Here is a 72,089-nt window from a genome sequence, read left to right on the forward strand (position 1 = left end):
TTGAAGTTCCTGCAGTTTTCACTGTCAAACCGAGTTGGAGCTAGTACCTCCCCATATATATGTATGGAATGGAGTTTGCAACTGAAAAGAATCTTTGTGTTCCCAACAAGCTAGTTGAAGGACGGCTTTCACACACATTTATCTCTCAGAACTGAGCAAGTGGAGAGACGTTCGTTCATCTAGCACCAAGGGAACGGGTTGCAGGTGACACTATTTCTCTGCTTCCTCAGTCTGTTTCCTAGTGCCGGTTTGAAGTTCCTGCAGTTTTCACAGTAAAACCGAGTTGGAGCTAGTACCTCCCCATATATATGTATGGAATGGAGTTTGTAACTGAAAAGAAACTTTGTGTTCCCAACAAGCTAGGTGAAGGACGGCTTTCACACACACTTATCTCTCAGAACTGAGCAAGTGGAGAGACTTTCATTCATCTAGCACCAAGGGAACGGGTTGCAGGGGACACTTTTTCTCTGCTTTCTCAGTCTTTTTCCTAGTGCCGGTTTGAAGTTCCTGCAGTTTTCACTGTCAAACCGAGTTTGAGCTAGTACCTCCCCATATATATGTATGGAATGGAGTTTGCAACTGAAAAGAATCTTTGTGTTCCCAACAAGCTAGGTGAAGGACGGCTTTCACACACACTTATCTCTCAGAACTGAGCAAGTGGAGAGACGTTCGTTCATCTAGCACCAAGGGAACGGGTTGCAGGAGACACATTTTCTCTCCTTTCTCAGTCTGTTTCCTAGTGCCGGTTTGAAGTTCCTGCAGTTTTCACTGTCAAACCGAGTTGGAGCTTGTACCTCCCCATATATATGTATGGAATGGAGTTTGCAACTGAAAAGAATCTTTGTGTTCCCAACAAGCTAGGTGAAGGACGGCTTTCACACACACTTATCTCTCAGAACTGAGCAAGTGGAGAGACGTTCGTTCATCTAGCACCAAGGGAACGGGTTGCAGGAGACACATTTTCTCTCCTTTCTCAGTCTGTTTCCTAGTGCCGGTTTGAAGTTCCTGCAGTTTTCACTGTCAAACCGAGTTGGAGCTTGTACCTCCCCATATATATGTATGGAATGGAGTTTGCAACTGAAAAGAAACTTTGTGTTCCCAACAAGCTAGGTGAAGGTCGTCTTTCACACACACTTATCTCTCAGAACTGAGCAAGTGGAGAGACGTTCGTTCATCTAGCACCAAGGGAACGGGTTGCAGGAGACACATTTTCTCTGCTTTCTCAGTCTGTTTCCTAGTGCCGGTTTGAAGTTCCTGCAGTTTTCACTGTCAAACCGAGTTGGAGCTTGTACCTCCCCATATATATGTATGGAATGGAGTTTGCAACTGAAAAGAAACTTTGTGTTCCCAACAAGCTAGGTGAAGGTCGTCTTTCACACACACTTATCTCTCAGAACTGAGCAAGTGGAGAGACGTTCGTTCATCTAGCACCAAGGGAACGGGATGCAGGAGACACTTTTTCTCTGCTTTCTCAGTCTGTTTCCTAGTGCCGGTTTGAAGTTCCTGCAGTTTTCACTGTCAAACAGAGTTGGAGCTAGTACCTCCCCATATATATGTATGGAATGGAGTTTGCAACTGTAAAGAAACTTTGTGTTCCCAACAAGCTAGGTGAAGGACGGCTTTCACACACACTTATCTCTCAGAACTGAGCAAGTGGAGAGACGTTCGTTCATCTAGAACCAAGGGAACGGGTTGCAGGAGACACTTTTTCTCTGATTTCTCAGTCTGTTTCCTAGTGCCGGTTTGACGTTCCTGCAGTTTTCACTGTCAAACCGATTTGGAGCTAGTACCTCCCCATATATATGTATGGAATGGAGTTTGCAACTGAAAAGAAACTTTGTGTTCCCAACAAGCTAGGTGAAGGACGGCTTTCACACACACTTATCTCTCAGAACTGAGCAATTGGAGAGACGTTCGTTCATCTAGCACCAAGGGAACGGGTTGCAGGAGACACCTTTTCTCTGCTTTCTCAGTCTGTATCCTAGTTTCGGTTTGAAGTTCCTGCAGTTTTCACTGTAAAACCAAGTTGGAGCTTGTACCTCCCCATATATATGTATGGAATGGAGTTTGCAACTGAAAAGAAACTTTGTGTTCCCAACAAGCTAAGTGAAGGACGGCTTTCACACACACTTATCTCTCAGAACTGAGCAAGTGGAGAGACTTTCGTTCATCTAGCACCAAGGGAACGGGTTGCAGGAGACACTTTTTCTCTGCTTTCTCAGTCTGTTTCCTAGTGCCGGTTTGAAGTTCCTGCAGTTTTCACAGTAAAACCCAGTTGGAGCTAGTACCTCCCCATATATATGTATGGAATGGAGTTTGCAACTGAAAAGAAACTTTGTGTTCCCAAAAAGCTAGGTAAAGGACGGCTTTCACACGCACTTTTCTCTCAGAACTGAGCAAGTGGAGAGACTTTCGTTCATCTAGCACCAAGGGAACGGGTTGCAGGAGACACTTTTTCTCTGCTTTCTCAGTCTGTTTCCTAGTGCCAGTTTGAAGTTCCAGCAGTTTTCACTGTCAAACCGATTTGGAGCTTGTACCTCCCCATATATATGTATGGAATGGAGTTTGCAACTGAAAAGAAACTTTGTGTTCCCAACAAGTTAGTTGAAGGACGGCTTTCACACATACTTATCTCTCAGAACTGAGCAAGAGGAGAGACGTTCGTTCATCTAGCACCAAGGGAACGGGTTGCAGGACACACTTTTTCTCTGTTCCTCAGTCTGTTTCCTAGTGCCGGTTTGAAGTTCCTGCAGTTTTCACTGTAAAACCGAGTTGGAGCTTGTACCTCCCCATATATATGTATGGAATGGGGTTTGCAACTGAAAAGAAACTTTGTGTTCCCAACAAGCTAGGTGAAGGACGGCTTTCACACACACTTATCTCTCAGAACTGAGCAAGTGGAGAGACGTTCGTTCATCTAGCACCAAGGGAACGGGTTGCAGGAGACACTTTTTCTCTGCTTTCTCAGTCTGTTTCCTAGTGCCGGTTTGAAGTTCCTGCAGTTTTCACTGTCAAACCGAGTTTGAGCTAGTACCTCCCCATATATATGTATGGAATGGAGTTTGCAACTGAAAAGAATCTTTGTGTTCCCAACAAGCTAGGTGAAGGACGGCTTTCACACACACTTATCTCTCAGAACTGAGCAAGTGGAGAGACGTTCGTTCATCTAGCACCAAGGGAACGGGTTGCAGGAGACACTTTTTCTCTGCTTTCTCAGTCTGTTTCCTAGTGCCGGTTTGAAGTTCCTGCAGTTTTCACTGTCAAACCGAGTTGGAGCTAGTACCTCCCCATATATATGTATGGAATGGAGTTTGCAACTGAAAAGAAACTTTGTGTTCCCAACAAGCTAGGTGAAGGACGTCTTTCACACACACTTATCTCTCAGAACTGAGCAAGTGGAGAGACGTTCGTTCATCTAGCACCAAGGAAACGGGTTGGAGGAGACACATTTTCTCTGCTTTCTCAGTCTGTTTCCTAGTGCCGGTTTGAAGTTCCTGCAGTTTTCACTGTCAAACAGAGTTGGAGCTAGTACCTCCCCATATATATGTATGGAATGGAGTTTGCAACTGTAAAGAAACTTTGTGTTCCCAACAAGCTAGGTGAAGGACGGCTTTCACACACACTTATCTCTCAGAACTGAGCAAGTGGAGAGACGTTCGTTCATCTAGAACCAAGGGAACGGGTTGCAGGAGACACTTTTTCTCTGCTTTCTCAGTCTGTTTCCTAGTGCCGGTTTGACGTTCCTGCAGTTTTCACTGTCAAACCGATTTGGAGCTAGTACCTCCCCATATATATGTATGGAATGGAGTTTGCAACTGAAAAGAAACTTTGTGTTCCCAACAAGCTAGGTGAAGGACGGCTTTCACACACACTTATCTCTCAGAACTGAGCAAGTGGAGAAACGTTCGTTCATCTAGCACCAAGGGAACGGGTTGCAGGAGACACCTTTTCTCTGCTTTCTCAGTCTGTATCCTAGTTTCGGTTTGAAGTTCCTGCAGTTTTCACTGTAAAACCAAGTTGGAGCTTGTACCTCCCCATATATATGTATGGAATGGAGTTTGCAACTGAAAAGAAACTTTGTGTTCCCAACAAGCTAGGTGAAGGACGGCTTTCACACACACTTATCTCTCAGAACTGAGCAAGTGGAGAGACTTTCGTTCATCTAGCACCAAGGGAACGGGTTGCAGGAGACACTTTTTCTCTGCTTTCTCAGTCTGTTTCCTAGTGCCGGTTTGAAGTTCCTGCAGTTTTCACAGTAAAACCCAGTTGGAGCTAGTACCTCCCCATATATATGTATGGAATGGAGTTTGCTACTGAAAAGAAACTTTGTGTTCCCAAAAAGCTAGGTAAAGAACGGCTTTCACACGCACTTTTCTCTCAGAACTGAGCAAGTGGAGAGACTTTCGTTCATCTAGCACCAAGGGAACGGGTTGCAGGAGACACTTTTTCTCTGCTTTCTCAGTCTGTTTCCTAGTGCCAGTTTGAAGTTCCAGCAGTTTTCACTGTCAAACCGATTTGGAGCTTGTACCTCCCCATATATATGTATGGAATGGAGTTTGCAACTGAAAAGAAACTTTGTGTTCCCAACAAGCTAGTTGAAGGACGGCTTTCACACATACTTATCTCTCAGAACTGAGCAAGTGGAGAGACGTTCGTTCATCTAGCACCAGGGGAACGGGTTGCAGGACACACTTTTTCTCTGTTCCTCAGTCTGTTTCCTAGTGCCGGTTTGAAGTTCCTGCAGTTTTCACTGTAAAAAAGTGTTGGAGCTTGTACCTCCCCATATATATGTATGGAATGGGGTTTGCAACTGAAAAGAAACTTTGTGTTCCCAACAACTAGGTGAAGGACGGCTTTCACACACACTTATCTCTCAGAACTGAGCAAGTGGAGAGACGTTCGTTCATCTAGCACCAAGGGAACGGGTTGCAGGAGACACTTTTTCTCTGCTTTCTCAGTCTGTTTCCTAGTGCCGGTTTGAAGTTCCTGCAGTTTTCACTGTCAAACCGAGTTGGAGCTTTTACCTCCCCATATGTATGTATGGAATGGAGTTAGCAACTGAAAAGAAACTTTGTGTTCCCAACAAGCTAGGTGAAGGACGGCTTTCACACACACTTATCTCACAGAACTGAGCAAGTGGAGAGACGTTCGTTCATCTAGCACCAAGGGAACGGGTTGCAGGAGACACTTTTTCTCTGCTTTCTCAGTCTGTTTCCTAGTGCCGGTTTGAAGTTCCTGCAGTTTTCACTGTCAAACCGAGTTGGAGCTTGTACCTCCCCATATATATGTATGGTATGGAGTTTGCAACTGAAAAGAAACTTTCTGTTCCCAACAAGCTAGGTGAAGGACGTCTTTCACACACACTTATCTCTCAGAACTGAGCAAGTGGAGAGACGTTCGTTCATCTAGCACCAAGGAAACGGTTTGGAGGAGACACATTTTCTCTGCTTTCTCAGTCTGTTTCCTAGTGCCAGTTTGAAGTTCCTGCAGTTTTCACTGTCAAACAGAGTTGGAGCTAGTACCTCCCCATATATATGTATGGAATGGGGTTTGCAACTATAAGAAACTTTGTGTTCCCAACAAGCTAGGTGAAGGTCGGCTTTCACACACACTTATCTCTCAGAACTGAGCAAGTGGAGAGACGTTCGTTCATCTAGCACCAAGGGAACGGGTTGCAGGGGACACTTTTACTCTGCTTCCTCAGTCTGTTTCCTAGTGCCGGTTTGAAGTTCCTACAGATTACAATGTAAAACCGAGTTGGAGCTTGTACCTCCTCATATATATGTATGGAATGGAGTTTGCAACTGAAAATAAACTTTGTGTTCCCAACAAGTTAAGTGAAGGACGGCTTTCACTCACACTTATCTCTCAGAACTGAGCAAGTGGAGAGACGTTCGTTCATCTAGAACCAAGGGAACGGGTTGCAGGAGACACTTTTTCTCTGCTTTCTCAGTCTGTTTCCTAGTGCCGGTTTGACGTTCCTGCAGTTTTCACTGTCAAACCGATTTGGAGCTAGTACCTCCCCATATATATGTATGGAATGGAGTTTGCAACTGAAAAGATACTTTGTGTTCCCAACAAGCTAGGTGAAGGACGGCTTTCACACACACTTATCTCTCAGAACTGAGCAAGTGGAGAAACGTTCGTTCATCTAGCACCAAGGGAACGGGTTGCAGGAGACACCTTTTCTCTGCTTTCTCAGTCTGTATCCTAGTTTCGGTTTGAAGTTCCTGCAGTTTTCACTGTAAAACCAAGTTGGAGCTTGTACCTCCCCATATATATGTATGGAATGGAGTTTGCAACTGAAAAGAAACTTTGTGTTCCCAACAAGCTAGTTGAAGGACGGCTTTCACACACACTTATCTCTCAGAACTGAGCAAGTGGAGAGACTTTCGTTCATCTAGCACCAAGGGAACGGGTTGCAGGAGACACTTTTTCTCTGCTTTCTCAGTCTGTTTCCTAGTGCCGGTTTGAAGTTCCTGCAGTTTTCACAGTAAAACCCAGTTGGAGCTAGTACCTCCCCATATATATGTATGGAATGGAGTTTGCAACTGAAAAGAAACTTTGTGTTCCCAAAAAGCTAGGTAAAGGACGGCTTTCACACGCACTTTTCTCGCAGAACTGAGCAAGTGGAGAGACTTTCGTTCATCTAGCACCAAGGGAACGGGTTGCAGGAGACACTTTTTCTCTGCTTTCTCAGTCTGTTTCCTAGTGCCAGTTTGAAGTTCCAGCAGTTTTCACTGTCAAACCGATTTGGAGCTTGTACCTCCCCATATATATGTATGGAATGGAGTTTGCAACTGAAAAGAAACTTTGTGTTCCCAACAAGCTAGTTGAAGGACGGCTTTCACACATACTTATCTCTCAGAACTGAGCAAGTGGAGAGACGTTCGTTCATCTAGCACCAGGGGAACGGGTTGCAGGACACACTTTTTCTCTGTTCCTCAGTCTGTTTCCTAGTGCCGGTTTGAAGTTCCTGCAGTTTTCACTGTAAAAAAGTGTTGGAGCTTGTACCTCCCCATATATATGTATGGAATGGGGTTTGCAACTGAAAAGAAACATTGTGTTCCCAACAACTAGGTGAAGGACGGCTTTCACACACACTTATCTCTCAGAACTGAGCAAGTGGAGAGACGTTCGTTCATCTAGCACCAAGGGAACGGGTTGCAGGAGACACTTTTTCTCTGCTTTCTCAGTCTGTTTCCTAGTGCCGGTTTGAAGTTCCTGCAGTTTTCACTGTCAAACCGAGTTGGAGCTTTTACCTCCCCATATGTATGTATGGAATGGAGTTAGCAACTGAAAAGAAACTTTGTGTTCCCAACAAGCTAGGTGAAGGACGGCTTTCACACACACTTATCTCACAGAACTGAGCAAGTGGAGAGACGTTCGTTCATCTAGCACCAAGGGAACGGGTTGCAGGAGACACTTTTTCTCTGCTTTCTCAGTCTGTTTCCTAGTGCCGTTTTGAAGTTCCTGCAGTTTTCACTGTCAAACCGAGTTGGAGCTTGTACCTCCCCATATATATGTATGGTATGGAGTTTGCAACTGAAAAGAAACTTTCTGTTCCCAACAAGCTAGGTGAAGGACGTCTTTCACACACACTTATCTCTCAGAACTGAGCAAGTGGAGAGACGTTCGTTCATCTAGCACCAAGGAAACGGTTTGGAGGGACACATTTTCTCTGCTTTCTCAGTCTGTTTCCTAGTGCCAGTTTGAAGTTCCTGCAGTTTTCACTGTCAAACAGAGTTGGAGCTAGTACCTCCCCATATATATGTATGGAATGGGGTTTGCAACTATAAGAAACTTTGTGTTCCCAACAAGCTAGGTGAAGGTCGGCTTTCACACACACTTATCTCTCAGAACTGAGCAAGTGGAGAGACGTTCGTTCATCTAGCACCAAGGGAACGGGTTGCAGGGGACACTTTTACTCTGCTTCCTCAGTCTGTTTCCTAGTGCCGGTTTGAAGTTCCTACAGATTACAATGTAAAACCGAGTTGGAGCTTGTACCTCCTCATATATATGTATGGAATGGAGTTTGCAACTGAAAATAAACTTTGTGTTCCCAACAAGTTAAGTGAAGGACGGCTTTCACTCACAATTATCTCTCAGAACTGAGCAAGTGGAGAGACGTTCGTTCATCTAGCACCAAGGGAACGGGTTGCAGGAGACACTTTTTCTCTGCTTTCTCAGTCTGTTTCCTAGTGCGGGTTTGAAGTTCCTGCAGTTTTCACTGTCAAACCGAGTTGGAGCTTGTACCTCCCCATATATATGTATGGAATGGAGTTTGCAACTGAAAAGAAACTTTGTGTTCCCAACAAGCTAGGCGAAGGACGGCTTTCACACACACTTATCTCTCAGAACTGAGCAAGTGGAGAAACTTTCGTTCATCTAGCACCAAGGGAACGGGTTGCAGGAGACACCTTTTCTCTGCTTTCTCAGTCTGTATCCTAGTTTCGGTTTGAAGTTCCTGCAGTTTTCACTGTAAAACCAAGTTGGAGCTTGTACCTCCCCATATATATGTATGGAATGGAGTTTGCAACTGAAAAGAAACTTTGTGTTCCCAACAAGCTAGGTGAAGGACGGCTTTCACACACACTTATCTCTCAGAACTGAGCAAGTGGAGAGACTTTCGTTCATCTAGCACCAAGGGAACGGGTTGCAGGAGACACTTTTTCTCTGCTTTCTCAGTCTGTTTCCTAGTGCCGGTTTGAAGTTCCTGCAGTTTTCACAGTAAAACCCAGTTGGAGCTAGTACCTCCCCATATATATGTATGGAGTGGAGTTTGCAACTGAAAAGAAACTTTGTGTTCCCAAAAAGCTAGGTAAAGGACGGCTTTCACACGCACTTTTCTCTCAGAACTGAGCAAGTGGAGAGACTTTCGTTCATCTAGCACCAAGGGAACGGGTTGCAGGAGACACTTTTTCTCTGCTTTCTCAGTCTGTTTCCTAGTGCCAGTTTGAAGTTCCAGCAGTTTTCACTGTCAAACCGATTTGGAGCTTGTACCTCCCCATATATATGTATGGAATGGAGTTTGCAACTGAAAAGAAACTTTGTGTTCCCAACAAGCTAGTTGAAGGACGGCTTTCACACATACTTATCTCTCAGAACTGAGCAAGTGGAGAGACGTTCGTTCATCTAGCACCAAGGGAACGGGTTGCAGGACACACTTTTTCTCTGTTCCTCAGTCTGTTTCCTAGTGCCGGTTTGAAGTTCCTGCAGTTTTCACTGTAAAAAAGTGTTGGAGCTTGTACCTCCCCATATATATGTATGGAATGGGGTTTGCAACTGAAAAGAAACTTTGTGTTCCCAACAACTAGGTGAAGGACGGCTTTCACACACACTTATCTCTCAGAACTGAGCAAGTGGAGAGACGTTCGTTCATCTAGCACCAAGGGAACGGGTTGCAGGAGACACTTTTTCTCTGCTTTCTCAGTCTGTTTCCTAGTGCCGGTTTGAAGTTCCTGCAGTTTTCACTGTCAAACCGAGTTGGAGCTTTTACCTCCCCATATGTATGTATGGAATGGAGTTAGCAACTGAAAAGAAACTTTGTGTTCCCAACAAGCTAGGTGAAGGACGGCTTTCACACACACTTATCTCACAGAACTGAGCAAGTGGAGAGACGTTCGTTCATCTAGCACCAAGGGAACGGGTTGCAGGAGACACTTTTTCTCTGCTTTCTCAGTCTGTTTCCTAGTGCCGGTTTGAAGTTCCTGCAGTTTTCACTGTCAAACCGAGTTGGAGCTTGTACCTCCCCATATATATGTATGGTATGGAGTTTGCAACTGAAAAGAAACTTTCTGTTCCCAACAAGCTAGGTGAAGGACGTCTTTCACACACACTTATCTCTCAGAACTGAGCAAGTGGAGAGACGTTCGTTCATCTAGCACCAAGGAAACGGTTTGGAGGAGACACATTTTCTCTGCTTTCTCAGTCTGTTTCCTAGTGCCAGTTTGAAGTTCCTGCAGTTTTCACTGTCAAACAGAGTTGGAGCTAGTACCTCCCCATATATATGTATGGAATGGGGTTTGCAACTATAAGAAACTTTGTGTTCCCAACAAGCTAGGTGAAGGTCGGCTTTCACACACACTTATCTCTCAGAACTGAGCAAGTGGAGAGACGTTCGTTCATCTAGCACCAAGGGAACGGGTTGCAGGGGACACTTTTACTCTGCTTCCTCAGTCTGTTTCCTAGTGCCGGTTTGATGTTCCTACAGATTACAATGTAAAACCGAGTTGGAGCTTGTACCTCCTCATATATATGTATGGAATGGAGTTTGCAACTGAAAATAAACTTTGTGTTCCCAACAAGTTAAGTGAAGGACGGCTTTCTCTCACACTTATCTCTCAGAACTGAGCAAGTGGAGAGACGTTCGTTCATCTAGCACCAAGGGAACGGGTTGCAGGAGACACTTTTTCTCTGCTTTCTCAGTCTGTTTCCTAGTGCGGGTTTGAAGTTCCTGCAGTTTTCACAGTAAAACCGAGTTGGAGCTTGTACCTCCCCATATATATGTATGGAATGGAGTTTGCAACTGAAAAGAAACTTTGTGTTCCCAACAAGCTAGGCGAAGGACGGCTTACACACACACTTATCTCTCAGAAATGAGCAAGTGGAGAGACGTTCGTTCATCTAGCACCAAGGGAACGGGTTGCAGGAGACACTTTTTCTCTGCCTTCTCAGTCTGTTTCCTAGTGCCAGTTTGAAGTTCCTGCAGTTTTCACTGTCAAACCGAGTTGGAGCTAGTACCTCCCCATATATATGTATGGAATGGAGTTTGCAACTGAAAAGAAACTTTGTGTTCCCAACAAGTTAGGTGAAGGACGTCTTTCACACACACTTATCTCTCAGAACTGAGCAAGTGGAGAGACGTTCGTTCATCTAGCACCAAGGGAACGGGTTGCAGAAGACACTTTTTCTCTGCTTTCTCAGTCTGTTTCCTAGTGACGGTTTGAAGTTCCTGCAGTTTTCACTGTCAAACCGAGTTGGAGCTTGTACCTCCCCATATATATGTATGGAATGGAGTTTGCAACTGAAAAGAAACTTTGTGTTCCCAACAAGCTAGGTGAAGGACGGCTTTCACACACACTAATCTCTCAGAACTGAGCAAGTGGAGAGACGTTCGTTCATCTAGCACCAAGGGAACGGGTTGCAGGAGACACCTTTTCTCTGCTTTCTCAGTCTGTTTCCTAGTTTCGGTTTGAAGTTCCTGCAGTTTTCACTGTAAAACCAAGTTGGAGCTTGTACCTCCCCATATATATGTATGGAATGGAGTTTGCAACTGAAAAGAAACTTTGTCTTCCCAACAAGCTATGTGAAGGACGGCTTTCACACACACTTATCTCTCAGAACTGAGCAAGTGGAGAGACTTTCGTTCATCTAGCACCAAGGGAACGGGTTGCAGGAGACACTTTTTCTCTGCTTTCTCAGTCTGTTTCCTAGTGCCGGTTTGAAGTTCTTGCAGTTTTCACTGTCAAACCGAGTTGGAGCTAGTACCTCCCCATATATATGTATGGAATGGAGTTTGCAACTGAAAAGAAACTTTGTGTTCCCAAAAAGCTAGGTAAAGGACGGCTTTCACACGCACTTTTCTCTCAGAACTGAGCAAGTGGAGAGACGTTCGTTCATCTAGCACCAAGGGAACGGGTTGCAGGAGACACTTTTTCTCTGCTTTCTCAGTCTGTTTCCTAGTGCCGGTTTGAAGTTCCTGCAGTTTTCACTGTCAAACCGAGTTGGAGCTTTTACCTCCCCATATGTATGTATGGAATGGAGTTTGCAACTGAAAAGAAACTTTGTGTTCCCAACAAGCTAGGTGAAGGACGGCTTTCACACACACTTATCTCACAGAACTGAGCAAGAGGAGAGACGTTCGTTCATCTAGCACCAAGGGAACGGGTTGCAGGAGACACTTTTTCTCTGCTTTCTCAGTCTGTTTCCTAGTGCCGTTTTGAAGTTCCTGCAGTTTTCACTGTCAAACCGAGTTGGAGCTAGTACCTCAGCATATATATGTATGGAATGGAGTTTGCAACTAAAAAGAATCTTTGTGTTCCCAACAAGCTAGGTGAAGGACGGCTTTCACACACACTTATCTCTCAGAACTGAACAAGTGGAGAGACGTTCGTTCATCTAGCACCAAGGGAACGGGTTGCAGGAGACACTTTTTCTCTGCTTTCTCAGTCTGTTTCCTAGTGCCGGTTTGAAGTTCCTGCAGTTTTCACTGTCAAACCGAGTTGGAGCTAGTACCTCCCCATATATATGTATGGTATGGAGTTTGCAACTGAAAAGAAACTTTCTGTTCCCAACAAGCTAGGTGAAGGACGTCTTTCACACACACTTATCTCTCAGAACTGAGCAAGTGGAGAGACGTTCGTTCATCTAGCACCAAGGAAACGGTTTGGAGGAGACACTTTTTCTCTGCTTTCTCAGTCTGTTTCCTAGTGCCGGTTTGAAGTTCCTACAGATTACAATGTAAAACCGAGTTGGAGCTTGTACCTCCTCATATATATGTATGGAATGGAGTTTGCAACTGAAAATAAACTTTGTGTTCCCAACAAGTTAAGTGAAGGACGGCTTTCACTCACACTTATCTCTCAGAACTGAGCAAGTGGAGAGACGTTCGTTCATCTAGCACCAAGGGAACGGGTTGCAGGAGACACTTTTTCTCTGCTTTCTCAGTCTGTTTCCTAGTGCGGGTTTGAAGTTCCTGCAGTTTTCACTGTCAAACCGAGTTGGAGCTTGTACCTCCCCTTATATATGTATGGAATGGAGTTTGAAACTGAAAAGAAACTTTGTGTTCCCAACAAGCTAGGCGAAGGACGGCTTTCACACACACTTATCTCTCAGAAATGAGCAAGTGTCGAGACGTTCGTTCATCTAGCACCAAGGGAACGGGTTGCAGGAGACACTTTTTCTCTGCTTTCTCAGTCTGTTTCCTAGTGCCAGTTTGAAGTTCCAGCAGTTTTCACTGCCAAACCGAGTTGGAGCTAGTACCTCCCCATATATATGTATGGAATGGAGTTTGCAACTGAAAAGAAACTTTGTGTTCCCAACAAGCGAGTTGAAGGACGGCTTTCACACATACTTATCTCTCAGAACTGAGCAAGTGGAGAGACGTTCGTTCATCTAGCACCAAGGGAACGGGTTGCAGGACACACTTTTCCTCTGCTTCCTCAGTCTGTTTCCTAGTGCCGGTTTGAAGTTCCTGCAGTTTTCACTGTAAAACCGAGTTGGAGCTTGTACTTCCCCATATATATGTATGGAATGGGGTTTGCAACTGAAAAGAAACTTTGTGTTCCCAACAAGCTAGGTGAAGGACGGCTTTCACACACACTTATCTCTCAGAACTGAGCAAGTGGAGAGACGTTCGTTCATCTAGCACCAAGGGAACGGGTTGCATTAGACACTTTTTCTCTGCTTTCTCAGTCTGTTTCCTAGTGCCGGTTTGAAGTTCCTGCAGTTTTCACTGTCAAACCGAGTTGGAGCTTTTACCTCCCCATATGTATGTATGGAATGGAGTTTGCAACTGAAAAGAAACTTTGTGTTCCCAACAAGCTAGGTGAAGGACGGCTTTCACACCCACTTATCTCTCAGAACTGAGCAAGTGGAGAGACGTTCGTTCATCTAGCACCAAGGGAACGGGTTGCAGGAGACACAATTTCTCTGCTTTCTCAGTCTGTTTCCTAGTGCCGGCTTGAAGTTCCTGCAGTTTTCACTGTAAAACCGAGTTGGAGCTAGTACCTCCCCATATATATGTATGGAATGGAGTTTGCAACTGAAAAGAAACTTTGTGTTCCCAACAAGCTAGTTGAAGTACGGCTTTCACACACACTTATCTCTAAGAACTGAGCAAGTGGAGAGACGTTCGTTCATCTAGCACCAAGGGAACGGGTTGCAGGAGACACTTTTTCTCTGCTTTCTCAGTCTGTTTCCTAGTGCCGGCTTGAAGTTCCTGCAGTTTTCACTGTAAAACCGAGTTGGAGCTAGTACCTCCCCATATATATGTATGGAATGGAGTTGGCAACTGAAAAGAAACTTTGTGTTCCCAACAAGCTAGGTGAAGGACGGCTTTCACACAAACTTATCTCTCAGAACTGAGCAAGTGGAGAGACGTTCATTCATCTAGCACCAAGGGAACGGGTTGCAAGAGACACTTTTTCTCTGCTTTCTCAGTCTGTTTCCTAGTGCCGGTTTGAAGTTCCTGCAGTTTTCACTGTAAAACCGAGTTGGAGCTAGTACCTCCCCATATATATGTATGGAATGGAGTTTGCAACTGAAAAGAAGCTTTGTGTTCCCAACAAGCTAGGTGAAGGACGGCTTTCACACACACTTATCTCTCAGAACTGAGCAAGTAGAGAGACGTTCGTTCATCTAGCACCAAGAAATCGGGTTGCAGGAGACACTTTTTCTCTGCTTTCTCAGTCTGTTTCCTAGTGCCGGTTTGAAGTTCCTGCATTTTCCACTGTCAAACCGAGTTGGAGCTTGTACCTCCCCATATATATGTATGGAATGGAGTTTGCAACTGAAAAGAAACTTTGTGTTCCCAACAAGCTAGGTGAAGGACGGCTTTCACACGCACTTATCTCTCAGAACTGAGCAAGTGGAGAGACGTTCGTTCATCTATCACCAAGGGAACGGGTTGCAGGAGACACTTTTTCTCTGCTTTCTCAGTCTGTTTCCTAGTGCCGGTTTGAAGTTCCTGCAGTTTTCACTGTCAAACCGAGTTGGAGCTTGTACCTCCCCATATATATGTATGGAATGGAGTTTGCAACTGAAAAGAAACTTTGTGTTCCCAACAAGCTAGGTGAAGGACGGCTTTCACACACACATATCTCTCAGAACAGAGCAAGTGGAGAGACGTTCGTTCATCTAGCACCAAGGGAACGGGTTGCATGTGATACATTTTCTCTGCTTTCTCAGTCTGTTTCCTACTGCCGGTTTGAAGTTCCTGCAGTTTTCACTGTAAAACCGAGTTGGAGCTAGTACCACCCCATATATATGTATGGAATGGAGTTGGCAACTGAAAAGAAACTTTGTGTTCCCAACAAGCGAGGTGAAGGACGGCTTTCACACAAACTATTCTCTCAGAACTGAGCAAGTGGAGAGACGTTCATTCATCTAGCACCAAGGGAACGGGTTGCAAGAGACACTTTTTCTCTGCTTTCTCAGTCTGTTTCCTAGTGCCGGTTTGAACTTCCTGCAGTTTTCACTGTAAAACCGAGTTGGAGCTAGTACCTCCCCATATATATGTATGGAATGCAGTTTGCAACTGAAAAGAAACTTTGTGTTCCCAACAAGCTAGGTGAAGGACGGCTTTCACACACACTTATCTCTCAGAACTGAGCAAGTGGAGAGACGTTCGTTCATCTAGCACCAAGAAATCGGGTTGCAGGAGACACATTTTCTCTGCTTTCTCAGTCTGTTTCCTAGTGCCGGTTTGAAGTTCCTGCAGTTTTCACTGTAAAACCGAGTTGGAGCTAGTACCTCCCCATATATATGTATGGAATGGAGTTTGCAACTGAAAAGAAACTTTGTGTTCCCAACAAGCTAGGTGAAGGACGGCTTTCACACACACTTACCACTCAGAACTGAGCAACTGGAGAGACGTTCGTTCATCTAGCACCAAGGGAACGGGTTGCAGGAGACACTTTTTCTCTGTTCCTCAGTCTGTTTCCTAGTGCCGGTTTGAAGTTCCTGCAGTTTTCACTGTCAAAGCGAGTTGGAGAATGTACCTCCCCATATATATGTATGGAATGGAGTTTGCAACTGAAAAGAAACTTTGTGTTCCCAACAAGCTAGGTGAAGGACGGCTTTCACACACACTTATCTCTCAGAACTGAGCAAGTGGAGAGACGTTCGTTCATCTAGCACCAAGGGAACGGGTTGCAGGAGACACTTTTTCTCTGCTTTCTCAGTCTGTTTCCTAGTGCCGGTTTGAAGTTCCTGCAGTTTTCACTGTCAAACCGAGTTGGAGCTTGTACCTCCCCATATATATGTATGGAATGGAGTTTGCAACTGAAAAGAAACTTTGTGTTCCCAACAAGCTAGGTGAAGGACGGCTTTCACACACACTTATCTCTCAGAACTGAGCAAGTGGAGAGACGTTCGTTCATCTAGCACCAAGAAATCGGGTTGCAGGAGACACATTTTCTCTGCTTTCTCAGTCTGTTTCCTAGTGCCGGTTTGAAGTTCCTGCAGTTTTCACTGTAAAACCGAGTTGGAGCTAGTACCTCCCCATATATATGTATGGAATGGAGTTTGCAACTGAAAAGAAACTTTGTGTTCCCAACAAGCTAGGTGAAGGACGGCTTTCACACACACTTACCACTCAGAACTGAGCAACTGGAGAGACGTTCGTTCATCTAGCACCAAGGGAACGGGTTGCAGGAGACACTTTTTCTCTGTTCCTCAGTCTGTTTCCTAGTGCCGGTTTGAAGTTCCTGCAGTTTTCACTGTCAAAGCGAGTTGGAGAATGTACCTCCCCATATATATGTATGGAATGGAGTTTGCAACTGAAAAGAAACTTTGTGTTCCCAACAAGCTAGGTGAAGGACGGCTTTCACACACACTTATCTCTCAGAACTGAGCAAGTGGAGAGACGTTCGTTCATCTAGCACCAAGGGAACGGGTTGCAGGAGACACTTTTTCTCTGCTTTCTCAGTCTGTTTCCTAGTGCCGGTTTGAAGTTCCTGCAGTTTTCACTGTCAAACCGAGTTGGAGCTTGTACCTCCCCATATATATGTATGGAATGGAGTTTGCAACTGAAAAGAAACTTTGTGTTCCCAACAAGCTAGGTGAAGGACGGCTTTCACACACACTTATCTCTCAGAACTGAGCAAGTGGAGAGACGTTCGTTCATCTAGCACCAAGGGAACGGGTTGCAGGAGACACTTTTTCTCTGCTTTCTCAGTCTGTTTCCTAGTGCCGGTTTGAAGTTCCTGAAGTTTTCACTGTAAAACCGAGTTGGAGCTTCTACCTCCCCATATATATGTATGGAATGGAGTTTGCAACTGAAAAGAAACTTTGTGTTCCCAACAAGCTATGTGAAGGACGGCTTTCACACACACTTATCTCTCAGAACTGAGCAAGTGGAGAGACGTTCGTTCATCTAGCACCAAGGGAACGGGTTGCAGGAGACACTTTTTCTCTGCTTTCTCAGTCTGTTTCATAGTGCCGGTTTGAAGTTCCTGCAGTTTTCACTGTCAAAACGAGTTGGAGCTAGTACCTCCCCATATATATGTATGGAATGGAGTTTGCAACTGAAAAGAAACTTTGTGTTCCCAACAAGCTAGGTGAAGGACGGCTTTCACACACACTTATCTCTCAGAACTGAGCAAGTGGAGAGATGTTCGTTCATCTAGCACCAAGGGAACGGGTTGCAGGAGACACTATTTCTCTGCTTTCTCAGTCTGTTTCCTAGTGTCGGTTTGAAGTTCCTGCAGTTTTCACTGTCAAACCGAGTTGGAGTTTCTACCTCCCCATATATATGTATGGAATGGAGTTTGCAACTGAAAAGAAACTTTGTGTTCCCAACAACCTATGTGAATGACGGCTTTCACACACACTTATCTCTCAGAACTGAGCAAGTGGAGAGACATTCGTTCATCTAGCACCAAGGGAACGGGTTGCAGGAGACACTTTTTCTCTGCTTTCCCACTCTTTTTCCTTGTGCCGGTTTGAAGTTCCTGCAGTTTTCACTGTCAAACCGTGTTGGAGATAGTACCTCCCCATATATATGTATGGAATGGAGTTTGCAACTGAAAAGAAACTTTGTGTTCCCAACAAGCTAGGTGAAGGACGGCTTTCACACACACCTATCTCTCAGAACTTAGCAAGTGGAGAGACGTTCGTTCATATAGCACCAAGGGAACGGGTGGCAAGAGACACTTTTTCTCTGCTTTCTCAGTCTGTTTCCTAGTGCCGGTTTGAAGTTCCTGCAGTTATCACTGTCAAATCGTGTTGGAGCTTCTACCTCCCCATATATATGTATGGAATGGAGTTTGCAACTGAAAAGAAACTTTGTGTTCCCAACAAGCTAGGTGAAGGAAGGCTTTCACACACACTTATCTCTCAGAACTGAGCAAGTGGAGAGACGTTCGTTCATCTAGCACCAAGGGAACGGGTTGCAGGAGACACTTTTTCTCTGCTTTCTCAGTCTGTTTCCTAGTGCCGGTTTGAAGTTCCTGCAGTTTTCACTGTAAAACCGAGTTGGAGCTAGTACCTCCCCATATATATGTATGGAATGGAGTTTGCAACTGAAAAGAAACTTTGTGTTCCCAACAAGCTAGGTGAAGGACGGCTTTCACACACACTTACCACTCATAACTGAGCAACTGGAGAGACGTTCGTTCATCTAGCACCAAGGGAACGGGTTGCAGGAGACACTTTTTCTCTGTTCCTCAGTCTGTTTCCTAGTGCCGGTTTGAAGTTCCTGCAGTTTTCACTGTCAAAGCGAGTTGGAGAATGTACCTCCCCATTTATATGTATGGAATGGAGTTTGCAACTGAAAAGAAACTTTGTGTTCCCAACAAGCTAGGTGAAGGACGGCTTTCACACACACTTATCTCTCAGAACTGAGCAAGTGGAGAGACGTTCGTTCATCTAGCACCAAGGGAACGGGTTGCAGGAGACACTTTTTCTCTGCTTTCTCAGTCTGTTTCCTAGTGCCGGTTTGAAGTTCCTGCAGTTTTCACTGTCAAACCGAGTTGGAGCTTGTACCTCCCCATATATATGTATGGAATGGAGTTTGCAACTGAAAAGAAACTTTGTGTTCCCAACAAGCTAGGTGAAGGACGGCTTTCACACACACTTATCTCTCAGAACTGAGCAAGTGGAGAGACGTTCGTTCATCTAGCACCAAGGGAACGGGTTGCAGGAGACACTTTTTCTCTGCTTTCTCAGTCTGTTTCCTAGTGCCGGTTTGAAGTTCCTGCAGTTTTCACTGTAAAACCGAGTTGGAGCTTCTACCTCCCCATATATATGTATGGAATGGAGTTTGCAACTGAAAAGAAACTTTGTGTTCCCAATAAGCTATGTGAAGGACGGCTTTCACACACACTTATCTCTCAGAACTGAGCAAGTGGAGAGACGTTCGTTCATCTAGCACCAAGGGAACGGGTTGCAGGAGACACTTTTTCTCTGCTATCTCAGTCTGTTTCATAGTGCCGGTTTGAAGTTCCTGCAGTTTTCACTGTCAAAACGAGTTGGAGCTAGTACCTCCCCATATATATGTATGGAATGGAGTTTGCAACTGAAAAGAAACTTTGTGTTCCCAACAAGCTAGGTGAAGGACGGCTTTCACACACACTTATCTCTCAGAACTGAGCAAGTGGAGAGACGTTCGTTCATCTAGCACCAAGGGAACGGGTTGCAGGAGACACTATTTTTCTGCTTTCTCAGTCTGTTTCCTAGTGCCGGTTTGAAGTTCCTGCAGTTTTCACTGTCAAACCGAGTTGGAGTTTCTACCTCCCCATATATATGTATGGAATGGAGTTTGCAACTGAAAAGAAACTTTGTGTTCCCAACAACCTATGTGAATGACGGCTTTCACACACACTTATCTCTCAGAACTGAGCAAGTGGAGAGACATTCGTTCATCTAGCACCAAGGGAACGGGTTGCAGGAGACACTTTTTCTCTGCTTTCCCAGTCTTTTTCCTTGTGCCGGTTTGAAGTTCCTGCAGTTTTCACTGTCAAACCGTGTTGGAGCTAGTACCTCCCCATATATATGTATGGAATGGAGTTTGCAACTGAAAAGAAACTTTGTGTTCCCAACAAGCTAGGTGAAGGACGGCTTTCACACACACTTATCCCTCAGAACTGAGCAAGTGGAGAGACGTTCGTTCATCTAGCACCAAGGGAACGGTTTGCAGGAGACACTTTTTCTCTGCTTCCTCAGTCTGTTTCCTAGTGCCAGTTTGAAGTTCCTACAGATTACAATGTAAAACCGAGTTGGAGCTTGTACCTCCTCATATATATGTATGGAATGGAGTTTGCAACTGAAAATAAACTTTGTGTTCCCAACAAGTTAAGTGAAGGACGGCTTTCACTCACACTTATCTCTCAGAACTGAGCAAGTGGAGAGACGTTCGTTCATCTAGCACCAAGGGAACGGGTTGCAGGAGACACTTTTTCTCTGCTTTCTCAGTCTGTTTCCTAGTGCGGGTTTGAAGTTCCTGCAGTTTTCACTGTCAAACCGAGTTGGAGCTTGTACCTCCCCATATATATGTATGGAATGGAGTTTGCAACTGAAAAGAAACTTTGTGTTCCCAACAAGCTAGGCGAAGGACGGCTTTCACACACACTTATCTCTCAGAAATGAGCAAGTGGAGAGACGTTCGTTCATCTAGCACCAAGGGAACGGGTTGCAGGAGACACTTTTTCTCTGCTTTCTCATTCTTTTTCCTAGTGCCGGTTTGAAGTTCCTGCAGTTTTCACTGTCAAACCGAGTTGGAGCTAGTACCTCCCCATATATATGTATGGAATGGAGTTTGCAACTGAAAAGAAACTTTGTGTTCCCAACAAGTTAGGTGAAGGACGTCTTTCACACACACTTATCACTCAGAACTGAGCAAGTGGAGAGACGTTCGTTCATCTAGCACCAAGGGAACGGGTTGCAGAAGACACTTTTTCTCTGCTTTCTCAGTCTGTTTCCTAGTGCCGGTTTGAAGTTCCTGCAGTTTTCACTGTCAAACCGAGTTGGAGCTTGTACCTCCCCATATATATGTATGGAATGGAGTTTGCAACTGAAAAGAAACTTTGTGTTCCCAACAAGCTAGGTGAAGGACGGCTTTCACACACACTAATCTCTCAGAACTGAGCAAGTGGAGAGACGTTCGTTCATCTAGCACCAAGGGAACGGGTTGCAGGAGACACCTTTTCTCTGCTTTCTCAGTCTGTTTCCTAGTTTCGGTTTGAAGTTCCTGCAGTTTTCACTGTAAAACCAAGTTGGAGCTTGTACCTCCCCATATATATGTATGGAATGGAGTTTGCAACTGAAAAGAAACTTTGTCTTCCCAACAAGCTAGGTGAAGGACGGCTTTCACACACACTTATCTCTCAGAACTGAGCAAGTGGAGAGACTTTCGTTCATCTAGCACCAAGGGAACGGGTTGCAGGAGACACTTTTTCTCTGCTTTCTCAGTCTGTTTCCTAGTGCCGGTTTGAAGTTCTTGCAGTTTTCACTGTAAAACCCAGTTGGACCTAGTACCTCCCCATATATATGTATGGAATGGAGTTTGCAACTGAAAAGAAACTTTGTGTTCCCAAAAAGCTAGGTAAAGGATGGCTTTCACACGCACTTTTCTCTCAGAACTGAGCAAGTGGAGAGACGTTCCTTCATCTAGCACCAAGGGAACGGGTTGCAGGAAACACTTTTTCTCTGCTTTCTCAGTCTGTTTCCTAGTGCCAGTTTGAAGTTCCAGCAGTTTTCACTGTCAAACCGAGTTGGAGCTAGTAACTCCCCATATATATGTATGGAATGGAGTTTGCAACTGAAAAGAAACTTTGTGTTCCCAACAAGCTAGTTGAAGGACGGCTTTCACACATACTTATCTCTCAGAACTGAGCAAGTGGAGAGACGTTCGTTCATCTAGCACCAAGGGAACGGGTTGCAGGACACACTTTTTCTCTGCTTCCTCAGTCTGTTTCCTAGTGCCGGTTTGAAGTTCCTGCAGTTTTCACTGTAAAACCGAGTTGGAGCTTGTACCTCCCCATATATATGTATGGAATGGGGTTTGCAACTGAAAAGAAACTTTGTGTTCCCAACAAGCTAGGTGAAGGACGGCTTTCACACACACTTATCTCTCAGAACTGAGCAAGTGGAGAGACGTTCGTTCATCTAGCACCAAGGGAACGGGTTGCAGGAGACACTTTTTCTCTGCTTTCTCAGTCTGTTTCCTAGTGCCGGTTTGAAGTTCCTGCAGTTTTCACTGTCAAACAGTGTTGGAGCTTTTACCTCCCCATATGTATGTATGGAATGGAGTTTGCAACTGAAAAGAAACTTTGTGTTCCCAACAAGCTAGGTGAAGGACGGCTTTCACACACACTTATCTCACAGAACTGAGCAAGTGGAGAGACGTTCGTTCATCTAGCACCAAGGGAACGGGTTGCAGGAGACACTTTTTCTCTGCTTTCTCAGTCTGTTTCCTAGTGCCGTTTTGAAGTTCCTGCAGTTTTCACTGTCAAACCGAGTTGGAGCTAGTACCTCAGCATATATATGTATGGAATGGAGTTTGCAACTGAAAAGAATCTTTGTGTTCCCAACAAGCTAGGTGAAGGACGGCTTTCACACACACTTATCTCTCAGAACTGAACAAGTGGAGAGACGTTCGTTCATCTAGCACCAAGGGAACGGGTTGCAGGAGACACTTTTTCTCTGCTTTCTCAGTCTGTTTCCTAGTGCCGGTTTGAAGTTCCTGCAGTTTTCACTGTCAAACCGAGTTGGAGCTAGTACCTCCCCATATGTATGTATGGTATGGAGTTTGCAACTGAAAAGAAACTTTCTGTTCCCAACAAGCTAGGTGAAGGACGTCTTTCACACACACTTATCTCTCAGAACTGAGCAAGTGGAGAGACGTTCGTTCATCTAGCACCAAGGAAACGGTTTGGAGGAGACACTTTTTCTCTGCTTCCTCAGTCTGTTTCCTAGTGCCGGTTTGAAGTTCCTGCAGTTTTCACTGTAAAACCGAGTTGGAGCTTGTACTTCCCCATATATATGTATGGAATGGGGTTTGCAACTGAAAAGAAACTTTGTGCTCCCAACAAGCTAGGTGAAGGACGGCTTTCACACACACTTATCTCTCAGAACTGAGCAAGTGGAGAGACGTTCGTTCATCTAGCACCAAGGGAACGGGTTGCATTAGACACTTTTTCTCTGCTTTCTCAGTCTGTTTCCTAGTGCCGGTTTGAAGTTCCTGCAGTTTTCACTGTCAAACCGAGTTGGAGCTTTTACCTCCCCATATGTATGTATGGAATGGAGTTTGCAACTGAAAAGAAACTTTGTGTTCCCAACAAGCTAGGTGAAGGACGGCTTTCACACCCACTTATCTCTCAGAACTGAGCAAGTGGAGAGACGTTCGTTCATCTAGCACCAAGGGAACGGGTTGCAGGAGACACAATTTCTCTGCTTTCTCAGTCTGTTTCCTACTGCCGTTTTGATGTTCCTGCAGTTTACACTGTAAAACCGAGTTGGAGCTAGTTCCTCCCCATATATATGTATGGATTGGAGTTTGCAACTGAAAAGAAACTTTGTGTTCCCAACAAGCTAGTTGAAGTACGGCTTTCACACACACTTATCTCTAAGAACTGAGCAAGTGGAGAGACGTTCGTTCATCTAGCACCAAGGGAACGGGTTGCAGGAGACACTTTTTCTCTGCTTTCTCAGTCTGTTTCCTAGTGCCGTCTTGAAGTTCCTGCAGTTTTCACTGTAAAACCGAGTTGGAGCTAGTACCTCCCCATATATATGTATGGAATGGAGTTGGCAACTGAAAAGAAACTTTGTGTTCCCAACAAGCTAGGTGAAGGACGGCTTTCACACAAACTTATCTCTCAGAACTGAGCAAGTGGAGAGACGTTCATTCATCTAGCACCAAGGGAACGGGTTGCAAGAGACACTTTTTCTCTGCTTTCTCAGTCTGTTTCCTAGTGCCGGTTTGAAGTTCCTGCAGTTTTCACTGTAAAACCGAGTTGGAGCTAGTACCTCCCCATATATATGTATGGAATGGAGTTTGCAACTGAAAAGAAGCTTTGTGTTCCCAACAAGCTAGGTGAAGGACGGCTTTCACACACACTTATCTCTCAGAACTGAGCAAGTAGAGAGACGTTCGTTCATCTAGCACCAAGAAATCGGGTTGCAGGAGACACTTTTTCTCTGCTTTCTCAGTCTGTTTCCTAGTGCCGGTTTGAAGTTCCTGCATTTTCCACTGTCAAACCGAGTTGGAGCTTGTACCTCCCCATATATATGTATGGAATGGAGTTTGCAACTGAAAAGAAACTTTGTGTTCCCAACAAGCTAGGTGAAGGACGGCTTTCACACACACTTATCTCTCAGAACTGAGCAAGTGGAGAGACGTTCGTTCATCTATCACCAAGGGAACGGGTTGCAGGAGACACTTTTTCTCTGCTTTCTCAGTCTGTTTCCTAGTGCCGGTTTGAAGTTCCTGCAGTTTTCACTGTCAAACCGAGTTGGAGCTTGTACCTCCCCATATATATGTATGGAATGGAGTTTGCAACTGAAAAGAAACTTTGTGTTCCTAACAAGCTAGGTGAAGGAAGGCTTTCACACACACATATCTCTCAGAACAGAGCAAGTGGAGAGACGTTCTTTCATCTAGCACCAAGGGAACGGGTTGCATGTGATACATTTTCTCTGCTTTCTCAGTCTGTTTCCTAGTGCCGGTTTGAAGTTCCTGCAGTTTTCACTGTAAAACCGAGTTGGAGCTTCAACCTCCCCATATATATGTAAGGAATGGAGTTTGCAACTGAAAAGAAACTTTGTGTTCCCAACTAGCTAGGTGAAGGACGGCTTTCACACCCACTTATCTCTCAGAACTGAGCAAGTGGAGAGACGTTCGTTCATCTAGCACCAAGGGAACGGGTTGCAGGAGACACTTTTTCTCTGCTTTCTCAGTCTGTTTCCTAGTGCCGTTTTGAAGTTCCTGCAGTTTTCACTGTAAAACCGAGTTGGAGCTAGTTCCTCCCCATATATATGTATGGAATGGAGTTTGCCAGTGAAAAGAAACTTTGTGTTCCCAACAAGCTAGTTGAAGGACGGCTTTCACACACACTTATCTCTCAGAACTGAGCAAGTGGAGAGACGTTCGTTCATCTAGCACCAAGGGAACGGGTTGCAGGAGACACTTTTTCTCTGCTTTCTCAGTCTGTTTCCTAGTGCCGGCTTGAAGTTCCTGCAGTTTTCACTGTAAAACCGAGTTGGAGCTAGTACCACCCCATATATATGTATGGAATGGAGTTGGCAACTGAAAAGAAACTTTGTGTTCCCAACAAGCTAGGTGAAGGACGGCTTTCACACAAACTATTCTCTCAGAACTGAGCAAGTGGAGAGACGTTCATTCATCTAGCACCAAGGGAACGGGTTGCAAGAGACACTTTTTCTCTGGTTTCTCAGTCTGTTTCCTAGTGCCGGTTTGAACTTCCTGCAGTTTTCACTGTAAAACCGAGTTGGAGCTAGTACCTCCCCATATATATGTATGGAATGGAGTTTGCAACTGAAAAGAAACTTTGTGTTCCCAACAAGCTAGGTGAAGGACGGCTTTCACACACACTTATCTCTCAGAAATGAGCAAGTGGAGAGACGTTCGTTCATCTAGCACCAAGAAATCGGGTTGCAGGAGACACATTTTCTCTGCTTTCTCAGTCTGTTTCCTAGTGCCGGTTTGAAGTTCCTGCAGTTTTCACTGTAAAACCGAGTTGGAGATAGTACCTCCCCATATATATGTATGGAATGGAGTTTGCAACTGAAAAGAAACTTTGTGTTCCCAACAAGCTAGGTGAAGGACGGCTTTCACACACACTTACCACTCAGAACTGAGCAACTGGAGAGACGTTCGTTCATCTAGCACCAAGGGAACGGGTTGCAGGAGACACTTTTTCTCTGTTCCTCATCTGTTTCCTAGTGCCGGTTTGAAGTTCCTGCAGTTTTCACTGTCAAAGCGAGTTAGAGAATGTACCTCCCCATATATATGTATGGAATGGAGTTTGCAACTGAAAAGAAACTTTGTGTTCCCAACAAGCTAGGTGAAGGACGGCTTTCACACACACTTATCTCTCAGAACTGAGCAAGTGGAGAGACGTTCGCTCATCTAGCACCAAGGGAACGGGTTGCAGGAGACACTTTTCCTCTGCTTTCTCAGTCTGTTTCCTAGTGCCGGTTTGAAGTTCCTGCAGTTTTCACTGTCAAACCGAGTTGGAGCTTGTACCTCCCCATATATATGTATGGAATGGAGTTTGCAACTGAAAAGAAACTTTGTGTTCCCAACAAGCTAGGTGAAGGACGGCTTTCACACACACTTATCTCTCAGAACTGAGCAAGTGGAGAGACGTTCGTTCATCTAGCACCAAGGGAACGGGTTGCAGGAGACACTTTTTCTCTGCTTTCTCAGTCTGTTTCCTAGTGCCGGTTTGAAGTTCCTGAAGTTTTCACTGTAAAACCGAGTTGGAGCTTCTACCTCCCCATATATATGTAAGGAATGGAGTTTGCAACTGAAAAGAAACTTTGTGTTCCCAACAAGCTATGTGAAGGACGGCTTTCACACACACTTATCTCTCAGAACTGAGCAAGTGGAGAGACGTTCGTTCATCTAGCACCAAGGGAACGGGTTGCAGGAGACACTTTTTCTCTGCTTTCTCAGTCTGTTTCCTAGTGCCGGTTTGAAGTTCCTGCAGTTTTCACTGTCAAAACGAGTTGGAGCTAGTACCTCCCCATATATATGTATGGAATGGAGTTTGCAACTGAAAAGAAACTTTGTGTTCCCAACAAGCTAGGTGAAGGACGGCTTTCACACACACTTATCTCTCAGAACTGAGCAAGTGGAGAGACGTTCGTTCATCTAGCACCAAGGGAACGGGTTGCAGGAGACACTATTTCTCTGCTTTCTCAGTCTGTTTCCTAGTGCCGGTTTGAAGTTCCTGCAGTTTTCACTGTCAAACCGAGTTGGAGTTTCTACCTCCCCATATATATGTATGGAATGGAGTTTGCAACTGAAAAGAAACTTTGTGTTCCCAACAACCTATGTGAATGACGGCTTTCACACACACTTATCTCTCAGAACTGAGCAAGTGGAGAGACATTCGTTCATCTAGCACCAAGGGAACGGGTTGCAGGAGACACTTTTTCTCTGCTTTCCCAGTCTTTTTCCTTGTGCCGGTTTGAAGTTCCTGCAGTTTTCACTGTCAAACCGTGTTGGAGCTAGTACCTCCCCATATATATGTATGGAATGGAGTTTGCAACTGAAAAGAAACTTTGTGTTCCCAACAAGCTAGGTGAAGGACGGCTTTCACACACACCTATCTCTCAGAACTTAGCAAGTGGAGAGACGTTCGTTCATATAGCACCAAGGGAACTGGTGGCAAGAGACACTTTTTCTCTGCTTTCTCAGTCTGTTTCCTAGTGCCGGTTTGAAGTTCCTGCAGTTTTCACTGTCAAATCGTGTTGGAGCTTCTACCTCCCCATATATATGTATGGAATGGAGTTTGCAACTGAAAAGAAACTTTGTGTTCCCAACAAGCTAGGTGAAGGAAGGCTTTCACACACACTTATCTCTCAGAACTGAGCAAGTGGAGAGACGTTCGTTCATCTAGCACCAAGGGAACGGTTTGCAGGAGACACTTTTTCTCTGCTTTCTCAGTCTGTTTCCTAGTGCCGGTTTGAAGTTCCTGCAGTTTTCACTGTAAAACCGAGTTGGAGCTAGTAGTTCCCCATATATATGTATGGAATGGAGTTTGCAACTGAAAAGAAACTTTGTGTTCCCAACAAGCTAGGAGAAGGACGGCTTTCACACACACATATCTCTCAGAACAGAGCAAGTGGAGAGACGATCGTTCTTCTAGCACCATGGGAACGGGTTGCAGGAGACACTTTTTCTCTGCTTCCTCAGTTGTTTCCTAGTGCCGGTTTGAAGTTCCTGCAGTTTTCACTGTCAAACCGAGTTGGAGCTAGTACCTCCCCATATATATGTATGGAATGGAGTTTGCAACTGAAAAGAAACTTTGTGTTCCCAACAAGCTAGGTGAAGGACGGCTTTCACACACACTTATCTCTCAGAACTGAGCAAGTGGAGAGACGTTCGTTCATATAGCACCAAGGGAACGGGTGGCAAGAGACACTTTTTCTCTGCTTTCTCAGTCTGTTTCCTAGTGCCGGTTTGAAGTTCCTGCAGTTTTCACTGTAAAACCGAGTTGGAGCTAGTACTTCCCCATATATATGTATGGAATGGAGTTTGCAACTGAAAAGAAACTTTGTGTTCCCAACAAGCTAGGTGAAGGACGGCTTTCACACACACATATCTCTCAGAACAGAGCAAGTGGAGAGACGATCGTTCTTCTAGCACCATGGGAACGGGTTGCAGGAGACACTTTTTCTCTGCTTCCTCAGTTGTTTCCTAGTGCCGGTTTGAAGTTCCTGCAGTTTTCACTGTCAAACCGAGTTGGAGCTAGTACCTCCCCATATATATGTATGGAATGGAGTTTGCAACTGAAAAGAAACTTTGTGTTCCCAACAAGCTAGGTGAAGGACGGCTTTCACACACACATATCCCTCAGAACTGAGCAAGTGGAGAGACGTTCGTTCATCTAGCACCAAGGGAACGGTTTGCAGGAGACACTTTTTCTCTGCTTCCTCAGTCTGTTTCCTAGTGCCGGTTTGAAGTTCCTGCAGTTTTCACTGTAAAACCGAATTGGAGCTTGTACCTCCCCATATATATTTATGGAATGGAGTTTGCAACTGAAAAGAAACTTTGTGTTCCCAACAAGCTATGTGAAGGACGGCTTTCACACGCACTTATCTCTCAGAACTGAGCAAGTGGAGAGACGTTCGTTCATCTAGCACCAAGGGAACGGGTTGCAGGAGACACTTTTTCTCTGCTTTCTCATTCTGTTTCCTAGTGCCGGTTTGAAGTTCCTGCAGTTTTCACTGTCAAACCGAGTTGGAGCTAGTACCTCCCCATATATATGTATGGAATGGAGTTTGCAACTGAAAAGAAACTTTGTGTTCCCAACAAGCTAGGTGAAGGACGGCTTTCACACACACTTATCTCTCAGAACTGAGCAAGTGGAGAGACGTTCGTTCATCTAGCACCAAGGGAACGGGTTGCAGGAGACACTATTTCTCTGCTTTCTCAGTCTGTTTCCTAGTGCCGGTTTGAAGTTCCTGCAGTTTTCACTGTAAAATCGTGTTGGAGCTAGTACCTCCCCATATATATGTATGGAATGGAGTTTGCAACAGAAAAGAAACTTTGTGTTCCCAACAAGCTAGGTGAAGGAAGGCTTTCACACACACTTATCTCTCAGAACTGAGCAAGTGGAGAGACGTTCGTTCATCTAGCACCAAGGGAACGGGTTGCAGGAGACACTTTTTCTCTGCTTTCTCAGTCTGTTTCCTAGTGCCGGTTTGAAGTTCCTGCAGTTTTCACTGTAAAACCGTGTTGGAGCTAGTACTTCCCCATATATATGTATGGAATGGAGTTTGCAACTGAAAAGAAACTTTGTGTTCCCAACAAGCTAGGTGAAGGCGGCTTTCACACACACTTATCTCTCAGAACTGAGCAAGTGGAGAGACGTTCGTTCATCTAGCACCAAGGGAACGGGTTGCAGGAGGCACTTTTTCTCTGCTTTCTCAGTCTGTTTCCTAGTGCCGGTTTGAAGTTCCTGCAGTTTTCACTGTCAAACCGAGTTGGAGCTAGGACCTCCCCATATATATGTATGGAATGGAGTTTGCAACTGAAAAGAAACTTTGTGTTCCCAACAAGCTAGGTGAAGGACGGCTTTCACACACACATATCTCTCAGAACAGAGCAAGTGGAGAGACGATCGTTCTTCTAGCACCATGGGAACGGGTTGCAGGAGACACTTTTTCTCTGCTTCCTCAGTTGTTTCCTAGTGCCGGTTTGAAGTTCCTGCAGTTTTCACTGTCAAACCGAGTTGGAGCTAGTACCTCCCCATATATATGTATGGAATGGAGTTTGCAACTGAAAAGAAACTTTGTGTTCCCAACAAGCTAGGTGAAGGACGGCTTTCACACACACTTATCCCTCAGAACTGAGCAAGTGGAGAGACGTTCGTTCATCTAGCACCAAGGGAACGGTTTGCAGGAGACACTTTTTCTCTGCTTCCTCAGTCTGTTTCCTAGTGCCGGTTTGAAGTTCCTGCAGTTTTCACTGTAAAACCGAGTTGGAGCTTGTACCTCCCCATATATATTTATGGAATGGAGTTTGCAACTGAAAAGAAACTTTGTGTTCCCAACAAGCTATGTGAAGGACGGCTTTCACACGCACTTATCTCTCAGAACTGAGCAAGTGGAGAGACGTTCGTTCATCTAGCACCAAGGGAACGGGTTGCAGGAGACACTTTTTCTCTGCTTTCTCATTCTGTTTCCTAGTGCCGGTTTGAAGTTCCTGCAGTTTTCACTGTCAAACCGAGTTGGAGCTAGTACCTCCCCATATATATGTATGGAATGGAGTTTGCAACTGAAAAGAAACTTTGTGTTCCCAACAAGCTAGGTGAAGGACGGCTTTCACACACACTTATCTCTCAGAACTGAGCAAGTGGAGAGACGTTCGTTCATCTAGCACCAAGGGAACGGGTTGCAGGAGACACTATTTCTCTGCTTTCTCAGTCTGTTTCCTAGTGCCGGTTTGAAGTTCCTGCAGTTTTCACTGTCAAACCGAGTTGGAGCTTCTACCTCCCCATATATATGTATGGAATGGAGTTTGCAACTGAAAAGAAACTTTGTGTTCCCAACAAGCTAGGTGAAAGACGGCTTTCACACACACTTATCTCTCAGAACTGAGCAAGTGGAGAGACGTTCGTTCATCTAGCACCAAGGGAACGGGTTGCAGGAGACACATTTTCTCTGCTTTCTCAGTCTGTTTCCTTGTGCCTGTTTGAAGTTCCTGCAGTTTTCACTGTCAAACCGTGTTGGAGCTAGTACCTCCCCATATATATGTATGGAATGGAGTTTGCAACTGAAAAGAAACTTTGTGTTCCCAACAAGCTAGGTGAAGGACGGCTTTCACACACACCTATCTCTCAGAACTTAGCAAGTGGAGAGACGTTCGTTCATATAGCACCAAGGGAACGGGTGGCAAGAGACACTTTTTCTCTGCTTTCTCAGTCTGTTTCCTAGTGCCGGTTTGAAGTTCCTGCAGTTTTCACTGTAAAATCGTGTTGGAGCTAGTACCTCCCCATATATATGTATGGAATGGAGTTTGCAACAGAAAAGAAACTTTGTGTTCCCAACAAGCTAGGTGAAGGGCGGCTTTCACACACACTTATCTCTCAGAACTGAGCAAGTGGAGAGACGTTCGTTCATCTAGCACCAAGGGAACGGGTTGCAGGAGACACTTTTTCTCTGCTTTCTCAGTCTGTTTCCTAGTGCCGGTTTGAAGTTCCTGCAGTTTTCACTGTAAAACCGTGTTGGAGCTAGTACTTCCCCATATATATGTATGGAATGGAGTTTGCAACTGAAAAGAAACTTTGTGTTCCCAACAAGCTAGGTGAAGGCGGCTTTCACACACACTTATCTCTCAGAACTGAGCAAGTGGAGAGACGTTCGTTCATCTAGCACCAAGGGAACGGGTTGCAGGAGGCACTTTTTCTCTGCTTTCTCAGTCTGTTTCCTAGTGCCGGTTTGAAGTTCCTGCAGTTTTCACTGTCAAACCGAGTTGGAGCTAGGACCTCCCCATATATATGTATGGAATGGAGTTTGCAACTGAAAAGAAACTTTGTGTTCCCAACAAGCTAGGTGAAGGACGGCTTTCACACACACATATCTCTCAGAACAGAGCAAGTGGAGAGACGATCGTTCTTCTAGCACCATGGGAACGGGTTGCAGGAGACACTTTTTCTCTGCTTCCTCAGTTGTTTCCTAGTGCCGGTTTGAATTTCCTGCAGTTTTCACTGTCAAACCGAGTTGGAGCTAGTACCTCCCCATATATATGTATGGAATGGAGTTTGCAACTGAAAAGAAACTTTGTGTTCCCAACAAGCTAGGTGAAGGACGGCTTTCACACACACTTATCCCTCAGAACTGAGCAAGTGGAGAGACGTTCGTTCATCTAGCACCAAGGGAACGGTTTGCAGGAGACACTTTTTCTCTGCTTCCTCAGTCTGTTTCCTAGTGCCGGTTTGAAGTTCCTGCAGTTTTCACTGTAAAACCGAGTTGGAGCTTGTACCTCCCCATATATATTTATGGAATGGAGTTTGCAACTGAAAAGAAACTTTGTGTTCCCAACAAGCTATGTGAAGGACGGCTTTCACACGCACTTATCTCTCAGAACTGAGCAAGTGGAGAGACGTTCGTTCATCTAGCACCAAGGGAACGGGTTGCAGGAGACACTTTTTCTCTGCTTTCTCATTCTGTTTCCTAGTGCCGGTTTGAAGTTCCTGCAGTTTTCACTGTCAAACCGAGTTGGAGCTAGTACCTCCCCATATATATGTATGGAATGGAGTTTGCAACTGAAAAGAAACTTTGTGTTCCCAACAAGCTAGGTGAAGGACGGCTTTCACACACACTTATCTCTCAGAACTGAGCAAGTGGAGAGACGTTCGTTCATCTAGCACCAAGGGAACGGGTTGCAGGAGACACTATTTCTCTGCTTTCTCAGTCTGTTTCCTAGTGCCGGTTTGAAGTTCCTGCAGTTTTCACTGTCAAACCGAGTTGGAGCTTCTACCTCCCCATATATATGTATGGAATGGAGTTTGCAACTGAAAAGAAACTTTGTGTTCCCAACAAGCTAGGTGAAAGACGGCTTTTACACACACTTATCTCTCAGAACTGAGCAAGTGGAGAGACGTTCGTTCATCTAGCACCAAGGGAACGGGTTGCAGGAGACACATTTTCTCTGCTTTCCCAGTCTGTTTCCTTGTGCCTGTTTGAAGTTCCTGCAGTTTTCACTGTCAAACAGTGTTGGAGCTAGTACCTCCCCATATATATGTATGGAATGGAGTTTGCAACTGAAAAGAAACTTTGTGTTCCCAACAAGCTAGGTGAAGGACGGCTTTCACACACACCTATCTCTCAGAACTTAGCAAGTGGAGAGACGTTCGTTCATATAGCACCAAGGGAACGGGTGGCAAGAGACACTTTTTCTCTGCTTTCTCAGTCTGTTTCCTAGTGCCGGTTTGAAGTTCCTGCAGTTTTCACTGTAAAATCGTGTTGGAGCTAGTACCTCCCCATATATATGTATGGAATGGAGTTTGCAACAGAAAAGAAACTTTGTGTTCCCAACAAGCTAGGTGAAGGGCGGCTTTCACACACACTTATCTCTCAGAACTGAGCAAGTGGAGAGACGTTCGTTCATCTAGCACCAAGGGAACGGGTTGCAGGAGACACTTTTTCTCTGCTTTCTCAGTCTGTTTCCTAGTGCCGGTTTGAAGTTCCTGCAGTTTTCACTGTCAAACTGAGTTGGAGCTTCTACCTCCCCATATATATGTATGGAATGGAGTTTGCAACTCAAAAGAAACTTTGTGTTCCCAACAAGCTATGTGAATGACGGCTTTCACACACACTTATCTCTCAGAACTGAGCAAGTGGAGAGACGTTCGTTCATCTAGCACCAAGGGAACGGGTTGCAGGAGACACTTTTTCTCTGCTTTCTCAGTCTGTTTCCTACTGCCGGTTTGAAGTTCCTGCAGTTTTCACTGTCAAACCGAGTTGGAGCTAGTACCTCCCCATATATATGTTTGGAATGGAGTTTGCAACTGAAAAGAAACTTTGTGTTCCCAACAAGCTAGGTGAAGGAAGGCTTTCACACACAGTTATCTCTCAGAACTGAGCAAGTGGAGAGACGTTCGTTCATCTAGCACCAAGGGAACGGGTTGCAGGGGACACTTTTACTCTGCTTTCTCAGTCCGTTTCCTAGTGCCGGTTTGAAGTTCCTGCAGTTTTCACTGTAAAACCGAGTTGGAGCTAGTACCTCCCCATATATATGTATGGAATGGAGTTTGCAACTGAAAAGAAACTTTTGTTCCCAAGAAGCTAGGTGAAGGACGGCTTTCACACACACATATCTCTCAGAATAGAGCAAGTGGAGAGACGATCTTTCTTCTAGCAACATGGGAACGGGTTGCAGGAGACACTTTTTCTCTGCTTTCTCAGTCTGTTTCCTAGTGCCGGTTTGAAGTTCCTGCAGTTTTCACTGTCAAACCGAGTTGGAGCTAGTACCTCCCCATATACATGTATGGAATGGAGTATGCAACTGAAAAGAAACTTTGTGTTCCCAACAAGCTACGTGAAGGACGGCTTTCACACACTCTTATCTCTCAGAACTGAGCAAGTGGAGAGACGTTCGTTCATCTAGCACCAAGGGAACGGGTTGCAGGAGACACTATTTCTCTGCTTTCTCAGTCTGTTTCCTAGTGCCGGTTTGAAGTTCCTGCAGTTTTCACTGTCAAAACGAGTTGGAAATAGTACCTCCCCATATATATGTATGGAATGGAGTTTGCAACTGAAAAGAAACTTTGTGTTCCCAACAAGCTAGTTGAAGGACGGCTTTCACACACACCTATCTCTCAGAACTTAGCAAGTGGAGAGACGTTCGTTCATATAGCACCAAGGGAACGGGTTGCAAGAGACACTTTTTCTCTGCTTTCTCAGTCTGTTTCCTAGTGCCGGTTTGAAGTTCCTGCAGTTTTCACTGTCAAACCGAGTTGGAGCTAGTACCTCCCCATATATATGTATGGAATGGAGTTTGCAACTGAAAAGAAACTTTGTGTTACCAGGAAGCTAGGTGAAGGACGGCTTTCACACACACATATCTCTCAGAACAGAGCAAGTGGAGAGACGATCGTTCTTCTAGCACCAAGGGAACGGGTTGCAGGAGACACTTTTTCTCTGCTTTCTCAGTCTGTTTCCTAGTGCCGGTTTGAAGTTCCTGCAGTTTTCACTGTCAAACCGAGTTGGAGCTTGTACCTCCCCATATATATGTACGGAATGGAGTTTGCAACTGAAAAGAAACTTTGTGTTCCCAACAAGCTTTGTGAAGGACGGCTTTCACACACACTTATCTCTCAGAACTGAGGAAGCGGAGAGACGTTCGTTCATCTAGAACCAAGGGAACGGGTTGCAGGAGACACTTTTTCTCTGCTTTCTCAGTCTGTTTCCTAGTGCCGGTTTGAAGTTCCTGCAGTTTTCACTGTAAAACCGAGTTGGAGCTAGTACCTCCCCATATATATGTATGGAATGGAGTATGCAACTGAAAAGAAACTTTGTGTTCCCAACAAGCTAGGTGAAGGGCGGCTTTCACACACACCTATCTCTCAGAACTTAGCAAGTGGAGAGACGTTCGTTCATATAGAACCAAGGGAACGGGTTGCAAGAGACACTTTTTCTCTGCTTTCTCAGTCTGTTTCCTAGTGCCGGTTTGAAGTTCCTGCAGTTTTCACTGTAAAAACGAGTTGGAGCTAGTACCTCCCCATATATATGTATGGAATGGAGTTTGCAACTGAAAAGTAACTTTGTGTTCCCAACAAGCTAGGTGAAGGACGGCTTTCACACACACCTATCTCTCAGAATTGAGCAAGTGGAGAGACGTTCGTTCATATAGCACCAAGGGAACGGGATGCAAGAGACACTTTTTCTCTGCTTTCTCAGTCTGTTTCCTAGTGCCGGTTTGAAGTTCCTGCAGTTTTCACTGTCAAACCGAGTTGGAGCTAGTACCTCCCCATATATATGTATGGAATGGAGTTTGCAACTGAAAAGAAACTTTGTGTTCCCAACAAGCTAGGTGAAGGACGGCTTTCACACGCACTTATCTCTCAGAACTGAGCAAGTGGAGAGACGTTCGTTCATCTAGCACCAAGGGAACGGGTTGCAGGAGACACTTTTTCTCTGCTTTCTCATTCTTTTTCCTAGTGCCGGTTTGAAGTTCCTGCAGTTTTCACTGTCAAACCGAGTTGGAGCTAGTACCTCCCCATATATATGTATGGAATGGAGTTTGCAACTGAAAAGAAACTTTGTGTTCCCAACAAGCTAGGTGAAGGACGGCTTTCACACACACTTATCTCTCAGAACTGAGCAAGTGGAGAGACGTTCGTTCATCTAGCACCAAGGGAACGGGTTGCAGGAGACACTATTTCTCTGCTTTCTCAGTCTGTTTCCTACTGCCGGTTTGAAGTTCCTGCAGTTTTCACTGTCAAACCGAGTTGGAGCTTCTACCTCCCCATATATATGTATGGAATGGAGTTTGCAACTGAAAAGAAACTTTGTGTTCCCAACAAGCTAGGTGAAAGACGGCTTTCACACACACTTATCTCTCAGAACTGAGCAAGTGGAGAGACGTTCGTTCATCTAGCACCAAGGGAACGGGTTGCAGGAGACACATTTTCTCTGCTTTCCCAGTCTGTTTGCTTGTGCCTGTTTGAAGTTCCTGCAGTTTTGACTGTCAAACCGTGTTGGAGCTAGTACCTCCCCATATATATGTATGGAATGGAGTTTGCAACTGAAAAGAAACTTTGTGTTCCCAAAAAGCTAGGTGAAGGACGGCTTTCACACACACCTATCTCTCAGAACTTAGCAAGTGGAGAGACGTTCGTTCATATAGCACCAAAGGAACGGGTGGCAAGAGACACTTTTTCTCTGCTTTCTCAGTCTGTTTCCTAGTGCCGGTTTGAAGTTCCTGCAGTTTTCACTGTAAAACCGTGTTGGAGCTAGTACTTCCCCATATATATGTATGGAATGGAGTTTGCAACTGAAAAGAAACTTTGTGTTCCCAACAAGCTAAGTGAAGGCGGCTTTCACACACACTTATCTCTCAGAACTGAGCAAGTGGAGAGACGTTCGTTCATCTAGCACCAAGGGAACGGGTTGCAGGAGGCACTTTTTCTCTGCTTTCTCAGTCTGTTTCCTAGTGCCGGTTTGAAGTTCCTGCAGTTTTCACTGTCAAACCGAGTTGGAGCTAGGACCTCCCCATATATATGTATGGAATGGAGTTTGCAACTGAAAAGAAACTTTGTGTTCCCAACAAGCTAGGTGAAGGACGGCTTTCACACACACATATCTCTCAGAACAGAGCAAGTGGAGAGACGATCGTTCTTCTAGCACCATGGGAACGGGTTGCAGGAGACACATTTTCTCTGCTTCCTCAGTTGTTTCCTAGTGCCGGTTTGAAGTTCCTGTAGTTTTCACTGTCAAACCGAGTTGGAGCTAGTACCTCCCCATATATATGTATGGAATGGAGTTTGCAACTGAAAAGAAACTTTGTGTTCCCAACAAGCTAGGTGAAGGACGGCTTTCACACACACTTATCCCTCAGAACTGAGCAAGTGGAGAGACGTTCGTTCATCTAGCACCAAGGGAATGGTTTGCAGGAGACACTTTTTCTCTGCTTCCTCAGTCTGTTTCCTAGTGCCGGTTTGAAGTTCCTGCAGTTTTCACTGTAAAACCGAGTTGGAGCTTGTACCTCCCCATATATATTTATGGAATGGAGTTTGCAACTGAAAAGAAACTTTGTGTTCCCAACAAGCTAGGTGAAGGACGGCTTTCACACGCACTTATCTCTCAGAACTGAGCAAGTGGAGAGACGTTCGTTCATCTAGCACCAAGGGAACGGGTTGCAGGAGACACTTTTTCTCTGCTTTCTCATTCTGTTTCCTAGTGCCGGTTTGAAGTTCCTGCAGTTTTCACTGTCAAACCGAGTTGGAGCTAGTACCTCCCCATATATATGTATGGAATGGAGTTTGCAACTGAAAAGAAACTTTGTGTTCCCAACAAGCTATGTGAAGGACGGCTTTCACACACACTTATCTCTCAGAACTGAGCAAGTGGAGAGACGTTCGTTCATCTAGCACCAAGGGAACGGGTTGCAGGAGACACTATTTCTCTGCTTTCTCAGTCTGTTTCCTAGTGCCGGTTTGAAGTTCCTGCAGTTTTCACTGTCAAACCGAGTTGGAGCTTCTACCTCCCCATATATATGTATGGAATGGAGTTTGCAACTGAAAAGAAACTTTGTGCTCCCAACAAGCTAGGTGAAGGACGGCTTTCACACACACCTATCTCTCAGAACTTAGCAAGTGGAGAGACGTTCGTTCATATAGCACCAAGGGAACGGGTGGCAAGAGACACTTTTTCTCTGCTTTCTCAGTCTGTTTCCTAGTGCCGGTTTGAAGTTCCTGCAGTTTTCACTGTAAAATCGTGTTGGAGCTAGTACCTCCCCATATATATGTATGGAATGGAGTTTGCAACAGAAAAGAAACTTTGTGTTCCCAACAAGCTAGGTGAAGGGCGGCTTTCACACACACTTATCTCTCAGAACTGAGCAAGTGGAGAGACGTTCGTTCATCTAGCACCAAGGGAACGGGTTGCAGGAGACACTTTTTCTCTGCTTTCTCAGTCTGTTTCCTACTGCCGGGTTGAAGTTCCTGCAGTTTTCACTGTCAAACCGAGTTGGAGCTAGTACCTCCCCATATATATGTATGGAATGGAGTTTGCAACTGAAAAGAAACTTTGTGTTCCCAACAAGCTAGGTGAAGGAAGGCTTTCACACACAGTTATCTCTCAGAACTGAGCAAGTGGAGAGACGTTCGTTCATCTAGCACCAAGGGAACGGGTTGCAGGGGACACTTTTACTCTGCTTTCTCAGTCCGTTTCCTAGTGCCGGTTTGAAGTTCCTGCAGTTTTCACTGTAAAACCGAGTTGGAGCTAGTACCTCCCCATATATATATATGGAATGGAGTTTGCAACTGAAAAGAAACTTTTGTTCCCAAGAAGCTAGGTGAAGGACGGCTTTCACACACACATATCTCTCAGAATAGAGCAAGTGGAGAGACGATCTTTCTTCTAGCAACATGGGAACGGGTTGCAGGAGACACTTTTTCTCTGCTTTCTCAGTCTGTTTCCTAGTGCCGGTTTGAAGTTCCTGCAGTTTTCACTGTCAAACCGAGTTGGAGCTAGTACCTCCCCATATATATGTATGGAATGGAGTTTGCAACTGAAAAGAAACTTTGTGTTCCCAACAAGCTATGTGAAGGACGGCTTTCACACACAATTATCTCTCAGAACTGAGCAAGTGGAGAGACGTTCGTTCATCTAGCACCAAGGGAACGGGTTGCAGGAGACACTATTTCTCTGCTTTCTCAGTCTGTTTCCTAGTGCCGGTTTGAAGTTCCTGCAGTTTTCACTGTCAAACCGAGTTGGAGCTTCTACCTCCCCATATATATGTATGGAATGGAGTTTGCAACTGAAAAGAAACTTTGTGTTCCCAACAAGCTAGGTGAAAGACGGCTTTCACACACACTTATCTCTCAGAACTGAGCAAGTGGAGAGACGTTCGTTCATCTAGCACCAAGGGAACGGGTTGCAGGAGACACATTTTCTCTGCTTTCCCAGTCTGTTTGCTTGTGCCTGTTTGAAGTTCCTGCAGTTTTGACTGTCAAACCGTGTTGGAGCTAGTACCTCCCCATATATATGTATGGAATGGAGTTTGCAACTGAAAAGAAACTTTGTGTTCCCAAAAAGCTAGGTGAAGGACGGCTTTCACACACACCTATCTCTCAGAACTTAGCAAGTGGAGAGACGTTCGTTCATATAGCACCAAGGGAACGGGTGGCAAGAGACACTTTTTCTCTGCTTTCTCAGTCTGTTTCCTAGTGCCGGTTTGAAGTTCCTGCAGTTTTCACTGTAAAACCGTGTTGGAGCTAGTACTTCCCCATATATATGTATGGAATGGAGTTTGCAACTGAAAAGAAACTTTGTGTTCCCAACAAGCTAAGTGAAGGCGGCTTTCACACACACTTATCTCTCAGAACTGAGCAAGTGGAGAGACGTTCGTTCATCTAGCACCAAGGGAACGGGTTGCAGGAGGCACTTTTTCTCTGCTTTCTCAGTCTGTTTCCTAGTGCCGGTTTGAAGTTCCTGCAGTTTTCACTGTCAAACCGAGTTGGAGCTAGGACCTCCCCATATATATGTATGGAATGGAGTTTGCAACTGAAAAGAAACTTTGTGTTCCCAACAAGCTAGGTGAAGGACGGCTTTCACACACACATATCTCTCAGAACAGAGCAAGTGGAGAGACGATCGTTCTTCTAGCACCATGGGAACGGGTTGCAGGAGACACATTTTCTCTGCTTCCTCAGTTGTTTCCTAGTGCCGGTTTGAAGTTCCTGTAGTTTTCACTGTCAAACCGAGTTGGAGCTAGTACCTCCCCATATATATGTATGGAATGGAGTTTGCAACTGAAAAGAAACTTTGTGTTCCCAACAAGCTAGGTGAAGGACGGCTTTCACACACACTTATCCCTCAGAACTGAGCAAGTGGAGAGACGTTCGTTCATCTAGCACCAAGGGAACGGGTTGCAGGGGACACTTTTACTCTGCTTTCTCAGTCCGTTTCCTAGTGCCGGTTTCAAGTTCCTGCAGTTTTCACTGTAAAACCGAGTTGGAGCTAGTACCTCCCCATATATATATATGGAATGGAGTTTGCAACTGAAAAGAAACTTTTGTTCCCAAGAAGCTAGGTGAAGGACGGCTTTCACACACACATATCTCTCAGAATAGAGCAAGTGGAGAGACGATCTTTCTTCTAGCAACATGGGAACGGGTTGCAGGAGACACTTTTTCTCTGCTTTCTCAGTCTGTTTCCTAGTGCCGGTTTGAAGTTCCTGCAGTTTTCACTGTCAAACCGAGTTGGAGCTAGTACCTCCCCATATATATGTATGGAATGGAGTTTGCAACTGAAAAGAAACTTTGTGTTCCCAACAAGCTATGTGAAGGACGGCTTTCACACACAATTATCTCTCAGAACTGAGCAAGTGGAGAGACGTTCGTTCATCTAGCACCAAGGGAACGGGTTGCAGGAGACACTATTTCTCTGCTTTCTCAGTCTGTTTCCTAGTGCCGGTTTGAAGTTCCTGCAGTTTTCACTGTCAAACCGAGTTGGAGCTTCTACCTCCCCATATATATGTATGGAATGGAGTTTGCAACTGAAAAGAAACTTTGTGTTCCCAACAAGCTAGGTGAAAGACGGCTTTCACACACACTTATCTCTCAGAACTGAGCAAGTGGAGAGACGTTCGTTCATCTAGCACCAAGGGAACGGGTTGCAGGAGACACATTTTCTCTGCTTTCCCAGTCTGTTTGCTTGTGCCTGTTTGAAGTTCCTGCAGTTTTGACTGTCAAACCGTGTTGGAGCTAGTACCTCCCCATATATATGTATGGAATGGAGTTTGCAACTGAAAAGAAACTTTGTGTTCCCAAAAAGCTAGGTGAAGGACGGCTTTCACACACACCTATCTCTCAGAACTTAGCAAGTGGAGAGACGTTCGTTCATATAGCACCAAGGGAACGGGTGGCAAGAGACACTTTTTCTCTGCTTTCTCAGTCTGTTTCCTAGTGCCGGTTTGAAGTTCCTGCAGTTTTCACTGTAAAACCGTGTTGGAGCTAGTACTTCCCCATATATATGTATGGAATGGAGTTTGCAACTGAAAAGAAACTTTGTGTTCCCAACAAGCTAAGTGAAGGCGGCTTTCACACACACTTATCTCTCAGAACTGAGCAAGTGGAGAGACGTTCGTTCATCTAGCACCAAGGGAACGGGTTGCAGGAGGCACTTTTTCTCTGCTTTCTCAGTCTGTTTCCTAGTGCCGGTTTGAAGTTCCTGCAGTTTTCACTGTCAAACCGAGTTGGAGCTAGGACCTCCCCATATATATGTATGGAATGGAGTTTGCAACTGAAAAGAAACTTTGTGTTCCCAACAAGCTAGGTGAAGGACGGCTTTCACACACACATATCTCTCAGAACAGAGCAAGTGGAGAGACGATCGTTCTTCTAGCACCATGGGAACGGGTTGCAGGAGACACATTTTCTCTGCTTCCTCAGTTGTTTCCTAGTGCCGGTTTGAAGTTCCTGCAGTTTTCACTGTCAAACCGAGTTGGAGCTAGTACCTCCCCATATATATGTATGGAATGGAGTTTGCAACTGAAAAGAAACTTTGTGTTCCCAACAAGCTAGGTGAAGGACGGCTTTCACACACACTTATCCCTCAGAACTGAGCAAGTGGAGAGACGTTCGTTCATCTAGCACCAAGGGAATGGTTTGCAGGAGACACTTTTTCTCTGCTTCCTCAGTCTGTTTCCTAGTGCCGGTTTGAAGTTCCTGCAGTTTTCACTGTAAAACCGAGTTGGAGCTTGTACCTCCCCATATATATTTATGGAATGGAGTTTGCAACTGAAAAGAAACTTTGTGTTCCCAACAAGCTAGGTGAAGGACGGCTTTCACACGCACTTATCTCTCAGAACTGAGCAAGTGGAGAGAAGTTCGTTCATCTAGCACCAAGGGAACGGGTTGCAGGAGACACTTTTTCTCTGCTTTCTCATTCTGTTTCCTAGTGCCGGTTTGAAGTTCCTGCAGTTTTCACTGTCAAACCGAGTTGGAGCTAGTACCTCCCCATATATATGTATGGAATGGAGTTTGCAACTGAAAAGAAACTTTGTGTTCCCAACAAGCTAGGTGAAGGACGGCTTTCACACACACTTATCTCTCAGAACTGAGCAAGTGGAGAGACGTTCGTTCATCTAGCACCAAGGGAACGGGTTGCAGGAGACACTATTTCTCTGCTTTCTCAGTCTGTTTCCTAGTGCCGGTTTGAAGTTCCTGCAGTTTTCACTGTCAAACCGAGTTGGAGCTTCTACCTCCCCATATATATGTATGGAATGGAGTTTGCAACTGAAAAGAAACTTTGTGCTCCCAACAAGCTAGGTGAAGGACGGCTTTCACACACACCTATCTCTCAGAACTTAGCAAGTGGAGAGACGTTCGTTCATATAGCACCAAGGGAACGGGTGGCAAGAGACACTTTTTCTCTGCTTTCTCAGTCTGTTTCCTAGTGCCGGTTTGAAGTTCCTGCAGTTTTCACTGTAAAATCGTGTTGGAGCTAGTACCTCCCCATATATATGTATGGAATGGAGTTTGCAACAGAAAAGAAACTTTGTGTTCCCAACAAGCTAGGTGAAGGGCGGCTTTCACACACACTTATCTCTCAGAACTGAGCAAGTGGAGAGACGTTCGTTCATCTAGCACCAAGGGAACGGGTTGCAGGAGACACTTTTTCTCTGCTTTCTCAGTCTGTTTCCTACTGCCGGTTTGAAGTTCCTGCAGTTTTCACTGTCAAACCGAGTTGGAGCTAGTACCTCCCCATATATATGTATGGAATGGAGTTTGCAACTGAAAAGAAACTTTGTGTTCCCAACAAGCTAGGTGAAGGAAGGCTTTCACACACAGTTATCTCTCAGAACTGAGCAAGTGGAGAGACGTTCGTTCATCTAGCACCAAGGGAACGGGTTGCAGGGGACACTTTTACTCTGCTTTCTCAGTCCGTTTCCTAGTGCCGGTTTGAAGTTCCTGCAGTTTTCACTGTAAAACCGAGTTGGAGCTAGTACCTCCCCATATATATATATGGAATGGAGTTTGCAACTGAAAAGAAACTTTTGTTCCCAAGAAGCTAGGTGAAGGACGGCTTTCACACACACATATCTCTCAGAATAGAGCAAGTGGAGAGACGATCTTTCTTCTAGCAACATGGGAACGGGTTGCAGGAGACACTTTTTCTCTGCTTTCTCAGTCTGTTTCCTAGTGCCGGTTTGAAGTTCCTGCAGTTTTCACTGTCAAACCGAGTTGGAGCTAGTACCTCCCCATATATATGTATGGAATGGAGTTTGCAACTGAAAAGAAACTTTGTGTTCCCAACAAGCTATGTGAAGGACGGCTTTCACACACAATTATCTCTCAGAACTGAGCAAGTGGAGAGACGTTCGTTCATCTAGCACCAAGGGAACGGGTTGCAGGAGACACTTTTTCTCTGCTTTCTCAGTCTGTTTCCTAGTGCCGGTTTGAAGTTCCTGCAGTTTTCACTGTCAAACCGAGTTGGAGCTAGTACCTCCCCATATACATGTATGGAATGGAGTTTGCAACTGAAAAGAAACTTTGTGTTCCCAACAAGCTACGTGAAGGACGGCTTTCACACACTCTTATCTCTCAGAACTGAGCAAGTGGAGAGACGTTCGTTCATCTAGCACCAAGGGAACGGGTTGCAGGAGACACTATTTCTCTGCTTTCTCAGTCTGTTTCCTAGTGCCGGTTTGAAGTTCCTGCAGTTTTCACTGTCAAAACGAGTTGGAAATAGTACCTCCCCATATATATGTATGGAATGGAGTTTGCAACTGAAAAGAAACTTTGTGTTCCCAACAAGCTAGTTGAAGGACGGCTTTCACACACACCTATCTCTCAGAACTTAGCAAGTGGAGAGACGTTCGTTCATATAGCACCAAGGGAACGGGTTGCAAGAGACACTTTTTCTCTGCTTTCTCAGTCTGTTTCCTAGTGCCGGTTTGAAGTTCCTGCAGTTTTCACTGTCAAACCGAGTTGGAGCGAGTACCTCCCCATATATATGTATGGAATGGAGTTTGCAACTGAAAAGTAACTTTGTGTTCCCAACAAGCTAGGTGAAGTACAGCTTTCACACACACCTATCTCTCAGAACTGAGCAAGTGGAGAGACGTTCGTTCATATAGCACCAAGGGAACGGGATGCAAGAGACACTTTTTCTCTGCTTTCTCAGTCTGTTTCCTAGTGCCGGTTTGAAGTTCCTGCAGTTTTCACTGTCAAACCGAGTTGGAGCTAGTACCTCCCAATATATATGTATGGAATGGAGTTTGCAACTGAAAAGAAACTTTGTGTTCCCAACAAGCTAGGTGAAGGACGGCTTTCACACACACTTATCTCTCAGAACTGAGCAAGTGGAGAGACGTTCGTTCATCTAGCACCAAGGGAACGGGTTGCAGGAGACACTATTTCTCGGCATTCTCAGTCTGTTTCCTAGTGCCGGTTTGAAGTTCCTGCAGTTTTCACTGTAAAACCAAGTTGGAGCTTGTACCTCCCCATATATATGTATGGAATGGAGTTTGCAACTGAAAAGAAACTTTGTGTTACCAGGAAGCTAGGTGAAGGACGGCTTTCACACACACATATCTCTCAGAACAGAGCAAGTGGAGAGACGATCGTTCTTCTAGCACCAAGGGAACGGGTTGCAGGAGACACTTTTTCTCTGCTTTCTCAGTCTGTTTCCTAGTGCCGGTTTGAAGTTCCTGCAGTTTTCACTGTCAAACCGAGTTGGAGCTTGTACCTCCCCATATATATGTACGGAATGGAGTTTGCAACTGAAAAGAAACTTTGTGTTCCCAACAAGCTTTGTGAAGGACGGCTTTCACACACACTTATCTCTCAGAACTGAGGAAGCGGAGAGACGTTCGTTCATCTAGAACCAAGGGAACGGGTTGCAGGAGACACTTTTTCTCTGCTTTCTCAGTCTGTTTCCTAGTGCCGGTTTGAAGTTCCTGCAGTTTTCACTGTAAAACCGAGTTGGAGCTAGTACCTCCCCATATATATGTATGGAATGGAGTATGCAACTGAAAAGAAACTTTGTGTTCCCAACAAGCTAGGTGAAGGGCGGCTTTCACACACACCTATCTCTCAGAACTTAGCAAGTGGAGAGACGTTCGTTCATATAGAACCAAGGGAACGGGTTGCAAGAGACACTTTTTCTCTGCTTTCTCAGTCTGTTTCCTAGTGCCGGTTTGAAGTTCCTGCAGTTTTCACTGTAAAAACGAGTTGGAGCTAGTACCTCCCCATATATATGTATGGAATGGAGTTTGCAACTGAAAAGTAACTTTGTGTTCCCAACAAGCTAGGTGAAGGACGGCTTTCACACACACCTATCTCTCAGAATTGAGCAAGTGGAGAGACGTTCGTTCATATAGCACCAAGGGAACGGGATGCAAGAGACACTTTTTCTCTGCTTTCTCAGTCTGTTTCCTAGTGCCGGTTTGAAGTTCCTGCAGTTTTCACTGTCAAACCGAGTTGGAGCTAGTACCTCCCCATATATATGTATGGAATGGAGTTTGCAACTGAAAAGAAACTTTGTGTTCCCAACAAGCTAGGTGAAGGACGGCTTTCACACGCACTTATCTCTCAGAACTGAGCAAGTGGAGAGACGTTCGTTCATCTAGCACCAAGGGAACGGGTTGCAGGAGACACTTTTTCTCTGCTTTCTCATTCTGTTTCCTAGTGCCGGTTTGAAGTTCCTGCAGTTTTCACTGTCAAACCGAGTTGGAGCTAGTACCTCCCCATATATATGTATGGAATGGAGTTTGCAACTGAAAAGAAACTTTGTGTTCCCAACAAGCTAGGTGAAGGACGGCTTTCACACACACTTATCTCTCAGAACTGAGCAAGTGGAGAGACGTTCGTTCATCTAGCACCAAGGGAACGGGTTGCAGGAGACACTATTTCTCTGCTTTCTCAGTCTGTTTCCTAGTGCCGGTTTGAAGTTCCTGCAGTTTTCACTGTCAAACCGAGTTGGAGCTTCTACCTCCCCATATATATGTATGGAATGGAGTTTGCAACTGAAAAGAAACTTTGTGTTCCCAACAAGCTAGGTGAAAGACGGCTTTCACACACACTTATCTCTCAGAACTGAGCAAGTGGAGAGACGTTCGTTCATCTAGCACCAAGGGAACGGGTTGCAGGAGACACATTTTCTCTGCTTTCCCAGTCTGTTTCCTTGTGCCTGTTTGAAGTTCCTGCAGTTTTGACTGTCAAACCGTGTTGGAGCTAGTACCTCCCCATATATATGTATGGAATGGAGTTTGCAACTGAAAAGAAACTTTGTGTTCCCAACAAGCTAGGTGAAGGACGGCTTTCACACACACCTATCTCTCAGAACTTAGCAAGTGGAGAGACGTTCGTTCATATAGCACCAAGGGAACGGGTGGCAAGAGACACTTTTTCTCTGCTTTCTCAGTCTGTTTCCTAGTGCCGGTTTGAAGTTCCTGCAGTTTTCACTGTAAAACCGTGTTGGAGCTAGTACTTCCCCATATATATGTATGGAATGGAGTTTGCAACTGAAAAGAAACTTTGTGTTCCCAACAAGCTAAGTGAAGGCGGCTTTCACACACACTTATCTCTCAGAACTGAGCAAGTGGAGAGACGTTCGTTCATCTAGCACCAAGGGAACGGGTTGCAGGAGGCACTTTTTCTCTGCTTTCTCAGTCTGTTTCCTAGTGCCGGTTTGAAGTTCCTGCAGTTTTCACTGTCAAACCGAGTTGGAGCTAGGACCTCCCCATATATATGTATGGAATGGAGTTTGTAACTGAAAAGAAACTTTGTGTTCCCAACAAGCTAGGTGAAGGACGGCTTTCACACACACATATCTCTCAGAACAGAGCAAGTGGAGAGACGATCGTTCTTCTAGCACCATGGGAACGGGTTGCAGGAGACACTTTTTCTCTGCTTCCTCAGTTGTTTCCTAGTGCCGGTTTGAAGTTCCTGTAGTTTTCACTGTCAAACCGAGTTGGAGCTAGTACCTCCCCATATATATGTATGGAATGGAGTTTGCAACTGAAAAGAAACTTTGTGTTCCCAACAAGCTAGGTGAAGGACGGCTTTCACACACACTTATCCCTCAGAACTGAGCAAGTGGAGAGACGTTCGTTCATCTAGCACCAAGGGAATGGTTTGCAGGAGACACTTTTTCTCTGCTTCCTCAGTCTGTTTCCTAGTGCCGGTTTGAAGTTCCTGCAGTTTTCACTGTAAAACCGAGTTGGAGCTTGTACCTCCCCATATATATTTATGGAATGGAGTTTGCAACTGAAAAGAAACTTTGTGTTCCCAACAAGCTAGGTGAAGGACGGCTTTCACACGCACTTATCTCTCAGAACTGAGCAAGTGGAGAGACGTTCGTTCATCTAGCACCAAGGGAACGGGTTGCAGGAGACACTTTTTCTCTGCTTTCTCATTCTGTTTCCTAGTGCCGGTTTGAAGTTCCTGCAGTTTTCACTGTCAAACCGAGTTGGAGCTAGTACCTCCCCATATATATGTATGGAATGGAGTTTGCAACTGAAAAGAAACTTTGTGTTCCCAACAAGCTAGGTGAAGGACGGCTTTCACACACACTTATCTCTCAGAACTGAGCAAGTGGAGAGACGTTCGTTCATCTAGCACCAAGGGAACGGGTTGCAGGAGACACTATTTCTCTGCATTCTCAGTCTGTTTCCTAGTGCCGGTTTGAAGTTCCTGCAGTTTTCACTGTCAAAACGAGTTGGAGCTTCTACCTCCCCATATATATGTATGGAATGGAGTTTGCAACTGAAAAGAAACTTTGTGTTCCCAACAAGCTAGGTGAAGGACGGCTTTCACACACACCTATCTCTCAGAACTTAGCAAGTGGAGAGACGTTCGTTCATATAGCACCAAGGGAACGGGTGGCAAGAGACACTTTTTCTCTGCTTTCTCAGTCTGTTTCCTAGTGCCGGTTTGAAGTTCCTGCAGTTTTCACTGTAAAATCGTGTTGGAGCTAGTACCTCCCCATATATATGTATGGAATGGAGTTTGCAACAGAAAAGAAACTTTGTGTTCCCAACAAGCTAGGTGAAGGGCGGCTTTCACACACACTTATCTCTCAGAACTGAGCAAGTGGAGAGACGTTCGTTCATCTAGCACCAAGGGAACGGGTTGCAGGAGACACTTTTTCTCTGCTTTCTCAGTCTGTTTCCTAGTGCCGGTTTGAAGTTCCTGCAGTTTTCACTATAAAACCGTGTTGGAGCTAGTACTTCCCCATATATATGTAAGGAATGGAGTTTGCAACTGAAAAGAAACTTTGTGTTCCCAACAAGCTAGGTGAAGGCGGCTTTCACACACACTTATCTCTCAGAACTGAGCAAGTGGAGAGACGTTCGTTCATCTAGCACCAAGGGAAAGGGTTGCAGGAGGCACTTTTTCTCTGCTTTCTCAGTCTGTTTCCTAGTGCCGGTTTGAAGTTCCTGCAGTTTTCACTGTCAAACCGAGTTGGAGATAGGACCTCCCCATATATATGTATGGAATGGAGTTTGCAACTGAAAAGAAACTTTGTGTTCCCAACAAGCTATGTGAAGGACGGCTTTCACACACACTTATCTCTCAGAACTGAGCAAGTGGAGAGACGTTCGTTCATCTAGCACCAAGGGAACGGGTTGCAGGAGACACTATTTCTCTGCTTTCTCAGTCTGTTTCCTAGTGCCGGTTTGAAGTTCCTGCAGTTTTCACTGTCAAACTGAGTTGGAGCTTCTACCTCCCCATATATATGTATGAAATGGAGTTTGCAACTCAAAAGAAACTTTGTGTTCCCAACAAGCTATGTGAATGACGGCTTTCACACACACTTATCTCTCAGAACTGAGCAAGTGGAGAGACGTTCGTTCATCTAGCACCAAGGGAACGGGTTGCAGGAGACACTTTTTCTCTGCTTTCTCAGTCTGTTTCCTACTGCCGGTTTGAAGTTCCTGCAGTTTTCACTGTCAAACCGAGTTGGAGCTAGTATCTCCCCATATATATGTATGGAATGGAGTTTGCAACTGAAAAGAAACTTTGTGTTCCCAACAAGCTAGGTGAAGGAAGGCTTTCACACACACTTATCTCTCAGAACTGAGCAAGTGGAGAGACGTTCGTTCATCTAGCACCAAGGGAACGGGTTGCAGGGGACACTTTTTCTCTGCTTTCTCAGTCCGTTTCCTAGTGCCGGTTTGAAGTTCCTGCAGTTTTCACTGTCAAACCGAGTTGGAGCTAGTACCTCCCCATATATATGTATGGAATGGAGTTTGCAACTGAAAAGAAACTTTGTGTTCCCAACAAGCTATGTGAAGGACGGCTTTCACACACAATTATCTCTCAGAACTGAGCAAGTGGAGAGACGTTCGTTCATCTAGCACCAAGGGAACGGGTTGCAGGAGACACTTTTGCTCTGCTTTCTCAGTCTGTTTCCTAGTGCCGGTTTGAAGTTCCTGCAGTTTTCACTGTCAAACCGAGTTGGAGCTAGTACCTCCCCATATGCATGTATGGAATGGAGTTTGCAACTGAAAAGAAACTTTGTGTTCCCAACAAGCTACGTGAAGGACGGCTTTCACACACTCTTATCTCTCAGAACTGAGCAAGTGGAGAGACGTTCGTTCATCTAGCACCAAGGGAACGGGTTGCAGGAGACACTATTTCTCTGCTTTCTCAGTCTGTTTCCTAGTGCCGGTTTGAAGTTCCTGCAGTTTTCACTGTCAAAACGAGTTGGAAATAGTACCTCCCCATATATATGTATGGAATGGAGTTTGCAACTGAAAAGAAACTTTGTGTTCCCAACAAGCTAGTTGAAGGACGGCTTTCACACACACCTATCTCTCAGAACTTAGCAAGTGGAGAGACGTTCGTTCATATAGCACCAAGGGAACGGGTTGCAGGAGACACTTTTTCTCTGCTTTCTCAGTCTGTTTCCTAGTGCCGGTTTGAAGTTCCTGCAGTTTTCACTGTCAAACCGAGTTGGAGCTTGTACCTCCCCATATATATGTACGGAATGGAGTTTGCAACTGAAAAGAAACTTTGTGTTCCCAACAAGCTTTGTGAAGGACGGCTTTCACACACACTTATCTCTCAGAACTGAGGAAGCGGAGAGACGTTCGTTCATCTAGAACCAAGGGAACGGGTTGCAGGAGACACTTTTTCTCTGCTTTCTCAGTCTGTTTCCTAGTGCCGGTTTGAAGTTCCTGCAGTTTTCACTGTAAAACCGAGTTGGAGCTAGTACCTCCCCATATATATGTATGGAATGGAGTATGCAACTGAAAAGAAACTTTGTGTTCCCAACAAGCTAGGTGAAGGGCGGCTTTCACACACACCTATCTCTCAGAACTTAGCAAGTGGAGAGACGTTCGTTCATATAGAACCAAGGGAACGGGTTGCAAGAGACACTTTTTCTCTGCTTTCTCAGTCTGTTTCCTAGTGCCGGTTTGAAGTTCCTGCAGTTTTCACTGTAAAAACGAGTTGGAGCTAGTACCTCCCCATATATATGTATGGAATGGAGTTTGCAACTGAAAAGTAACTTTGTGTTCCCAACAAGCTAGGTGAAGGACGGCTTTCACACACACCTATCTCTCAGAACTGAGCAAGTGGAGAGACGTTCGTTCATATAGCACCAAGGGAACGGGATGCAAGAGACACTTTTTCTCTGCTTTCTCAGTCTGTTTCCTAGTGCCGGTTTGAAGTTCCTGCAGTTTTCACTGTCAAACCGAGTTGGAGCTAGTACCTCCCCATATATATGTATGGAATGGAGTTTGCAACTGAAAAGAAACTTTGTGTTCCCAACAAGCTAGGTGAAGGACGGCTTTCACACGCACTTATCTCTCAGAACTGAGCAAGTGGAGAGACGTTCGTTCATCTAGCACCAAGGGAACGGGTTGCAGGAGACACTATTTCTCGGCATTCTCAGTCTGTTTCCTAGTGCCGGTTTGAAGTTCCTGCAGTTTTCACTGTAAAACCAAGTTGGAGCTTGTACCTCCCCATATATATGTATGGAATGGAGTTTGCAACTGAAAAGAAACTTTGTGTTACCAGGAAGCTAGGTGAAGGACGGCTTTCACACACACATATCTCTCAGAACAGAGCAAGTGGAGAGACGATCGTTCTTCTAGCACCAAGGGAACGGGTTGCAGGAGACACTTTTTCTCTGCTTTCTCAGTCTGTTTCCTAGTGCCGGTTTGAAGTTCCTGCAGTTTTCACTGTCAAACCGAGTTGGAGCTTGTACCTCCCCATATATATGTACGGAATGGAGTTTGCAACTGAAAAGAAACTTTGTGTTCCCAACAAGCTTTGTGAAGGACGGCTTTCACACACACTTATCTCTCAGAACTGAGGAAGCGGAGAGACGTTCGTTCATCTAGAACCAAGGGAACGGGTTGCAGGAGACACTTTTTCTCTGCTTTCTCAGTCTGTTTCCTAGTGCCGGTTTGAAGTTCCTGCAGTTTTCACTGTAAAACCGAGTTGGAGCTAGTACCTCCCCATATATATGTATGGAATGGAGTATGCAACTGAAAAGAAACTTTGTGTTCCCAACAAGCTAGGTGAAGGGCGGCTTTCACACACACCTATCTCTCAGAACTTAGCAAGTGGATAGACGTTCGTTCATATAGAACCAAGGGAACGGGTTGCAAGAGACACTTTTTCTCTGCTTTCTCAGTCTGTTTCCTAGTGCCGGTTTGAAGTTCCTGCAGTTTTCACTGTAAAAACGAGTTGGAGCTAGTACCTCCCCATATATATGTATGGAATGGAGTTTGCAACTGAAAAGAAACTTTGTGTTCCCAACAAGCTAGGTGAAGGACGGCTTTCACACACACTTATCTCTCAAAACTGAGCAATTGGAGAGACGTTCGTTCATCTAGCACCAAGGGAACGGGTTGCAGGAGATACTTTTTCTCTGCTTTCTCAGTTTGTTTCCTAGTGCCGGTTTGAAGTTCCTGCAGATTTCACTGTAAAACCGAGTTGGAGCTAGTACCTCCCCATATATATGTATGGAATGGAGTTTGCAACTGAAAAGAAACTTTGTGTTCCCAACAAGCTAGGTGAAGGACGGCTTTCACACACACTTATCTCTCAGAACTGAGCAAGTGGAGAGACGTTCGTTCATCTAGCACCATGGGAACGGGTTGCAGGAGACACTTTTTCTCTGCTTTCTCATTCTGTTTCCTAGTGCCGGTTTGAAGTTCCTGCAGTTTTCACTGTAAAACCGAGTTGAAGCTAGTACCTCCCCATATATATGTATGGAATGGAGTTTGCAACTGAAAAGAAACTTTGTGTTCCCAAGAAGCTAGGTGAAGGACGGCTTTCACACACACTTATCTCTCAGAACTGAGCAAGTGGAGAGACGTTCGTTCTTCTAGCACCAAGGGAACGGGTTGCAGGAGACACTTTTTCTCTGCTTTCTCAGTCTGTTTCCTAGTGCCGGTTTGAAGTTCCTGCAGTTTTCACTGTAAAACCGACTTGGAGCTAGAACCTCCCCATATATATGTATGGAATGGAGTTTGTAACTGAAAAGAAACTTTGTGTTCCCAACAAGCTAGGTGAAGGACGGCTTTCACACACACTTATCTCTCAGAACTGAGCAAGTGGAGAGACGTTCGTTCATCTAGCACCAATGGAACGGGTTGCAGGAGACACTTTTTCTCTGCTCTCTCAGTCTGTTTCCTAGTGCCGGTTTGAAGTTCCTGCAGTTTTCACTGTAAAACCGAGTTGGAGCTAGTACCTCCCCATTTATATGTATGGAATGGAGTTTGCAACTGAAAAGAAACTTTGTGTTCCCAACAAGCTAGGTGAAGGACGGCTTTCACACACACCTATCTCTCAGAACTGAGCAAGTGGAGAGACGTTCGTTCATCTAGCACCAAGGGAACGGGTTGCAAGAGACACTTTTTCTCTGCTTTCTCAGTCTGTTTCCTAGTGCCGGTTTGAAGTTTCTGCAGTTTTCACTGTAAAACCGAGTTGGAGCTAGTACCTCCCCATATATATGTATGGAATGGAGTTTGCAACTGAAAAGAAACTTTGTGTTCCCAACAAGCTAGGTGAAGGACGGCTTTCACACACACCTATCTCTCAGAACTGAGCAAGTGGAGAGACGTTCGTTCATCTAGCACCAAGGGAACGGGTTGCAGGAGACACTTTTTCTCTGCTTTCTCAGTCTGTTTCCTAGTGCTGGTTTGAAGTTCCTGCAGTTTTCACTGTCACACCGATTTGGAGTTAGTACCTCCCCATATATATGTATGGAATGGAGTTTGCAACTGAAAAGAAACTTTGTGTTCCCAACAAGCTAAGTGTAGGACGGCTTTCACACACACTTATCTCTCAGAACTGAGCAAGTGGAGAGACGTTCGTTCATCTAGCACCAAGGGAACGGGTTGCATGAGACACTATTTCTCTGCTTTCTCAGTCTGTTTCCTAGTGCCGGTTTGAAGTTCCTGCAGTTTTCACTGTCAAACCGAGTTGGAGCTAGTACCTCCCCATATATATGTATGGAATGGAGTTTGCAACTGAAAAGAAACTTTGTGTTCCCAACAAGCTAAGTGTAGGACGGCTTTCACACACACTTATCTCTCAGAACTGAGCAAGTGGAGAGACGTTCGTTCATCTAGCACCAAGGGAACGGGTTGCAGGAGACCCTTTTTCTCTGCTTTCTCAGTCTGTTTCCTAGTGCCGGTTTGAAGTTCCTGCAGTTTTCACTGTAAAACCGATTTGGAGCTAGTACCTCCCCATATATATGTATGGAATGGAGTTTGCAACTGAAAAGTAACTTTGTGTTCCCAACAAGCTAGGTGAAGGACGGCTTTCACACACACCTATCTCTCAGAACTGAGCAAGTGGAGAGACGTTCGTTCATATAGCACCAAGGGAACGGGATGCAAGAGACACTTTTTCTCTGCTTTCTCAGTCTGTTTCCTAGTGCCGGTTTGAAGTTCCTGCAGTTTTCACTGTCAAACCGAGTTGGAGCTAGTACCTCCCCATATATATGTATGGAATGGAGTTTGCAACTGAAAAGAAACTTTGTGTTCCCAACAAGCTAGGTGAAGGACGGCTTTCACACACACTTATCTCTCAGAACTGAGCAAGTGGAGAGACGTTCGTTCATCTAGCACCAAGGGAACGGGTTGCAGGAGACACTTTTTCTCTGCTTTCTCAGTCTGTTTCCTAGTGCCGGTTTGAAGTTCCTGCAGTTTTCACGGTAAAACCAAGTTGGAGCTTGTACCTCCCCATATATATGTATGGAATGGAGTTTGCAACTGAAAAGAAACTTTGTGTTACCAGGAAGCTAGGTGAAGGACGGCTTTCACACACACATATCTCTCAGAACAGAGCAAGTGGAGAGACGATCGTTCTTCTAGCACCAAGGGAACGGGTTGCAGGAGACACTTTTTCTCTGCTTTCTCAGTCTGTTTCCTAGTGCCGGTTTGAAGTTCCTGCATTTTTCACTGTCAAACCGAGTTGGAGCTTGTACCTCCCCATATATATGTACGGAATGGAGTTTGCAACTGAAAAGAAACTTTGTGTTCCCAACAAGCTTTGTGAAGGACGGCTTTCACACACACTTATCTCTCAGAACTGAGGAAGCGGAGAGACGTTCGTTCATCTAGAACCAAGGGAACGGGTTGCAGGAGAAACTTTTTCTCTGCTTTCTCAGTCTGTTTCCTAGTGCCGGTTTGAAGTTCCTGCAGTTTTCACTGTAAAACCGAGTTGGAGCTAGTACCTCCCCATATATATGTATGGAATGGAGTATGCAACTGAAAAGAAACTTTGTGTTCCCAACAAGCTAGGTGAAGTGCGGCTTTCACACACACATATCTCTCAGAACTTAGCAAGTGGAGAGACGTTCGTTCATATAGAACCAAGGGAACGGGTTGCAAGAGACACTTTTTCTCTGCTTTCTCAGTCTGTTTCCTAGTGCCGGTTTGAAGTTCCTGCAGTTTTCACTGTAAAAACGAGTTGGAGCTAGTACCTCCCCATATATATGTATGGAATGGAGTTTGCAACTGAAAAGAAACTTTGTGTTCCCAACAAGCTAGGTGAAGGACGGCTTTCACACACACTTATCTCTCAAAACTGAGCAATTGGAGAGACGTTCGTTCATCTAGCACCAAGGGAACGGGTTGCAGGAGATACTTTTTCTCTGCTTTCTCAGTCTGTTTCCTAGTGCCGGTTTGAAGTTCCTGCAGATTTCACTGTAAAACCGAGTTGGAGCTAGTACCTCCCCATATATATGTATGGAATGGAGTTTGCAACTGAAAAGAAACTTTGTGTTCCCAACAAGCTAGGTGAAGGACGGCTTTCACACACACTTATCTCTCAGAACTGAGCAAGTGGAGAGACGTTCGTTCATCTAGCACCATGGGAACGGGTTGCAGGAGACACTTTTTCTCTGCTTTCTCATTCTGTTTCCTAGTGCCGGTTTGAAGTTCCTGCAGTTTTCACTGTAAAACCGAGTTGGAGCTAGTACCTCCCCATATATATGTATGGAATGGAGTTTGCAACTGAAAAGAAACTTTGTGTTCCCAAGAAGCTAGGTGAAGGACGGCTTTCACACACACATATCTCTCAGAACAGAGCAAGTGGAGAGACGATCGTTCTTCTAGCACCAAGGGAACGGGTTGCAGGAGACACTTTTTCTCTGCTTTCTCAGTCTGTTTCCTAGTGCCGGTTTGAAGTTCCTGCAGTTTTCACTGTCAAACCGAGTTGGAGCTAGTACCTCCCCATATATATGTATGGAATGGAGTTTGCAACTGAAAAGAAACTTTGTGTTCCCAACAAGCTAGGTGAAGGACGGCTTTCACACACACTTATCTCTCAGAACTGAGCAAGTGGAGAGACGTTCGTTCTTCTAGCACCAAGGGAACGGGTTGCAGGAGACACTTTTTCTCTGCTTTCTCAGTCTGTTTCCTAGTGCCGGTTTGAAGTTCCTGCAGTTTTCACTGTAAAACCGACTTGGAGCTAGTACCTACCCATATATATGTATGGAATGGAGTTTGTAACTGAAAAGAAACTTTATGTTCCCAACAAGCTAGGTGAAGGACGGCTTTCACACACACTTATCTCTCAGAACTGAGCAAGTGGAGAGACGTTCGTTCATCTAGCACCAATGGAACGGGTTGCAGGAGACACTTTTTCTCTGTTTTCTCAGTCTGTTTCCTAGTGCCGGTTTGAAGTTCCTGCAGTTTTCACTGTAAAACCGAGTTGGAGCTAGTACCACCCCATTTATATGTATGGAATGGAGTTTGCAACTGAAAAGAAACTTTGTGTTCCCAACAAGCTAGGTGAAGGACGGCTTTCACACACACCTATCTCTCAGAACTGAGCAAGTGGAGAGACGTTCGTTCATCTAGCACCAAGGGAACGGGTTGCAAGAGACACTTTTTCTCTGCTTTCTCAGTCTGTTTCCTAGTGCCGGTTTGAAGTTTCTGCAGTTTTCACTGTAAAACCGAGTTGGAGCTTGTACCTCCCCATATATATGTATGGAATGGAGTTTGCAACTGAAAAGAAACTTTGTGTTCCCAACAAGCTAGGTGAAGGACGGCTTTCACACACACCTATCTCTCAGAACTGAGCAAGAGGAGAGACGTTCGTTCATCTAGCACCAAGGGAACGGGTTGCAGGAGACACTTTTTCTCTGCTTTCTCAGTCTGTTTCCTAGTGCCGGTTTGAAGTTCCTGCAGTTTTCACTGTCACACCGATTTGGAGCTAGTACCTCCCCATATATATGTATGGAATGGAGTTTGCAACTGAAAAGAAACTTTGTGTTCCCAACAAGCTAAGTGTAGGACGGCTTTCACACACACTTATCTCTCAGAACTGAGCAAGTGGAGAGACGTTCGTTCATCTAGCACCAAGGGAACGGGTTGCATGAGACACTTTTTCTCTGCTTTCTCAGTCTGTTTCCTAGTGCCGGTTTGAAGTTCCTGCAGTTTTCACTGTCAAACCGAGTTGGAGCTAGTACCTCCCCATATATATGTATGGAATGGAGTTTGCAACTGAAAAGAAACTTTGTGTTCCCAACAAGCTAAGTGTAGGACGGCTTTCACACACACTTATCTCTCAGAACTGAGCAAGTGGAGAGACGTTCCTTCATCTAGCACCAAGGGAACGGGTTGCAGGAGACCCTTTTTCTCTGCTTTCTCAGTCTGTTTCCTAGTGCCGGTTTGAAGTTCCTGCAGTTTTCACTGTAAAATCGAGTTGGAGCTTGTACCTCCCCATATATATGTATGGAATGGAGTTTGCAACTGAAAAGAAACTTTGTGTTCCCAACAAGCTAGTTGAAGGACGGCTTTCACACACAATTATCTCTCAGAACTGAGCAAGTGGAGAGACGTTCGTTCATCTAGAACCAAGGGAACGGGTTGCAGGAGACACTTTTTCTCTGCTTTCTCAGTCTGTTCCTAGTGCCGGTTTGAAGTTCCTGCAGTTTTCACTGTAAAAACGAGTTGGAGCTTGTACCTCCCCATATATATGTATGGAATGGAGTTTGCAACTGAAAAGAAACTTTGTGTTCCCAAGAAGCTAGTTGAAGGACGGCTTTCACACACACATATCTCTCAGAACAGAGCAATTGGATAGACGTTCGTTCATTTAGCACCAAGGGAACGGGTTGCAGGAGACACTTTTTCTCGGCTTTCTCAGTCTGTTTCCTAGTGCCGGTTTGAAGTTCCTGCAGTTTTCACTGTAAACACGATTTGGAGCTTCTTCCTCACCATATATATGTATGGAATGGAGTTTGTAACTGAAAAGAAACTTTGTGTTCCCAACAAGCTAGGTGAAGGACGGCTTTCACACACACTTATCTCTCAGAACTGAGCAAGTGGAGAGACGTTCGTTCATCTAGCACCAATGGAACGGGTTGCAGGAGACACTTTTTCTCTGCTTTCTCAGTCTGTTTCCTAGTGCCGGTTGGAAGTTCCTGCAGTTTTCACTGTAAAACCGAGTTGGAGCTTCTACCTCCCCATATATATGTATGGAATGGAGTTTGTAACTGAAAAGAAACTTTGTGTTCCCAACAAGCTAGGTGAAGGACGGCTTTCACACACACTTATCTCTCAGAACTGAGCAAGTGGAGAGACGTTCGTTCATCTAGCACCAAGGGAACGGGTTGCAGGAGACACTTTTTCTCTGCTATCTCAGTCTGTTTCCTAGTGCCGGTTTGAAGTTCCTGCAGTTTTCACTGTCAAACCGAGTTGGAGCTTCTACCTCCCCATATATATGTATGGAATGGAGTTTGCAACTTAAAAGAAACTTTGTGTTCCCAACAAGCTAGGTGAAGGACGGCTTTCACACACACTTATCTCTCAGAACTGAGCAAGTGGAGAGACGTTCGTTCATCTAGCACCAAGGGAACGGGTTGCAGGAGACACTTTTTCTCTGCTTCCTCAGTCTGTTTCCTAGTGCCGGTTTGAAGTTCCTGCATTTTTCACTGTAAAACCGATTTGGAGCTAGTACCTCCCCATATATATGTATGGAATGGAGTTTGCAACTGAAAAGAAACTTTGTGTTCCCAATAAGCTAGGTGAAGGACGGCTTTCACACACACTTATCTCTCAGAACTGAGCAAGTGTAGAGACGTTCGTTCATCTAGCACCAAGGGAACGGTTTGCAGGAGACACTTTTTCTCTGCTTCCTCAGGCTGTTTCCTAGTGCCGGTTTGAAGTTCCTGCAGTTTTCACTTTAAAACCGAGTTGGAGCTAGTAACTCCCCATATATATGTATGGAATGGAGTTTGCAACTGAAAAGAAACTTTGTGTTCCCAACAAGCTAGGTGAAGGACGGCTTTCACACACACTTTTCTCTCAGAACTGAGCAAGTGGAGAGACGTTCCTTCATCTAGCACCGATGGAACGGGTTGCAGGCGACACTTTTCTCTGCTTTCTCAGGCTGTTTCCTAGTGCGGGTTTGATGTTCCTGCAGTTTTGACTGTCAAACAGATTTGGAGCTAGTACCTCCCCATATATATGTATGGAATGGTGTTTGCAACTGAAAAGAAACTTTGTGTTCCCAACAAGCTAGGTGAAGGACGGCTTTCACACACACTTATCTCTCAGAACTGAGCAAGTGGAGAGACGTTTGTTCATCTAGCACCAAAGGAACGGGTTGCTGGAGACACTTTTTCTCTGCTTTCTCAGTCTGTTTCCTAGTGCCGGTTTGAAGTTCCTGCAGTTTTCACTGTAAAACCGAGTTGGAGCTTCTACCTCCCCATATATATGTATGGAATGGAGTTTGCAACTGAAAAGAAACTTTGTGTTCCCAACAAGCTAGGTGAAGTGCGGCTTTCACACACACTTATCTCTCAGAACTGAGCAAGTGGAGAGACGTTCGTTCATCTAGCACCAAGGGAACGGGTTGCAGGAGACACTTTTTCTCTGCTTTCTCAGTCTGTTTCCTAGTGCCGGTTGGAAGTTCCTGCAGTTTTCACTGTAAAAACGAGTTGGAGCTAGTACCTCCCCATATATATGTATGGAATGGAGTTTGCAACTGAAAAGAAACTTTGTGTTCCAAACAAGCTAGTTGAAGGACGGCTTTCACACACACTTATCTCTCAGAACAGAGCAATTGGAGAGACGTTCGTTCATCTAGCACCAAGGGAACGGGTTGCAGGAGACACTTTTTCTCTGCTTTCTCAGGCTGTTTCCTAGTGCCGGTTTGAAGTTCCTGCAGTTTTGACTGTCAAACAGATTTGGAGCTAGTACCTCCCCATATATATGTATGGAATGGAGTTTGCAACTGAAAAGAAACTTTGTGTTCCCAACAAGCTAGGTGAAGAACGGCTTTCTCACACATTTATCTCTCAGAACTGAGCAAGTGGAGAGACGTTCGTTCATCTAGCACCAAGGGAACGGGTTGCAGGAGACACTTATTCTCTGCTTCCTCAGTCTGTTTCCTAGTGCCCGTTTCAAGTTCCTGCAGTTTTCACTGTAAATCCGAGTTGGAGCTTGTACCTCCCCATATATATGTATGGAATGGAGTTTGCAACTGAAAAGAAACTTTGTGTTCCCAATAAGCTAGGTGAAGGACGGCTTTCACACACACTTATCTCTCAGAACTGAGCAAGTGTAGAGACGTTCTTTCATCTAGCACCAAGGGAACGGTTTGCAGGAGACACTTTTTCTCTGCTTCCTCAGTCTGTTTCCTAGTGCCATTTGAAGTTCCTGCAGTTTTCACTTTAAAACCGTGTTGGAGCTAGTAACTCCCCATATATATGTATGGAATGGAGTTTGCAACTGAAAAGAAACTTTGTGTTCCCAACAAGCTAGGTGAAGGACGGCTTTCACACACACTTTTCTCTCAGAACTGAGCAAGTGGAGAGACGTTCCTTCATCTAGCACCAATGGAACGGGTTGCAGGCGACACTTTTCTCTGATTTCTCAGGCTGTTTCCTAGTGCGGGTTTGATGTTCCTGCAGTTTTCACTGTAAAACCGAGTTGGAGCTTCTACCTCCCCATATATATGTATGGAATGGAGTTTGCAACTGAAAAGAAACTTTGTGTTCCCAACAAGCTAGGTGAAGTGCGGCTTTCACACACACTTATCTCTCAGAACTGAGCAAGTGGAGAGACGTTCGTTCATCTAGCACCAAGGGAACGGGTTGCAGGAGACACTTTTTCTCTGCTTTCTCAGTCTGTTTCCTAGTGCCGGTTGGAAGTTCCTGCAGTTTTCACTGTAAAAACGAGTTGGAGCTAGTACCTCCCCATATATATGTATGGAATGGAGTTTGCAACTGAAAAGAAACTTTGTGTTCCAAACAAGCTAGTTGAAGGACGGCTTTCACACACACTTATCTCTCAGAACAGAGCAATTGGAGAGACGTTCGTTCATCTAGCACCAAGGGAACGGGTTGCAGGAGACACTTTTTCTCTGCTTTCTCAGTCTGTTTCCTAGTGCCGGTTTGAAGTTCCTGCAGTTTTGACTGTCAAACAGATTTGGAGCTAGTACCTCCCCATATATATGTATGGAATGGAGTTTGCAACTGAAAAGAAACTTTGTGTTCCCAACAAGCTAGGTGAAGGACGGCTTTCTCAAACATTTATCTCTCAGAACTGAGCAAGTGGAGAGACGTTCGTTCATCTAGCACCAAGGGAACGGGTTGCAGGAGACACTTATTCTCTGCTTCCTCAGTCTGTTTCCTAGTGCCCGTTTCAAGTTCCTGCAGTTTTCACTGTAAAACCGAGTTGGAGCTTGTACCTCCCTATATATATGTATGGAATGGAGTTTGCAACTGAAAAGAAACTTTGTGTTCCCAAGAAGCTAGGTGAAGGACGGCTTTCACACACACTTATCTCTCAGAACTGAGCAAGTGTAGAGACGTTCGTTCATCTAGCACCAAGGGAACGGTTTGCAGGAGACACTTTTTCCCTGCTTCCTCAGTCTGTTTCCTAGTGCCGGTTTGAAGTTCCTGCATTTTTCACTTTAAAACCGAGTTGGAGCTAGTACCTCCCCATATATATGTATGGAATGGAGTTTGCAACTGAAAAGAAATTTTGTGTTCCCAACAAGCTAGGTGAAGGACGGCTTTCACACACACTTATCTCTCAGAACTGAGCAAGTGGAGAGACGTTCGTTCATCTAGCACCAAGGGAACGGGTTGCAGGAGACACTTTTTCTCTGCTTCCTCAGTCTGTTTCCTAGTGCCGGTTTGATGTTCCTGCAGTTTTCACTGTAAAACCGATTTGGAGCTTGTACATCCCCATATATATGTATGGAATGGAGTTTGCAACTGAAAAGAAACTTTGTGTTCCCAAAAAGCTAGGTGAAGGACGGCTTTCACACACACTTATCTCTCAGAACTGAGCAAGTGGAGAGACGTTCGTTCATCTAGCAACAAGGGAACGGGTTGCAGGATACACTTTTCTCTGCTATCTCAGTCTGTTTCCTAGTGCCGGTTTGAAGTTCCTGCAGTTTTCACTGTCAAACCGAGTTGGAGCTTCTACCTCCCCATATATATGTATGGAATGGAGTTTGCAACTGAAAAGAAACTATGTGTTCCCAACAAGCTAGGTGAAGGACGGCTTTCACACACACATATCTCTCAGAACTGAGCAAGTGGAGAGACGTTCGTTCATCTAGCACCAAGGGAACGGGTTGCAGGAGACACGTTTTCTCTGCTTTCTCAGTCTGTTTCCTAGTGCCGGTTTGAAGTTCCTGCAGTTTTCACTGTAAAACCGAGTTGGAGCTTGTACCTCCCCATATATATGTATGGAATGGAGTTTGCAACTTAAAAGATACTTTGTGTTCCCAACAAGCTACGTGAAGGACGGCTTTCACACACACTTATCTCTCAGAACTGAGCAAGTGGAGAGACGTTCGTTCATCTAGCACCAAGGGAACGTGTTGCAGGAGACACTTTTTCTCTGCTTTCTCAGTCTGTTTCCTAGTGCCGGTTTGAAGTTCCTGCAGTTTTCACTGTAAAACAGATTTGGAGCTAGTATCTCCCGCTATATATGTATGGAATGGAGTTTGCAACTGAAAAGAAACTTTGTGTTCCCAACAAGCTAGGTGAAGTACGGCTTTCACACACACTTATCTCTCAGAACTGAGCAAGTGGAGAGACGTTCGTTCATCTAGCACCAAGGGAACGGGTTGCAGGAGACTCTTTTTCTCTACTTCCTCAGTCTGTTTCCTAGTGCCGGTTTGAAGTTCCTGCAGTTTTCACTGTAAAACCGTGTTCGAGCTAGTACCTCACCATATATATGTATGGAATGGAGTTTGCAACTGAAAAGAAACATTGTGTTCCCAACAAGCTAGGTGAAGGACGGCTTTCACACACACTTATCTCTCAGAACTGAGCAAGTGGAGAGACGTTCGTTCATCTAGCACCAAGGGAACGGGTTGCAGGAGACACTTTTTCTCTGCTTTCTCAGGCTGTTTCCTAGTGCCGGTTTGAAGTTCCTGCAGTTTTCACAGTCAAACCGAGTTGGAGCTTGTACCTCCCCATATATATGTATGGAATGGAGTTTGCAACTGAAAAGAAACTTTGTGTTCCCAACAAGCTAGGTGAAGGACGGCTTTCACACACACTTATCTCTCAGAACAGAGCAAGTGGAGAGACGTTCGTTCATCTAGCACCAAGGGAACGGGTTGCAGGAGACACTTTTTCTCTGCTTTCTCAGTCTGTTTCCTAGTGCCGGTTTGAAGTTCCTGCAGTTTTCACTGTAAAACCGAGTTGGAGCTAGTACCTCCCCATATATATGTATGGAATGGAGTTTGCAACTGAAAAGTAACTTTGTGTTCCCAACAAGCTAGGTGAAGGACGGCTTTCACACACACCTATCTCTCAGAACTGAGCAAGTGGAGAGACGTTCGTTCATATAGCACCGAGGGAACGGGATGCAAGAGACACTTTTTCTCTGCTTTCTCAGTCTGTTTCCTAGTGCCGGTTTGAAGTTCCTGCAGTTTTCACTGTCAAACCGAGTTGGAGCTTGTACCTCCCCATATATATGTATGGAATGGAGTTTGCAACTGAAAAGAAACTTTGTGTTCCCAACAAGCTAGGTGAAGGACGGCTTTCACACACACTTATCTCTCAGAACTGAGCAAGTGGAGAGACGTTCGTTCATCTAGCACCAAGGGAACGGGTTGCAGGAGACACTATTTCTCGGCATTCTCAGTCTGTTTCCTAGTGCCGGTTTGAAGTTCCTGCAGTTTTCACTGTAAAACCAAGTTGGAGCTTGTACCTCCCCATATATATGTATGGAATGGAGTTTGCAACTGAAAAGAAACTTTGTGTTATCAGGAAGCTAGGTGAAGGACGGCTTTCACACACACATATCTCTCAGAACAGAGCAAGTGGAGAGACGATCGTTCTTCTAGCACCAAGGGAACGGGTTGCAGGAGACACTTTTTCTCTGCTTTCTCAGTCTGTTTCCTAGTGCCGGTTTGAAGTTCCTGCAGTTTTCACTGTCAAACCGAGTTGGAGCTTGTACCTCCCCATATATATGTACGGAATGGAGTTTGCAACTGAAAAGAAACTTTGTGTTCCCAACAAGGTTTGTGAAGGACGGCTTTCACACACACTTATCTCTCAGAACTGAGGAAGCGGAGAGACGTTCGTTCATCTAGAACCAAGGGAACGGGTTGCAGGAGACACTTTTTCTCTGCATTCTCAGTCTGTTTCCTAGTGCCGGTTTGAAGTTCCTGCAGTTTTCACTGTAAAACCGAGTTGGAGTAGTACCTCCCCATATATATGTATGGAATGGAGTATGCAACTGAAAAGAAACTTTGTGTTCCCAACAAGCTAGGTGAAGGGCGGCTTTCACACACACCTATCTCTCAGAACTTAGCAAGTGGAGAGACGTTCGTTCATATAGAACCAAGGGAACGGGTTGCAAGAGACACTTTTTCTCTGCTTTCTCAGTCTGTTTCCTAGTGCCGGTTTGAAGTTCCTGCAGTTTTCACTGTAAAAACGAGTTGGAGCTAGTACCTCCCCATATATATGTATGGAATGGAGTTTGCAACTGAAAAGAAACTTTGTGTTCCCAACAAGCTAGGTGAAGGACGGCTTTCACACACACTTATCTCTCAAAACTGAGCAATTGGAGAGACGTTCGTTCATCTAGCACCAAGGGAACGGGTTGCAGGAGATACTTTTTCTCTGCTTTCTCAGTCTGTTTCCTAGTGCCGGTTTGAAGTTCCTGCAGATTTCACTGTAAAACCGAGTTGGAGCTAGTACCTCCCCATATATATGTATGGAATGGAGTTTGCAACTGAAAAGAAACTTTGTGTTCCCAACAAGCTAGGTGAAGGACGGCTTTCACACACACTTATCTCTCAGAACTGAGCAAGTGGAGAGACGTTCGTTCATCTAGCACCAAGGGAACGGGTTGCAGGAGACACTTTTTCTCTGCTTTCTCAGGCTGTTTCCTAGTGCCGGTTTGAAGTTCCTGCAGTTTTCACAGTCAAACCGAGTTGGAGCTTGTACCTCCCCATATATATGTATGGAATGGAGTTTGCAACTGAAAAGAAACTTTGTGTTCCCAACAAGCTAGGTGAAGGACGGCTTTCACACACACTTATCTCTCAGAACAGAGCAAGTGGAGAGACGTTCGTTCATCTAGCACCAAGGGAACGGGTTGAAGGAGACACTTTTTCTCTGCTTTCTCAGTCTGTTTCCTAGTGCCGGTTTGAAGTTCCTGCAGTTTTCACTGTAAAACCGAGTTGGAGCTAGTACCTCCCCATATATATGTATGGAATGGAGTTTGCAACTGAAAAGTAACTTTGTGTTCCCAACAAGCTAGGTGAAGGACGGCTTTCACACACACCTATCTCTCAGAACTGAGCAAGTGGAGAGACGTTCGTTCATATAGCACCAAGGGAACGGGATGCAAGAGATACTTTTTCTCTGCTTTCTCAGTCTGTTTCCTAGTGCCGGTTTGAAGTTCCTGCAGTTTTCACTGTCAAACCGAGTTGGAGCTAGTACCTCCCCATATATAAGTATGGAATGGAGTTTGCAACTGAAAAGAAACTTTGTGTTCCCAACAAGCTAGGTGAAGGACGGCTTTCACACACAATTATCTCTCAGAACTGAGCAAGTGGAGAGACGTTCGTTCATCTAGCACCAAGGGAACGGGTTGCAGGAGACACTATTTCTCGGCATTCTCAGTCTGTTTCCTAGTGCCGGTTTGAAGTTCCTGCAGTTTTCACTGTAAAACCAAGTTGGAGCTTGTACCTCCCCATATATATGTATGGAATGGAGTTTGCAACTGAAAAGAAACTTTGTGTTACCAGGAAGCTAGGTGAAGGACGGCTTTCACACACACATATCTCTCAGAACAGAGCAAGTGGAGAGACGATCGTTCTTCTAGCACCAAGGGAACGGGTTGCAGGAGACACTTTTTCTCTGCTTTCTCAGTCTGTTTCCTAGTGCCGGTTTGAAGTTCCTGCAGTTTTCACTGTCAAACCGAGTTGGAGCTTGTACCTCCCCATATATATGTACGGAATGGAGTTTGCAACTGAAAAGAAACTTTGTGTTCCCAACAAGCTTTGTGAAGGACGGCTTTCACACACACTTATCTCTCAGAACTGAGGAAGCGGAGAGACGTTCGTTCATCTAGAACCAAGGGAACGGGTTGCAGGAGACACTTTTTCTCTGCATTCTCAGTCTGTTTCCTAGTGCCGGTTTGAAGTTCCTGCAGTTTTCACTGTAAAACCGAGTTGGAGCTAGTACCTCCCCATATATATGTATGGAATGGAGTATGCAACTGAAAAGAAACTTTGTGTTCCCAACAAGCTAGGTGAAGGGCGGCTTTCACACACACCTATCTCTCAGAACTTAGCAAGTGGAGAGACGTTCGTTCATATAGAACCAAGGGAACGGGTTGCAAGAGACACTTTTTCTCTGCTTTCTCAGTCTGTTTCCTAGTGCCGGTTTGAAGTTCCTGCAGTTTTCACTGTAAAACCGTGTTCGAGCTAGTACCTCACCATATATATGTATGGAATGGAGTTTGCAACTGAAAAGAAACATTGTGTTCCCAACAAGCTAGGTGAAGGTCGGCTTTCACACACACTTATCTCTCAGAACTGAGCAAGTGGAGAGACGTTCGTTCATCTAGCACCAAGGGAACGGGTTGCAGGGGACACTTTTTCTCTGCTTTCTCAGGCTGTTTCCTAGTGCCGGTTTGAAGTTCCTGCAGTTTTCACTGTAAAACCGAGTTGGAGCTAGTACCTCCCCATATATATGTATGGAATGGAGTTTGCAACTGAAAAGTAACTTTGTGTTCCCAACAAGCTAGGTGAAGGGCGGCTTTCACACACACCTATCTCTCAGAACTTAGCAAGTGGAGAGACGTTCGTTCATATAGAACCAAGGGAACGGGTTGCAAGAGACACTTTTTCTCTGCTTTCTCAGTCTGTTTCCTAGTGCCGGTTTGAAGTTCCTGCAGTTTTCACTGTAAAACCGTGTTCGAGCTAGTACCTCACAATATATATGTATGGAATGGAGTTTGCAACTGAAAAGAAACATTGTGTTCCCAACAAGCTAGGTGAAGGTCGGCTTTCACACACACTTATCTCTCAGAACTGAGCAAGTGGAGAGACGTTCGTTCATCTAGAACCAAGGGAACGGGTTGCAGGAGACACTTTTTCTCTGCTTTCTCAGGCTGTTTCCTAGTGCCGGTTTGAAGTTCCTGCAGTTTTCACAGTCAAACCGAGTTGGAGCTTGTACCTCCCCATATATATGTATGGAATGGAGTTTGCAACTGAAAAGAAACTTTGTGTTCCCAACAAGCTAGGTGAAGGACGGCTTTCACACACACTTATCTCTCAGAACAGAGCAAGTGGAGAGACGTTCGTTCATCTAGCACCAAGGGAACGGGTTGCAGGAGACACTTTTTCTCTGCTTTCTCAGTCTGTTTCCTAGTGCCGGTTTGAAGTTCCTGCAGTTTTCACTGTCAAACCGAGTTGGAGCTAGTACCTCCCCATATATATGTATGGAATGGAGTTTGCAACTGAAAAGAAACTTTGTGTTCCCAACAAGCTAGGTGAAGGACGGCTTTCACACACACTTATCTCTCAGAACTGAGCAAGTGGAGAGACGTTCGTTCATCTAGCACCAAGGGAACGGGTTGCAGGAGACACTATTTCTCGGCATTCTCAGTCTGTTTCCTAGTGCCGGTTTGAAGTTCCTGCAGTTTTCACTGTAAAACCAAGTTGGAGCTTGTACCTCCCCATATATATGTATGGAATGGAGTTTGCAACTGAAAAGAAACTTTGTGTTACCAGGAAGCTAGGTGAAGGACGGCTTTCACACACACATATCTCTCAGAACAGAGCAAGTGGAGAGACGATCGTTCTTCTAGCATCAAGGGAACGGGTTGCAGGAGACACTTTTTCTCTGCTTTCTCAGTCTGTTTCCTAGTGCCGGTTTGAAGTTCCTGCAGTTTTCACTGTCAAACCGAGTTGGAGCTTGTACCTCCCCATATATATGTACGGAATGGAGTTTGCAACTGAAAAGAAACTTTGTGTTCCCAACAAGCTTTGTGAAGGACGGCTTTCACACACACTTATCTCTCAGAACTGAGGAAGCGGAGAGACGTTCGTTCATCTAGAACCAAGGGAACGGGTTGCAGGAGACACTTTTTCTCTGCATTCTCAGTCTGTTTCCTAGTGCCGGTTTGAAGTTCCTGCAGTTTTCACTGTAAAACCGAGTTGGAGCTAGTACCTCCCCATATATATGTATGGAATGGAGTATGCAACTGAAAAGAAACTTTGTGTTCCCAACAAGCTAGGTGAAGGGCGGCTTTCACACACACCTATCTCTCAGAACTTAGCAAGTGGAGAGACGTTCGTTCATATAGAACCAAAGGAACGGGTTGTAAGAGACACTTTTTCTCTGCTTTCTCAGTCTGTTTCCTAGTGCCGGTTTGAAGTTCCTGCAGTTTTCACTGTAAAAACGAGTTGGAGCTAGTACCTCCCCATATATATGTATGGAATGGAGTTTGCAACTGAAAAGAAACTTTGTGTTCCCAACAAGCTAGGTGAAGGACGGCTTTCACACACACTTATCTCTCAAAACTGAGCAATTGGAGAGACGTTCGTTCATCTAGCACCAAGGGAACGGGTTGCAGGAGATACTTTTTCTCTGCTTTCTCAGTCTGTTTCCTAGTGCCGGTTTGAAGTTCCTGCAGATTTCACTGTAAAACCGAGTTGGAGCTAGTACCTCCCCATATATATGTATGGAATGGAGTTTGCAACTGAAAAGAAACTTTGTGTTCCCAACAAGCTAGGTGAAGGACGGCTTTCACACACACTTATCTCTCAGAACTGAGCAAGTGGAGAGACGTTCGTTCATCTAGCACCAAGGGAACGTGTTGCAGGAGACACTTTTTCTCTGCTTTCTCAGTCTGTTTCCTAGTGCCGGTTTGAAGTTCCTGCAGTTTTCACTGTAAAACAGATTTGGAGCTAGTATCTCCCGCTATATATGTATGGAATGGAGTTTGCAACTGAAAAGAAACTTTGTGTTCCCAACAAGCTAGGTGAAGGACGGCTTTCACACACACTTATCTCTCAGAACTGAGCAAGTGGAGAGACGTTCGTTCATCTAGCACCAAGGGAACGGGTTGCAGGAGACTCTTTTTCTCTACTTCCTCAGTCTGTTTCCTAGTGCCGGTTTGAAGTTCCTGCAGTTTTCACTGTAAAACCGTGTTCGAGCTAGTACCTCACCATATATATGTATGGAATGGAGTTTGCAACTGAAAAGAAACTTTGTGTTCCCAACAAGCTAGGTGAAGGACGGCTTTCACACACACTTATCTCTCAGAACTGAGCAAGTGGAGAGACGTTCGTTCATCTAGCACCAAGGGAACGGGTTGCAGGAGACACTTATTCTCTGCTTTCTCAGTCTGTTTCCTAGTGCCTGTTTGAAGTTCCTGCAGTTTTCACAGTCAAACCGAGTTGGAGCTTGTACCTCCCCATATATATGTATGGAATGGAGTTTGCAACTGAAAAGAAACTTTGTGTTCCCAACAAGCTAGGTGAAGGACGGCTTTCACACACACTTATCTCTCAGAACAGAGCAAGTGGAGAGACGTTCGTTCATCTAGCACCAAGGGAACGGGTTGCAGGAGACACTTTTTCTCTGCTTTCTCAGTCTGTTTCCTAGTGCCGGTTTGAAGTTCCTGCAGTTTTCACTGTAAAACCGAGTTGGAGCTAGTACCTCCCCATATATATGTATGGAATGGAGTTTGCAACTGAAAAGTAACTTTGTGTTCCCAACAAGCTAGGTGAAAGACGGCTTTCACACACACCTATCTCTCAGAACTGAGCAAGTTGAGAGACGTTCGTTCATATAGCACCAAGGGAACGGGATGCAAGAGACACTTTTTCTCTGCTTTCTCAGTCTGTTTCCTAGTGCCGGTTTGAAGTTCCTGCAGTTTTCACTGTCAAACCGAGTTGGAGCTAGTACCTCCCCATATATATGTATGGAATGGAGTTTGCAACTGAAAAGAAACTTTGTGTTCCCAACAAGCTAGGTGAAGGACGGCTTTCACACACACTTATCTCTCAGAACTGAGCAAGTGGAGAGACGTTCGTTCATCTAGCACCAAGGGAACGGGTTGCAGGAGACACTATTTCTCGGCATTCTCAGTCTGTTTCCTAGTGCCGGTTTGAAGTTCCTGCAGTTTTCACTGTAAAACCAAGTTGGAGCTTGTACCTCCCCATATATATGTATGGAATGGAGTTTGCAACTGAAAAGAAACTTTGTGTTACCAGGAAGCTAGGTGAAGGACGGCTTTCACACACACATATCTCTCAGAACAGAGCAAGTGGAGAGACGATCGTTCTTCTAGCACCAAGGGAACGGGTTGCAGGAGACACTTTTTCTCTGCTTTCTCAGTCTGTTTCCTAGTGCCGGTTTGAAGTTCCTGCAGTTTTCACTGTCAAACCGAGTTGGAGCTTGTACCTCCCCATATATATGTACGGAATGGAGTTTGCAACTGAAAAGAAACTTTGTGTTCCCAACAAGCTTTGTGAAGGACGGCTTTCACACACACTTATCTCTCAGAACTGAGGAAGCGGAGAGACGTTCGTTCATCTAGAACCAAGGGAACGGGTTGCAGGAGACACTTTTTCTCTGCATTCTCAGTCTGTTTCCTAGTGCCGGTTTGAAGTTCCTGCAGTTTTCACTGTAAAACCGAGTTGGAGCTAGTACCTCCCCATATATATGTATGGAATGGAGTATGCAACTGAAAAGAAACTTTGTGTTCCCAACAAGCTAGGTGAAGGGCGGCTTTCACACACACCTATCTCTCAGAACTTAGCAAGTGGAGAGACGTTCGTTCATATAGAACCAAGGGAACGGGTTGCAAGAGACACTTTTTCTCTGCTTTCTCAGTCTGTTTCCTAGTGCCGGTTTGAAGTTCCTGCAGTTTTCACTGTAAAAACGAGTTGGAGCTAGTACCTCCCCATATATATGTATGGAATGGAGTTTGCAACTGAAAAGAAACTTTGTGTTCCCAACAAGCTAGGTGAAGGACGGCTTTCACACACACTTATCTCTCAAAACTGAGCAATTGGAGAGACGTTCGTTCATCTAGCACCAAGGGAACGGGTTGCAGGAGATACTTTTTCTCTGCTTTCTCAGTCTGTTTCCTAGTGCCGGTTTGAAGTTCCTGCAGATTTCACTGTAAAACCGAGTTAGGGCTAGTACCTCCCCATATATATGTATGGAATGGAGTTTGCAACTGAAAAGAAACTTTGTGTTCCCAACAAGCTAGGTGAAGGACGGCTTTCACACACACTTATCTCTCAGAACTGAGCAAGTGGAGAGACGTTCGTTCATCTAGCACCAAGGGAACGGGTTGCAGGAGACACTTTTTCTCTGCTTTCTCAGGCTGTTTCCTAGTGCCGGTTTGAAGTTCCTGCAGTTTTCACAGTCAAACCGAGTTGGAGCTTGTACCTCCCCATATATATGTATGGAATGGAGTTTGCAACTGAAAAGAAACTTTGTGTTCCCAACAAGCTAGGTGAAGGACGGCTTTCACACACACTTATCTCTCAGAACAGAGCAAGTGCAGAGACGTTCGTTCATCTAGCACCAAGGGAACGGGTTGCAGGAGACACTTTTTCTCTGCTTTCTCAGTCTGTTTCCTAGTGCCGGTTTGAAGTTCCTGCAGTTTTCACTGTAAAACCGAGTTGGAGCTAGTACCTCCCCATATATATGTATGGAATGGAGTTTGCAACTGAAAAGTAACTTTGTGTTCCCAACAAGCTAGGTGAAGGACGGCTTTCACACACACCTATCTCTCAGAACTGAGCAAGTGGAGAGACGTTCGTTCATATAGCACCAAGGGAACGGGATGCAAGAGACACTTTTTCTCTGCTTTCTCAGTCTGTTTCCTAGTGCCGGTTTGAAGTTCCTGCAGTTTTCACTGTCAAACCGAGTTGGAGCTAGTACCTCCCCATATATATGTATGGAATGGAGTTTGCAACTGAAAAGAAACTTTGTGTTCCCAACAAGCTAGGTGAAGGACGGCTTTCACACACACTTATCTCTCAGAACTGAGCAAGTGGAGAGAC

This window comes from Camelus dromedarius, unplaced genomic scaffold (genome assembly GCF_036321535.1).
Source record: "Camelus dromedarius isolate mCamDro1 unplaced genomic scaffold, mCamDro1.pat HAP1_SCAFFOLD_179, whole genome shotgun sequence".
Lineage (NCBI taxonomy): Eukaryota > Metazoa > Chordata > Mammalia > Artiodactyla > Camelidae > Camelus > Camelus dromedarius.